The sequence below is a fragment of the Xiphophorus maculatus genome, chromosome 8, assembly GCF_002775205.1.
Source record: "Xiphophorus maculatus strain JP 163 A chromosome 8, X_maculatus-5.0-male, whole genome shotgun sequence".
Lineage (NCBI taxonomy): Eukaryota > Metazoa > Chordata > Actinopteri > Cyprinodontiformes > Poeciliidae > Xiphophorus > Xiphophorus maculatus.
In genome coordinates this window covers 16,511,368-16,583,456 of record NC_036450.1, presented here as the reverse complement: position 1 = coordinate 16,583,456, position 72,089 = coordinate 16,511,368, and the positions used below count along the sequence as shown (strand labels likewise).

The following is a 72,089-nucleotide window of genomic DNA, read 5'->3' as shown; positions in this document are numbered from 1 at the left end:
TGTGTAATAAACTGTGTTTACGTTCCCCTAGTCTGTACTGTCGGCGAACTGCTTTTGAGCTTATCTCAGATTTATAATCGTGCTGAACCTACTTTTATCTGTATTTCAAACCCATCTTTGAATCCATTCAGTCATCATCTTAATGAACACATATATGTATTTTTTTTGTTATTCCTCTCTTCATATTTAAGTCCCCAGGCTTTTCCAGTAATCTCATCAGTTTGGCCTTACCCCCCACTAACCCTGTGGCCCTCAGGCAGCTTCAGCAGTAATAAAAGAAAAGCATAATCCAGCATTTAGAAATATGAAATTTGCTCGTGAGAAGCTGGCGAGCTCTGCTGGATTAGAAATGGCCTTGACTTGTCCAGAAGTGGCAGCTCTGATTGGAAGTCTGAATGGAAATAAGAAAAAATATATATTTTTCCACCTTTTGGTTGTGATTATTTCTTTGGGAAAAATATTTGTCCCATTTCCTGTACAAGTCGCTGGTGTGTAAGCGAGTTTGGTGAGTGTGTTTGGAGGGAGGTGGTGGGGCTTTTCTCTAAAGGGGGTTTGATAGAGAACAAGAAGGTGTGCGTTCTTGTTATTTATGGCACCCAGTATTTGAGATGATAGAGCACAAAATTGGGCTGCTTTTTCTTTTTTTCTTTTCTCCATCCCATTTCACCTCACCCCACTCATTTATTTAATAACCTCTAAAATGCAAATCCGTATGCACGCATGCATCCCAGACAATGCTGCCTATGCGGATTTTATGTAAAACGTGCCCATAACTCTAGTGTACGGGGTAACATATGAGTTTATGTGGTTTCATTACTTAAAAGGATTTTTTGTTTGTTTGGGAGTCGTATGCATTTGGTGTAGTGGGATGTGTGTGTGTGTTTGTGTGTGTGTGTGCGTGGTAATGTCAGTGTTTGCACATGAGCATATGCATGTGGCTGGGGGTTAAGTAGATGGAAGGAATGGTTTCTAGTCAAGCCGTATGTTTGTTTGTGCCATGCCTGCGTGGGGCTGACTGCACGCTTGCAGGAAATGCTAAATGGAAAGAGACATTAAATTATAAGAGTGCATTCATTGACATTAAAAATAATCTAAACATCTTTCTTTGATACTTGCTTGTTGGTTTTATTTTTAGGATGATCATTGAATACCTGTGAATCATTTAATCACAGGTTAAATGATTTCTAATATTATGAGTAAAATCAAAGGTTTTATATGACCGCTACCTCAATGAACCTAATGAGAAGTATATTAATAAATTACAGTTGTGCACTATGTTTACATCATGTTGACATTCAAAGATCTTAAAACGGCTAAATGCTGGTAAGGCACATATGTTGGAACATTTCATTATGTTTAAATTTGTAATTTTGTTTCAATTAAGGTTATGTTTACCTTCATATTCATTTGAATTATGCATGTTTTTATGTCAATCTTTTTTTTTTAATATGACATGTTTATTCTGTGTGAGCAGAAATATACCACTAACTTCATGCAGACAACAACAACATTTACAGAGTATAACAATAAAAATGCATGCCTGCTAGGTTTCTGCAGCAGACTGACCCAAATTAATGTTGATCATCAAAAATTTTAAACCTCTGTACCTTTTCTAAATTGTTGTCAGGATGATTTAGTGCAGAATTATGTTATTAAAGCTACAATGCATAATGTGTATTACAAGTCCATTCCTCTTAATGTACATCATCATGCACACATCCTCTTTACACATGCAGTGCCATTCATATGAGAGGAACAGATTAATAATTAGGTCCACTTTTTTCCTTTTTATGCTGAACAGAAAAGCTTGAGCCGGTGTCTCTTTAGTTTGAGATTTTTGTGATGCGTTTTTAAAAAAATAATTTAGTGGAGGAAATATGTGGTTTGCACAGTATGCAGGATATGAAACGGGTATTTTTTTTTTCTTCAGGTTTTTATTTCACACCTTGTCAATCATGCAAACAACATGGATCATACACAAGCAAAATGTCTTGCAAACATTTTTGTAATATTGCAAAAATGATCATTCAACCAATTATTCAGTGCCTTGCAAATGTTTCCATGCTCCTTGAACTTTTTAAAATTTTGGCAGGGCACAAGCACAGACATCAGTGTATTTTATCTGAAATCTACTGTATTTGTGCGCCTTCATGCATCTCTGCTGTTCTAGTGTGTATCAGACACTTTAGTCCATTGGATTGAGATTCATTTGCTATTTAAGGGTCAGGGTTCGGGCCACAAGTCGGTTGCATGCTTCACTGATCAATACCTTCATCACACATTCTGCTTGACCCCGTCGTTTTGTCACCGTAAATTCCCAAGCCACCATTTTTCTTTTCCCTGCTTTCCACCCCCTTCTCATCATTCTTCTTCCTCTTCTTTCCCTTCTCAAGTCATTTAAAGAAGTGTGGGAGTCAGGAGGGAGCACTTTGTTAGATCTAAATACATTTAATGCAGCCAGAGGTGGGGGGTTGATAGCTAATGGTTAGAAATTTGAGGGACGGGTTTCATCTCGAGAGGGATGTGCCACAGCTAAAGAAGAGATTTTAAGTCCTTCATCTTTCTGGGACCATATTTGTTTGAGGTGCTGATCAAAGGGAAGAACTTTGATATAAGAATCAGGGCTGAAGTAGGCCTTGTATTCACTTAAAATGTCTCACATTTTTCCCTCATTGCCACCACCATTGTTATTTTAAAGTTAAAATCTAGAAAGAATGATGCAAATTTGTATGAAATCCATTGCAACCGATTATAATCAGAAGTCATCTAATAAATAACTAATATCCATTTGTGTGCATTCTACAGCCAATGTGAATACAGCTTCTAATAGGACATTTGTTGGAGAACATTGGTGAGTACACATTATCAAACTTGGGAGCAATTCAGATAGATCAGAGATTAAGTTGCTCAAAAACTTAAAGTGAAGAGAGCTTTAAACAGAAATAGCAAAGAGCCACATGGTAACGTCAGAGGAGCTGCATTGATCCACCTCTCAGGTTGACGTATTTGTGGATAGAATAATCATGAACTTTAATCCACAAAAATGTTGTTTGAAGTAGAATGGCAAGAGGAAAGCTCATGTTAAAAGAAAATGATAAGAAGTATTTGTTTTTTTGCTGTTTGCCACAAACCAAGCAGGGGTCATGGCAGTCATGAAGATAAAGACGATTATGAGAGGCCAGGCTAACGTTATTTGCTGTCTGCAAAATGCTATATGTGACAGCAGCAACGTGGTGTGGGTATAATCTTTTTTTCCTAGCTGGAACAGGGGAGCCAATCAGAGTTAATGGGAAGATAACTGGATTAAATGCAGGGCAATTATGAAAAAAAAACAACAAAAAGAACTGTTAGAGGCTGTTGAAGACTGAGAGCAGAGCAGAGATCCATCTTTGAGAATTGCAACCCTAAACACAAAGCTACAATAGATCAGAGCATATTCATGTGTTTGGGCTGTGTAGTCAAAGTCCAGACCAGAATCTAATTGGGAATCTGTGGAAAGTCTTACCAAATACAAATGAACACCACACTTTTCAGATTGATCTTTGTGGAAAAATACTAAAAAACATTTTTTTTCTGCTGGCCTGCCTAGCAAATGAAATCCAAAATGAAATGCAACAAATTAAAACTTTTGCAAGAATTAATTAATTAATTTTTTTGTGTGCAAAATGTCAAAATCCAAGTACATGTACTTACATAGTAAATTTGGACTAAACCAGGATTCCAATGCAACCAGTGGATTTGCATGTCCTTTCTGCCTTTCTCATATCCTTCATCATCCTCTTCCTCTGCAATGAAAATTGCAGACCAGCAACTCCTTCATCCCCTAACATGTCTTCTCCACGTGCTCTCCTCCCTCCTGGCCTCCATCTTTCTTTTCCTACCATCGTGAGGCATCCTGCGCAGGATGTCACGCTGCTCAGACATCTGTCTGCCTGCCTGTTTTGATATAGTAGCATAAGGTGTGTCTGATGACAAAGGTCAGGGACAAACAGTCTATTCAATCCACTCATCATTATTAGGGGTATCAATAAATTTGGTTGGAAGACTACACCTTGAACTCTGCGCCTTTAACCTCGCTTTGAATGTATCTCTTTTTATCCTTTTTCACACCCTGTTGCTGGGTGACAAAAGGTGTCTCTTCCTCAGCATCTTCATCTGCCTCGGCCCTGAGAGCCCAAAGGATCCATTAGCTGAATGAGGTTAATGCTTCCACTCTACATATGCAAGACGTGGAAATGCCGAGCATTCACCGAATACCAACATGACTATCGTGTTGAGCTGTGGTGTGTTATTCAGGAAAGTGGACGGTTTGCAAAATGTTTCACTTTCGCAGCGAAATGATCAAAAAGAAGATATCCAAAATGACAATCACTGCTGGGCTTGATCACAGCATCTCAAACTGATAGGCTCAAGTAAAGACTCTCCAGCAGGCAAAAAATATGTAAATATTTGCTTGATTTTTTATTTTAATTTGTACTTCTCTCCAAAACTCACCACCCTGCTCTGTGCTCCTGTATTAACAATAGTTCTGCGTCTCCCTCTTGTCTTTGTCCCTGATCTCTCTCCTCGCCCTCCCCACCCTCAGAAACCAAATTATAAAATCATCGAGAGCATGATGAGATTGCTGCTCCGTTATTAATCTTCAATAAATACATCTTGACCCAGGGATTAAGTGTATGCCCTCTCCACCCCCTTGTCCTCTCCATCCGCAGTCACCCCCTCCCATCCCAACACACACAGCGCCACTCGTCTCTCCAGAAATCCTGTGACATCAATTTTGAAAATAAATAAATAAATAAACGGGGAAAGAAAACAACAGACAAGTGTTGCAGGAGAGAAAGAGAGAGGGAAAGAAGGAGAGCGGCTTGAACAGACGTTCCAACCCAGATTGAGTGCTGCTGAATGATGATGCCGACCTTGGTGATGTTGGTTAGGCCTTTTGGCAGGCTGGAGATGTTCGACAAATAGGACAGTGAAAGCAAGATCAAATTAAAAACTAAGTACTTATATTTACATTCCCCACACAGAATGGGCACAAAGATTATAAAAATGTAATTTCATGTAGCTGAATTTGTCGGATTCTCCTCAATCTTCATTTGTTTTCCCAAAATGATTACCTATTAGAAAACATGTTCCAAACGACAGCTCTAAATTAGAATAATTTAATTGTTCATAAAATATGAATAATGAAATTGAGATGAAATAAAGATTAGATGTAAAGGAGGCTATCTCAAAATACTGACCTGATTCACTTCTTCTAAACACTCATATTTTTTGAACGTAGGATAGAATTTTGAAGTCTTATCAAAAAATAAATGAGTTTTTCAGTTTAACTTTGGCATAAATGTAATGAAAATGCATTTACATACATATTATCTCCCTAAATTATTTATCTCCCTAAATAATCATGCAATAATCATGTTGCAAATTAGCAATGTTTTTCCTACTTATTTTAATTTAAAACACATTTTTGTATTGTTATGGACTAGGAATTGTAAATCAATTTATTTTTTTTTGCAAAATTCTTTTCACCCTGCATTTTGTTTTTTGGTTATTATTTTTCTGCTGTAAAAAAAACACTGTACATAAAATAAATAAAGAATAAAACGAGTTCTGTGGGGTTTTTGCTCAAAGGAAGGAGCAAAATGTTGAAATACAGGAGCAGAAATGAACAAAGTTAAGTTAGTGGCATTTTCTAAACTGAATATTTTTACAATTCTTTTTAATGGAATCATTCATTTCTTTTCCCATTTCCTCCAACAAAAACCTCTCTTCAGCCTGACACTTGAAAACCTGCCTTTAATAAGAACAATTATACTAAGTGATTTATCACCTCCTCCAGCTAAAGATCACAGAAGTCTGCAGCAGGTGGACCCTCTTTGATGACAGCGTACATGGAGGCTGCGTTGCTGCTCTTGTGCATCCAGGAATGTTTTTTCCTCCAACATCCCTCTCCTCTTCCTCTATTTGCCACGTCGCTGAGAGGTGACAGTTGAGCAATGGCTGCAGCAGTAATTGAAAAGTGTGGTGGCTGGCTGCTGGTGCAGAGACCATCTGTGAGTCTGAGTGGTTTGGTGAGTGCGTTGCGTTCGTGGGCGGGGAGGTCGAGGGTTATGAGAGAGCCAGACAGCCTTCCCCAGGGAGCTGTTAACACCTCATAGATACCAAAAAGCCCCAAGACGACCCTTTGCTTGGCCAAACCTGCTAATGAGAAGGAGGGTGATTATCCCTGGGTGAGGCAAATATAAACATGTGTTGCTACGAATCCCTGCGGTAAAGGTGGTAAGTATGTAAAAGCTAGTAGAAATATAATTTTTTTAAAATTAAATATTGAAATTAAAAAACAACTTCTTATGTAATCACTGCTAACCTTTCAGACTTTGACAGTAGCAGCAGAAACTAAGAAGAGTCTTTATCACAGCAGAGTGCCAGACCAAAACATAAGCAACCTAAGCAGCTGGTTAGGCTCTCCAAGCCACCAGCATGACTTGTCATAGAAGTGCATGAGTCTAAATGTCACATATTTTTCTATAAGTCACTCGCAATGTGTCATCCAAGCCTTTTCCTTTGTGCTGGGAAAGTTGACCAATCATACAGATCACATAATGACAACTCCTTAATTACCTTTTCACAATTTAGATCAGTTAGGTTAGACGTAGGGAGTTTATTTTGTCTGCGCATGTGTTTATTTTAAATATGACACCCAATTTATACAACAGCAACACTGACTCCCAACAGGTTATCTTGTTTGATACCAGGTTGATTGTAATTCATTCTAATTGTAATTTGATTTAGCCAAATTATGATTACTGGAAAATATGAAAAAAATCTCTTTATGCTTTCTTTTAGTGTCCTTTTTAGGAAACTTACTTAATGCCTTAACCTCAATGTGGATGGAAAAATGTATTACGCATAAAACCAAATAGTGTGGAGTTGAAAACTCACATTTGGTCATCTGAAAACAAATTAAATCTGCATAATGTTAATAAATGGAATGTATTTTCCAGATTTTTTATTTCTTTTTTGTTTTTCACAGATGATCACTTCAAAAAATGTCAAAGTCAACAAAATATTATCATTAGCTGTAAAATACTTTTTGTATTGAAACTGAGTGAAAATATAATTTTATCATACTGCAAATTTCAGACATGCAATATGAAAATCAGTGTTTTGATGCTTCATGGTTAATGACCATAGTCAATGCTTTCATTAAAAAAAAAGATGAACACAATGCAGGGCAATATGAAGAAGAGCTGTGTGATCCATTAGCCAATACATTTCTAATATGAAAGTTCCCGAATGAATTTCAGTCAGCCATTGCAGACATATTACTGAATATTGCATTCCTGTCTGAGGACGAAATGAAGAAATAATTATGCAGCTTGTGGGAAGCAATAAGAAGGTGGGGCTGTGATGGATTTGATTAAAGTTGTCAGTGAAAACACGCACTAATGACCATGTTGATTAGTTACATTGCTCTAATGCAGCTGCAGATGCCATTAATCTGCAACATAAACAAAACTCCTGTGTTGGTGGTCAGTGCTGTGCTTACACTCTGTCTTTGAACTGTGTTTTTCAAACTTTCTTATCACATACATATGAGAATGTGTATATGGAGAGTTGGTGCCTTTCTCTTTAAGTGTACAAAATTCACTTTCTTAAAGATGCTAAAATTAAACAACTGTGGCTTTTTTCCCCCTTAACATTCCCTTGTACAATTCATTGGTTGGACAGAGCAAGTCTTCATTAGGATGTCATTCAGTTTAACAAATTCCTTTAACTGACTGAATTCTGTGCCACAGTCCTCTTCCTCCTCTCATCGGTCCAGTCCTGCAGGGATTCCAAAATGAAAATAAGTTCACTCCCTCTTCCATTCATACATTTGCACAGACTGGAATGCCCAAAAGCACACAAGCTAAGCAGTCCCCTCCCAGCCTCCTTTGCTGCTCCATTAGGTCTGAATTGTAGCTGTGATGTGTAGGACCCATGGGAGGTGTTATTGTCAGAGCTGATTTACTCAGCACCAGCTGACATGACGCTGGGGAGTGTGTAGGCGTGTGGTGGCGGGCGTGTGTTTGTGTGTGAGCCCTCTATTTGAGAGACAGCAGGCGTCCTGCCAGTCTTAGAGTCCTTTACCGAAAGGACAGTTAAAAGCAACAGTTTACTCAACGCTGCTGACGTCAACTGCCTTAGCATCCAGTAAAATTATGATTTACATGTGTAATATATTAAAAATATTCTTAGAAATGTTCACAGTAATTTGAATATTTTTCAGTTCCTAAGTTCCTACTCTTCTTTTGAAAAACTTGTTTTAACCTAATTTTTGTCAAAGAATATGTTGAATTTAAATACTGAGGACAAACACTCAATGATGAGCAAATATTTAACCAAAAATTAGGTTGACAAAGTTAGCTGTTATTGTTTAGCTGCTGAATCTGTAGCTTAAATGGACGGATAAGTTGTCTCTGCAGGCAACTCTTATGAATGTTTGTTGATTCTTGTGTAATCCTACCTAAAGTGCACAGTGCTTCATTTTTGGAGTCTATGGTGGACATTGGTCAAATATAATAAGTGCATGTTCTTGTATTTTTGCTAATTTTTAACATCTTAAAATCAAATATATCAGGATATGGCGTTTCAAGTTTTTAAAACGGCACCAACACTTATTCATGCCTAAAAAAATACCATCATTAATTCAACTGGTATCATTCATTTACAGATTTTGTTTTACAATTATGTTTTCTTCATAATTCCTTTAAAGTTAGATTTTTGAGCTAATTAGTACTCATTTGAATTCACTTCCCAAAGTTCTTTGTAACCGGATTGTTCTGTGATTCATTCCTTTCAAACGAGATTGTATTGAATTACCTACATTACCTTCTCCTTTATTTCTCACATTTTTCTCACGCCAGCTTCCCACCACTTACTCAATAGGTAAGATTGTATTAGTTAACCAACCTTGTTCAGCTCATCTGGCAAATTGCATACCTAACCTAATCTAATTTTTTTCTCAGAAAAAGGTGGATTTTAAACCCAATCCAAAAGAGTGGAACGTGGTAATCCTTGCCTGTTTTTGTTGAGATTACTTCGTTCATAAATCAAAATCGCTCCCAAAATGTGCTTCAGGGATTCTTATTTGACCAAATTTCTAACTTTCACCACTTATTTTTTTAACAGTCAAGAGCTCATAGATTTTGAAAAAAACAAAGCTTCCTCTCTGTACCAAATTCTCTTTTCTAATCTCAATTAAAAACTGCCTCCTCACTGACCAAAGTGGGTGTTAGAGTGGATTAATGAGCCCTTAGTCTCACCTCTTTACAGTTTTTACCAAAGTTTTTCTGGCTCAGTTTACACGCCTGCTGCTTTTGGCAAGGCAACAATGATCCCTGCTATGATCCCCTCATTAGCTGGAAGGAGTCAATTGAATATCCTTTTCTTATTGTGGAAACCTGAGGGGGAAGTTTGAGGTTGCACTCAAAAACAAAGCATAATAAGGACTGGCGGATCTTGCTATTATAAATATGTAATTTTCATGGAAGTGGAGTAATACACTTTTTATTATGTATGCTAAAATGTCCATGTACAACTTTTTAAAAAAAGTTTTTCGAAATCACCACTTACCTACGTGAAAATATGTAATATTGCTCCTCAGTGTTTGTCATGTTTTAAAATATTTCCTTTTAGTTTAACCCAGAGTAAACCATCATGAAAAAGATTTTTGTTTTAACATAAAATATTGTTGTTGAGCAAATAAATATGCCTCGCAACAAAGGGACAAGACAAAAGCTGACTAACAAATAAAGAAAAACTGATTACATACAATCTTTAAAGCACTTCTAGTTAGAGCAACTGTCTGAAATAAAACTATCGATAAAATAGTTCTCACTTAAACTACTATAATATTCTCTACCCCTACCCCATAACATAAGTTTACATAGATCATAACATAACATGGCCTAAACAGTCTTAAAATAACATTTCCATAAACCAGGACATTTATGAGATTTGACCAACTAATCTGATATTAAGAGTTTTTCCAAGATTGTGCAAAAGAGGCACTAAAATCAGTGATTTAACATACAATATTTGAGGTTGCTTTGTTGCAGCATTACTATGAGCCATTCTGAGGGCAACAACTGCGTCAAAGCACAGAAGGAACCAGAAAAACAAAAAAGCTTGTCTTGGGTTTTTTTGGCACAAGACATTTAGATGTGCAAAGATTTGATAGCTGTCATTATGCCTTAACAATTAAGTCCCCGTTCACAAAAATATAGAGATCTTGCAAAACTTCAATTTTCTATTATATTTGAACTTTTCATTCACATGCAATGTTATTATTGAAAAGCATTGGGTTAAAGTACAATGTAAAATCTTTTTGTGAACTGAATACATGTGAACTGGATATCCAGAAAATATTAAAAAGTGTCCTTTCTTTGCTAGACACCTAAACAACTGATGAAATAAAGTCCATAAAGAAAGGGATACTATGTGATCAATTGTGTTGTATGAAATACTGGATACACTAACAATGTCGTGAGGAATTCTTTTTAATACAAAATATGCTGCACTGTGATGAAGAACAAATTGTGAATCCAAGTTGTTTAAAAAAAAATATTTTCAAGCTTTGAGCAACGACCTGTGACCACTTAATATTTGGAAAAGACTAAAATCTGACATTGTTAAAATGGCATGTGAAAAATATGTTTATTCAAACAAAAGAGGCATAAATGGTCTAGATGTGCAAAGCTTTGATTACTTACAAAATGCTACAACAATTAACAAAAAGAGACAATAATGCTGAGTTTCAATAGTTTTTGTTTTAAAATGTTTTTCTGTATTATGTTAATTCTGACTGAATGCGTTTAATGCATTTATTTCTGTTACGTTTTTTTAAAAGCTATTTTTAATTTTGGTATTAAGTAAGAACCTGTCACCTTTGAAAAAAAGAAAACTTTTATAAAATATATTTGACGAATAAAAACAATTATTTTCCTGATTGTAAAGCACGTTCGAATGTCTCGCCAATGCGGATAAATCTAACAGCCTGTAAAACTCATTACCTAAACATTATGTAAGAAAGCATTCATGACAACACAAAAACATTCACAGAGCCTGAACGCTGACTATACTAAAAGGAAATGCATAAACATGCAAGCGCACACACTCGTACTGGCACGGGCCACTCACGTAAACACAGTGACGCAGACATTTACTGTTTAATCTATTTAATTGAACTCGACTTTGAATAACTAAACAAATGAGGAAATTCACGAGGGGCACTCGATCCCTTCTTGGATAATGGATTGGAGATTCCTTTCCCATCGGGGCATTTGGGGAAACAGGGCTCAGTAATCTCTGAATTGATGAGTTGACTGCATCAAATTTCTCCACTAAAGAGCTGTTGAACCCCTGATACAGTGCTGGTAGGCAGCCAGATACTCAATTTGCAGACATAGGCACAACTGCAGGCTTTCTCTAGTTTCACTATCAGAATGGCAGGGAACTGCAGATACTTTAAGATAAACTGGATATCCTCTACTTGTAAGATGTGCAGTTTCACAGACCGACAAAACAGACCTAAGCTCCATGTTCTGTAACGTGTGAAATTTATTAAAGTCCTGCTATTTATATATGAATCATCATAATTACAGTAGGGAATAAATAATACATAAAACATTTTCCACATAAACAAACATATACATCCAATCCCAATCCCCAATTCCAATCTCTACAGTTCATCTTTGAGATGGTTTCCGGTACAACAAAGCAAACGAGACACATTTGAGAACACACAAATGCATAGAAATGATCGGACCCCTCGGTACCATTTTAACATGATATCTACATTTTTCAAGAATGTACAAAGTCTTCATGCCCAGCTCCTTCTTTTATGTCCAAGAGTCAGATTTGTATAAAAATAAAGTCTCCACATTTATAGATCATAAATGTTAAGTGTATAGACATTTGGCAACAAACAGACATTTAAAGATGCTACGCATTGAACTGGATTTTTCACGCTAAAAGTGATCAAGTTAAATGAGAGAAGCATGATGGGATTTGAGCAAAAAGTAAAATTAAAAAAATAAATAAATAAAAAATATACGTCTAACATCTAACCTTATTAGTTCCTCTTCCACTAGCTTGTTTGCTTTAAAAGACTCCAGAGTGGCATTTACAAAGAATAGATTTAGTGACAAATTGGTAATTTGCAAAATTTATGTTATAATGTTTTAAATGAAGGAGAGTTTTTTTGTTTTTATTTTCTCTTATATATTAAATTAATCTGGCAGCTGTAAGTGAGATATGACCAGTGTTCTGCTACTTTACACAGACATCGCCCCTTTGTGTGAGTCCCACATTTCTTCAGTCCAACAGAACACAAAAAGAATGCCAGCAGAAGACAACAGAGTCAAGTTTCTCGCTGTCAGAATTAAAACTGCCCGTGATCCACTTCGTCTAACCAAGACGCAGGACTTGCAGGAAAATCCGGGTACCCACCGCTGCTGCCAGTGGAGAGGTCTGAGCTGGGGCCGTTGGCTGCCCCCATGGAGACTCTCACAGAGGGGTTGATGCCGGGTCCGCCGCTCTGAGTCATGATGGAAAGGCCTGAGTCGGGGTAAACGAGGCTGGTGATGAGAGGCTGGTGTCTCGGCAGGGCATGAAGGGACCCTGGTGACTGGGGGAGGCCGTAGGGGCTGCTGGAGCGGATGTCGTGGAACTGGTCCTGGGAGGGAAGAGTGCTGTGGTCCAGTGGGAAGGAGCTGTGGTTGTTGCCAGTTTGGCGTCCTCCTACAGCTGGAGAGGACTCGCTCAGGCTGCTGTAAATGCTGTTGGTGTGGCCAAGCTCTGACATGGGCGGTTCATCTGTGCATCAAGAAAGGAAAAAAAAGTAGAAGCAGTTTATTTGACCTTATTTTAAGTAATTTTCAATAGTGATTCCCATCAGATTCTTGTTTATTCCTCCTATGCACTGACGTGTAGGCAAACATATGTTCATTAGTCAATCTGATTAATGGCTTCAATCACAAGGTAAACTAGTGTAAATCTGTAAAAATTAGTTTGAAGACATTGAATATACTTGCAAGGTTTGCAAACATCAGGCATTCGGTTATGTAAACTTTTGTGCCAAATTTAATTTATTTTAGAAACAAATATTGGACTGCATTCCTGTGGTGGGGGTGGACATTTCTAACATTTTTATTGTGGATTCGTAGCAGAAGTGACAAATTGCTTGTATACTGTAGCAGCTTTTGTTTCATGTTCCTATCTGGCTAAAGCAGAGTCATTGATGATTCAATATGTTTGGGTGTCATAACTTATCTGCCAATTAGAGCTGCAAAATATATCTGAACACTGGATGAAAAACTGGATATTTTAAGGGAGACACGGCAAACAAAGTCACTGTTTGGTCAGTCATTACATTATGGATTATGCTACAAAGAGCAGATTTTGCATATATCCCCTTCATTTTGTCTAAATGTTTTTTGAAAAGGTCATGTTTGCTAGTTAAAGTAATTAGAGGAGGTGTTATTTTCTTCTCCTTTTAATCTATGTCTTTGTGTAATTAAAATCTTTTTTTTTTTACAAAAACACAGTGTTGAATGCAATTTTCTTTGGTGACTTTGACTTCATGATGATATTTGAAACAAAGAAAGAAAAAAATGCACCATTATATTACAATGTTCATTCTCACTACTGCCTTTTATAACTGTTTCATTTGCTCTAGGCCACCAACATCTGCATTTCTGCGATGTTGTGTGAGATGCATCGTAGCTGGTGCTCCATTCTTTTTTTTTAATCTTTAATAGATTTCTAAGCAAAAGCAGCAACGAGCTGTATCTATCAACCTTACGGCACATGTCATACACAATCAAATCTGTAAAATAACAAATATTTTACATAATGCTGAAAGAAAAAGACAAGTCTGGATACTAAAAGTGTTTAAAGTGTAAATACCAAAGAACCTAAATGTAAATAATGACTATGTTTCAGTCTCTTTGTCTCAGACATGCCATGTGTCTGTACCTTCTTCTTATTTGTAAGAGACAAAACATACCTGTGAAGGACACCTCGGCATCGCTGTCCATGCCCTCCTCCTGAATGCTGTTATTGTCAGACTTGGAACTTCCTCGTGACCTCTTCATGTTGCGGAAATACTGGCCCCACCTTTGCCGCCCGGCGTCCTTCTTCAGTCGTTTTTCTTTCGCTCGTCGGTTCTGAAACCAAACCTGAAGGGTGAAAGAAGCAAGATGTCAGAAATGGCAAATGTAATGGTAAACTACCAAAAAATACATAGAAAAAGATGTAAAAATATAAGTTGAAATGTCACTTGATTTTCAAATGGTGATTCATCAAAAAAAAAAAAAAATTTAATTTAATTCATTTTACAAAATTAATCTCTTGATCTGAAAGAGAAAATAGTCAACCTAGTGATTTTCACACCGTAATGATCATTTCATACTTAAACACCAAGACAAGAATATTGACCTTTGACCTGGGACCAGTTTCCTCTAAATCTGCTTTATCACATCATTAATTCCCTTCCAGACTTCTCCACCCTCTTGACTCCTTAAATCATTTAAAACTTTTTGCAGCATTTTTGATCCTAACTCATCTCTGCTTTCACTGTAATGTCTAAATTTTAACTGTCCTTACTTGAATCCTTAATCTCACACTTAGCAGCAATTCATTCAGGTCACTTGTGCACAAAGCGTGCAACTCAACATTCTTCTTAATGATATTCCACCCTGTGCGAACCCTCTTCACCCCTTCCCTTTTACTGAATAATGAGGGGCATTTTAGTGGCTTCTGTCCCCAGTTTTGTCCTTGCAAATAAAACAATATATACGACTAACACCTAAACCAACCGACGGCGAGGCTCCTCAGTAGCAGACAATATGCGAGGGGACCCTCTCAGTATTGTTAACGAGACTTGCACTTAAACGTCGACTTTCATGCCGACTTCATTTTACTACATCAGGCCATAAATCCCCCCCTCCCCACTTCCTCTTATAAGTTTATACGCACACTTGTTCATACAGTGAACCTGTGCCAGATCAGCCTCAATTGTCCCTTGATAATGAAGTCAGGACACTAATGGAGTAGCTCTTAATAGAGAATAATGTACTGTACCTGGACAACCCGCATGTCCAGGCCCGTCTCTGACGATAGCTGCTCCCGGACGTGGCGGGCCGGTTTTGGAGAGTTGTTGTAGGCATTCTTCAGCGTCTCCAGTTGTTTAGCGGTGATGGTCGTCCGGGGCCTTTTTGCGGTGGAGTCTGCTTCTGCAAGAAACACGAGCAATCTTCCGGTAACCCTAAAAGTCATTTTTGCTTTTTATGATTTTTTAGCTCCAGCATGAGATTAATGGAGATGAATTCAACAGTAAGCAGAAGAAAAATAAGCAGACACAAAGTGAAGCATACATACAGTAAATGCTCTGTGGGATTTATGTTTTTTTCTGTGCTGCTGTCATAATGAAAAACTGCTGTTGATGTGAGAAACTCTACGTGAGCATCCTTAGTGTGCAACATGCTAATAAAATAATAGCTGCAAGAAGCTAATTTATAATATACAACTTTGAGATTTTACAAAATAGAATGTGTCTCCCTGTTTATAAACTATACTGTAGTAATGCAATTCACACACACTTGCTGCTTGTCTGAACATCTGTTCCAAAGTGCCCAGCAAAGTGCAAAAACCATCATCCCCAATGGATGCTGCCTGAGTAATTGCACCATGTCATTAGCAAAATAAACATGTGTATTTTTTGCAAAAACTTGTGTTAACTCCCCACATAAATCAGCTATGTAAATTACAGACAAACAGATGGAGAGATAAAACCCTGACCACGCTCGGCCTGCCCAGGCCTGGAATGAGCCTGTTGGGATTCACAAAAGTGTGAGCTAAAGAAGGCTAGTGAAATGAAAAAGGGATGCAGTGGTTATCACTGAGAACCTGCTCCATTTTAAATCATGTTAAATAAAACATTGATCAGAGCAATGATATGTTCACAACCAACCACAGGAAAAATAGCTTAGTGATCTAGGGGCACAAGTAATACAGATTTAAGTGATCTGTATTACTTGTAGATCACTTATTTATAGTGATCTACAAGTAATACAGTGTGTATTATTTGTTTTGTCCTCGGGCATCCAGGCCAGTATTTGTTTGCAATCGGCTCACAAACACTTTAAACTACGGCATAACATCTGTAAATAATCTTGGTAGCATATTTTGAAGGTTGGTTCGAATTTACAAATTATTTGAAAGTTTCTATACATATATACAGTATATATATATATATATATATATATATATATATATATATATATATATATATATATATATATATATATATATATTATTTTATTTTATTTTTTTGGTGCAGCTTGTTTGAAATTATGCATATATAAAATTGAATTGAGGCACAAACAACAAAAATAATTATAGCTTGAAATTGAGACTCTGTAAATGTCTTTTTCAAAATATGAAGGATTTCTTTAGTGCATTTCATCAACACTTCCTGTTGGACATACAGCTTTTCCCAGGGGCCCCAGGCGACCAGGAGTCCCCAAACAGTCGCAAAGCTTGCTCATAACTTGGGCCAGTCTTGCAAAAAGAGATCATTTTTGTGCCTGGCATGAGCGAACAATTCCCCTCCCACGCAGATCAGCCTTTCTAGGTTGTACTTTTGACTCCTTCACAACCTTATTTGGTGTCACAAAAGTTATTGGAAGGTAATTCTTAGAGCGCAAACTTTTAATCCCCGCTCCCTCCCGTTCCCCCCTTTCATCTTTTCTCAACTTTCTGCTGTTTAGTAATGACTGATTTGCTGAAAATGACGCGACTATCGCCGGTAGGTCGCAGTTACAGACGACCTCTGCGCCGCGCCAAACGTACAACTCCAGGTGCAAACATTGCCAAACGTGCAGCACAGCATCTCTGACGGCGCCGTTTGCACATCCGATTGTGGAGTCTGTCGGCTCACCTCTCTGCTTTGCGGTCTCATAGTCGGCCTTGCAGACCAGCCTGCTGTCCTCCATCAGGTAGTACTCGTCACCCGTGGCCAGCTGCCTCTTGCACACGATGCACGCAAAACAGTGCAGGTGGTAGACGAAGTCCTGCGCTCTCCTCACCACCTGGGTGGGCGGGATCCCCTGCTGACAGGCCGCGCATTTGGTGCCAAATCTCCTTTTGGACACGAGAGGCTTCCCATTAATTAATTAACTATTTAATTAATTAATAACGACCAAAAATGATATTAATAGTTATAATGATCATCTAAAAAAAAAAAAAAAGGTGGAGGGAACTCACTTAAAGAAATCGTCTTTGCAGTAGACGTTGTCGCCCCTGCTGAAGCACTTGTCCGCCAGCTGCGCCTCACAGTCGCTGCATTTCAGGCACTTGCTGTGCCAGTGGCGATCCAGCACTTTGAGGATGAAGCGATCCACGATGTGCTGATTGCAGCCTGCGCACACGGGAATTTCTGTCGGAGAAAAGGCAAAGCGGGAATCACGGGATGTTGGATGACAACGGCCGGGAATGTCTGTAAAAGAAAAGACGCCTGTTTCTATAACGCGGCCTTTCACGGTAAAAACGTGACAAATTCGTTCATTATTCTTTTTTGTGAAATAATACAAACATACGAATGAAACTGTATGCTTATTATAGGGATTGTATCGCGCAAATAGGTCTTTCTCAATAATAATAATAATAATAACAATATGAAATAAAAATAAATATGATCCACGTGTAAGCCCGAGTTCCTGCATAAACATCAAGTCTAAATAATAGAAAATTATACATAAATGAATGAATGAATGAATGAAACCCGAAATGCATAAGACAATATACATTATGTCATAACTATTTTTTTTGTGCCAGGTGATCGTGAGAAGCTTTTTCGATGATTGGTCAGGTTTAGTTATTTACTACGTCACTGCGATATGACAATTTTTCACATCTTGTTTTTTCTGGTGAAAATAACTTGTAAACTCTTCGAATGATTTCTCAGTTGTTTTTATCGCGAGATGAAATCAGAATAATTCAGTTATTGCTCGGATTACCTCAACGTTTGTGATTTCTTCATGTGTTTCAATGTAAAAAGGGGTGAAGACGGTTAAACAAACAAATAAATAAAATTCAGATGTGACACTCTCTAAAACATTTCCAATTTAATTGGGCTTGAGGATGTATAGTTTGTAACTTATGCTTAATTAAGAATTGGATCCGAATAAAACAGTAAGGTGGAGATTTTCACGGTTAAACAAAACGATCAATGCCTTTAGGAACAAGTCACATTTTCCAGGGTGTAGTTTTGTAAAGGTGCGGGAAGAAAAAGTCAATACCTTGCAATAAGCAACCACTTAAAACCTTGATACCGTCTGTTCTTTAACATATAAATCCACACCAAATGAACTGAAGCAAAAACATAGATACCCGAAATGCCAGATACGATGTTATTCGGCCTCTTTATTACTAATTAAACGAAGCTCAAGCACTTCCTGCAGCCCCTGCAAGGAGTCGCGCCGCTATTGTTCTGCGGGAGGACAGGTCATGAAACATTGAGGAGCCATTTCTACTTGCATCAGCAGCAGCAAGCGGCGTCAGGAACAGGTGTATCCAGGTCATCCATAATTTAGAGCAGCTCCGTAAAACTAGAAAGCTGCAGGTCTGTGGTCTCACGGCTTACACCACTACCGGGGGTCAAGCAGTTTATTCCCTTATATGCAACACCAGAACTAGAAAAATTAGAATATATATATATATATATATATATATATATATATATATATATATATATATATATATATATATATATATATATATATATATATATATATGTGTGTGTGTGTGTGGGGGGGGGGGGGGGGGGGGGGTAATTTTTGATCAGATTCTGCCTTGGTAAGCCGTTCTGAATTGCCGGAAGAACACTTGTAATTATAAATGGTCACTTTTCTGCATGACTGAAGTTGTGCATCATATAATAAACCTTTGTTATGCAAAAAATGAAAATAATGATTATAATAATAAAACATAATCCGGAGAAGACATTTCCGGATTCAAGCTGTGACCAAACTGCATTCGCTCTTCTGAATTCACGCAGATCAAAGGTCAAATGTTTATCCTGTAAATATTTTTGTCTCAACGTGCAAAAATGACATATGGCCTCTGCTCTTTATGCTGTTCTAATCATCAAAACTGATCCTCCAGGAAATGAAATTCCTGCAGCTGTACAATATGAAAGTTGCACACACCAGTTTAATAAACTAAACGTATCAAGACGTCTCCCACCAGCCCATATCAACAATTTAGAAGATTGGGTCATGCTTTACACATAAAAGGTTTGTTAAATAAAGAATACTTCAAAAGATGTAGAAATCGTGCCTATGGCTTTTACCTTTCCGTAACTCCTCACTGTGTGACAGCAGAGCGAGGAGCATCTTACTTGGTGCCTCTTTGGGACAATTACGCTCAGCATGCCCTTCCATACCTCATGATTTACCCCTATAGTAAAGCAAGTCTGGCTCGAACTTCCACACGCATATATACACGGCAAACCTCGCGCGGCAGGTGGTTTCAAAATTTGGCCAGCAAAGTGTCCCGCACCAAAGCTCGCCAGGGCGCAGCGGAGTACGCTTTTTTTTTATGCTTCACTGTCTTTGAGCCTGTGCCGGATTACGCTGGCTGCGCCGTTTCCTGGGCGACAGGCTGATGGATCAACATCAACCACCGACTATCTCACCCGGAAGAGGAATGAGCAGGAGGCAAGAGGAGAAGAAGCTAGTGGAGCTTCAGCGCTCAGAGAGGCGTCAAACCAAAGCTGCTGATTAAAACAGCAAGTGTTTCTTTCTTACCTTCACATCTTCTTTTGATTTATTTGCCTAAAAATAAAAACACGTCGATGGAAAATCTACAATTTTCTTTAAATTGTCAAGTTCATATCGGGTTAGTTTGATTTGTAATCTATCGGTTTTATTGTGGGAGAGAGAACTGGATACGTTTTACCTGGACGTAAAACAGAAAGAATGAATTGTCCTACGTTATCGCATGAAGAAATAAATCAGTAAATAAAAAGTGCCAATTTGTCTTTTATTGTAATGGTGCAACGTCAAAAAAAAATATATATAGCACGGGTAAAAATGGTGCCGTTTCATGCCTACGAAGTAGTAGAAAAGGCAGGAATAAGGTAACCAAAACATTATCGAAATTATGTCTAAACTGTAAAGAAAAAAGAAACAACAAATAACAAACCAAACAAACTAATAATAATAATAATAATAATAATAATAATAATAATAATAATAATAATAATAATAATAATAATAATAATAATAAACAAATTAACTTTAGAAAGAAATATTGCAAATTCAACCCACTGGGTTTGTTTTATGTCAGCATAGAACAAACTGCAAACAATTCATCATTATTATTGGTCCAAAGATGTGTCCTGGGTCCAAACATCGTGAGAGCATACTACTTAGAAGCGAAAAAATAAAAATGCTAAATAATAACAATAAGAAAATAAATGCTGTTATTATTATTATTATTATTATTATTATTATTATTATTATTATTATTATTATTATTATTATTATTATTATTATTATTATTATTATTATCAATAATAATAATAAACTAAAACGTTTGACATAATCTAAAATATTTTATTAAAAAAAACAAAAAACAAATCCAAGTAATACTCATGATGCTCCTACTTGTGCACGCAGGTGAATCGAGCATTCAGAGACAGGTGTTTGTTTAGGGGAGAGATTGGCTGTTCAATAACATGTTGATCGGGCCAGCACCCCAATGAATTTTATTGACACTGATCTTTGGCACAAAAGAGAGCCTTGGGAAATCACGGGTAGAGCCACAAACCGGCCGGGCCCGCTGATGAATCTAAAATCAATGCCCCATTTGCCTGCATTTCCGAAGTATATGAAAGGCGTTTCGGAGAAAGGTGTGGGGTTCATAGGTCCCAGAGTTACTTTTCAGCTTTGTGATAAGATATTTCTTATGTCATATTGATCGGATGCTGTTGAGGGAGGAGGGGGTGAGTCAACAGTAATGTGACAACAAAGCCATAAAATGGCCATCAGGGTAATGGACAGTCAGTTGGGGAAAGTTGCAAAGACGATCAAATACATCCGGTTGTTTTATTTGTTTTTGTTGAATTCAAATCGACTAAAAAGAGATATCGTCCAAATCGTTTTAAAAGTCAGTCTCAGAGTGCATTTTCCATTCTTTTCATATCCTGTCATTTACTTTGAGAAACAACGTTGATATGGGAAGCTCATACGTCTGCAACAACAAATAATTTATCTCTTTCCTTATTCGTCCCAACAGACCCCAGGTGTTCCACCTGTCAGACCAGAAATGGGACACCTGTTGAACATGCGGCCTGGCTGCTGTGCGGATGGGAGCGGCTTTCTGCGTTTGCTCGCTGTCTGTCGCTTATGCTGTCCGGCTCAGAGCCTGCTGCCTTTAACCGCCGTGGGTTATAACTGCGCTCCCGTGGCTACTACTGGCTGTGGTGTGAAATGACAGCCGTGGCGCATGGCATCTGGTCGTGCGATCCTCCAACAATGATTGCTCATTATGGATTCATAAAATTCATACATTTTCTATAAAGAAATACCTCTTAGCATTTTTTTTTATGAATTTCTCTATTTGTGCAAGTTTGGTTTCTTTTTGGATATAATGAAGTGAGAGGCGTGTTAGAGTTTGTGGCCCATGTGTGATTTGCTGCATTATTGACTATTTCATATTCACTTAAAGACTTCAGTACGCCCAAAATGAACACGTGTGCTCCACGAATATAGACCTTGTTTCTAATTAAATCTAATGCTAATCAATTATATAAAGGAAATGTGACTTACCTTGACCCGAACTGTACCGGGAAAAATTTCCAGAATTTTGACAGCTTGACCCTGGGTGTTCAAGCAGCATCTTTGAAGAAGTGTAAAAAGAAAAAGAAAATGTCTCAAAAAAGACGCGCCCTGTGATTAAAAAAATAAAAAAGATAATAATAATAATAATAAAATAAAAACTTCAGAAAATCTGAGAGAGGGATCTAAAAATCACACTTTCTTTGCGGCGTATCCTCTTTAGATTCGGGTAAAGTTTCTTCGCTTGTGGGCAAAAAAAAAAAAAAAAAAAAAAAGTTTAAAAGGAAAAGGAAGGAGAAACAATAAGAAAAAGATGGCCTGTTTTTCCCTTTCGTCACCCAGAGCAAGGTTTTTTTTTCAATATTCATGAAGTAACTCGTTGGCGCTAAACCCCTGATGATGGCTGGGCTGGCAGCAAGAAGTGTCTTACCACGAGCGGCGTCAGCTGACCCGACTGTGAGCCTGCGCTTCCCCACGTCCAGTAAAAATCTCCGGCGGGCAGCGCTGCCTCTGTCCAAGGTGCTGAAGGGGGAGTTCCTCCAACCTGGCTGCGGGGGCGTGTGTGCTGCTCCATCACCCCCCGCGGCACTCTTTAAAGCTCGCTCACACAGAGAGCGGTCTGCTCTTGCCCTCCCTCTCTTTTTCTCCCTATCCTTCTCTCTCACGCTCTTTCTCTCTCTCGCTCTCTCTGTCTTCTTATCTTTGTTTGGCTGCATGTGTCAGTCTTTCAAGACGCACGACGTGAAGGCTGGACATGCGTTTCCATCTTCCCTTTTTTTGTTTGTTTGTTTCGAAAAGAAATTCTACATGGCTCAATGTTAGGAGTGCGTTGTGTGAGCATGCTGTTATCTTGGCCAAAATGACCAAACCAGTGAGCTATAAAAACGATAAGCTTTGTTGCATGTCTTGTTTTTTATATTTGACCATAATGATTAGATATTGTCAGAGCTGGTGTAAGTGAAATCAGCCCATGCTTAAAAACTCTGGGCTTGCAGAGGGCCCCCAAGAAACCATCCAATTCTAGATCACTTCTACAGAAAGCCATAATAGCACATTGCCTTTTCATCTCTCCTATTTCTGTTTCCAACAGAACATTTCTTACACACACACCTACCCCTCTTATTTATCTAGTTGAAAATTCTACAGTGATAAAATGAAAATAAATCAATTTGGCCAATAATTACAGTTAGTTTGAAGTTGAGTGTTTTTGATTAAATGACTCTAATGGAATACGAAACATTCAGAATCTTGATTGAGCCAAAACAACTATGAGCAACCTTGTCTCGGCAGATTTTGCATCAACTAAGACACATAGTTGGTACAGTAGCCTATGTTTAGCATGTTAATGGCAAAGCAGCAAACTGTTGATTTACTAATTAGCTCTGAGACATGCTATTTGCAGTGCAAGCGATCTTTAGGGTGGTATTCTTGAAGTCATGTCTATAAATATGTACCAAAATCAAATTCTGCTTAGGACCCCATTCAGTCTTGGGCATGGCCTGCATGGCTACAGCCCTTGGCTACAGTAAACAAACACACGCGTACTCAGAGCTGCCTAGTTGGCTTTGTGCCACATTTTACTCATTTGCCAATTAGGATCATAATACTGCTTCTTATGTACAGCTTTGATTCAATTTTACTCGCCCAGCACCCCAGCTCACCATTGGTGTAAGCCAATTATAGAAGCACTATGCTGTTCATTAGTTCGCTCAAAACAATTAGGGCACCGGCCCTGCAAAAACATGAAGAAACGTAACTCTTTGTCATCAGCTGGGGTTTTTTCTCTCTCTTTTCTTTTTGCATGAATGGCACAGGAGGGTGATCCTCTCCTCCTCTCCCCCACACTCCTGCCTGAAATGGTGTTTAAATAGCTATGGACTCTCAACTCAATATTGAATAATTAAATCCAAGTTTGCCCATCATTTGTGGCGAGAATTTGATCATGTCTAAGGTGACTCTATGTTAGAACAACATCCAAACTACTTTGTTCTCACAGGTAAGATAACAGTTTTACAAATGTAAAAAAAAAAAAGTTTAAAAAAAATTCTGTTAACTGTGAAATGATGCAGTTCAGGCATAAAAATGTGAAGCATCAGACTGTGAAATGGAAAGTAGCAAATGCAAGACAGATTCCATTAACAGCAGTGCAATAACACTAACTAATAATTAATGCCAATAGAATCAGAAACTTCAGCATTATAATCCACTTTTGTTCTAGTTCTACAATAACATATTTTCACTGTTCCAGCCACAGAGGGTCATCCAATCTCAATGACTGGAAATATAAATAAGGAATTAGAATGCTTGGGGGCATCCCATAGGCCATGCTGCCCTGGGTGGTGAGCCATTTTTCCAGTATAATAAAAGACACCATCATGTCTTATGGCATTGTTATGTTTGTTTAGTGACATGTCCTCTTGATATCTATAAGAAACAATATGTTTTTTTTAAGAAAAAGAAAAAGTACTCATTTACAATAAGTAAATCTTACAGGTAATATTATTAGAACTGTATCAGCGTGTCTTATTTTTTTTCCAGTACTAGGAATAATTTTTGTTTTCAATTTCAATAAAAGGAAGAATTTTATACAGTACATTTAATTTTTGTATTAATAACTTGAAACTGTGGTTTACGGTTATACGGTTGGTGGGAAAGTCATTAAAGTCCATGCAAAGTTTGACATATTGTTACTTTCATAGCTTTCCTTTTTCCTACAACTAATTGGTTAAAACCATATCAAGGCTCTGATCCTTTCTTGTTTGTACACAGCGAATTCTTTGGAGCATCATCAAAAAATGATTGGCAAAGTGATAACCCACCTGCGTCCCTCTTGAGAACGCAGCTGCACTGGGCAATTAATTGTCCTCCATAAGGACTCTGGCTTTTGCACCTCTGAGAACTTGATTTCTGACCCTGATGAGCTGGATCAGTGGTCTCACGAGTGTTGTGTGAACAAGGACCACTTCAAAAGAACAAGCATCATGTTTGAAATTGAACCTCTCTTCCCTGTTCTAAGAAGAGCCACTTGCTATGATCAAAATGTGATGGTTTAGGAAATGCTAATATTTAATAAAATCAGGAGACTTCTGGAGTAAAAGCAAATATCAGAAATAGAATTGCATACGTTTTCATGAGTGCATTCATTTAGATCTAATATTAAACTTGTTTTTTCATGCAGGTGTAAGAAACTCTATGTTGCCTTAAAGTAGAAATTTAACAATGTATTTCTGAATTATTAATTGGTTTTGTAATAAAATGAATTAGTCTGAGCTCTTCCTGAATAGACAGGAATAGTGAACATAGCTTAATTATTTACTACATTTGTAAAATATAGAAAAAGAACTCAACTGTTGATGTGACTTTTGGAAAACATTACAGCTGAATATTTTTTTCTCCAAACACACACAGACACACACACACACACACACACACACACACACACACACACACACACACACACACACACACACACACACACACACACACACACACACACACACACACACACACACACACACACGCACACACAAACCAACTAATAAACTGAGGCTGTAAAGACAAAACAGTTTTACAATGACCTAACATTTATGACATTTCTGTCTTTATATATATGATCAAAAACAGTGATTGTTATGTGACTTACTATTAATTATTTTTGTTTAGCTCTTTAAACAGAAGGCCTTAACTTTTTTTGTTCAGGCCTTAACATTTTCTCTTATATACTTAACCGTGCACATGTACTAAATGTGCAAACATGTTGTTGTGCGTGTAACTGCCCAAGACTCACCAAGATGGGACGGGTGGGGGCCGAGTGTAGCTGCATTGGGGTCCGTGTGCACCCATGCCACCCCTCTGACACCAGGCAGCCATTGTGCTTCTGTCATGATCAATCATGTCCTCCAAAGAGTGGTCTTGTCCGGGAGGGAGGGGACCAATCACACGGCTCATTACACAGGCTTGGTCACTCTTATGCGGAGTTCAGTCCCCAGACACCTCGGCCTGTTGCTGTTTTGGGGAGAAAAAGGAGGAGCACAAATATGTGTGAAAGGTGGGGTAAAGGAAACTGAGAAAACATAACACAAGTTCTTCATTTTATGGTGACTTAACACAGAACAGTGTATGGGAACTGTACATTTGTTTGACTGAATCAGTTATACTTGCGATGTCAGATGTCAAATAGGACACAATATCCCTGTGTGAAGGAAATGGTGATTATTTTAGTTTTGTAAACACCCACCCTTCTTTGTCGCCTGAGTAACCAGCATATAGTTTTCAACTATAGCGGGTAACTCTCATTGTTTTGAAATGGCTCCATCTGGCAAGGTTTCACTGACCAGGCCAGGCGAGGCTGGCAGCCCTGAGCAGCTGGCTAAACTGTCCAACCGCTTCTCTGCTTGGTCCTTGCACTAACCGATACTCTGCTGGCTTTGGTCTGCAAACATACACAGACACACACGCCCAACACCACACAAGGCTAACTGTCCACCAGCCTACCCGTCTTGGGGGTCAGATGGCTAAAGCAGAGGGGAGGGGATAGTTGGGACGGCTGGTGTGGGGTGGGAAGGGTGACACCATTGTACGCTTTTGTTATTCATACATGACAAGACGAAAAAATGGGTCAAAATGTTCAACTTGTTGGACAAATATCTAAAATTAATTTTGAATAGTTGAGGAAAAGACTCCTACCAAACAGAGATAAAAAGTTCCTCTACTTTTAGATCACAGAGGATTCTCACTAACTTTTTATCAACTGAACAGCTGGCCCTTAAGACCTGACTGCCCAATAGAGATTTGAGGACTTGTGCATGAGGGTGTACTTTCCTCTGAAAAGGCTGCCACCTCTGCCCAGTGTTAACCCCTCTGAATATTGATATGCTAATGATTAACAACACAGGGAACAAAGCTGGACCGCTACCACTGGAAACCACTACAATGGATCCTCAGTCAGTCTTTGACACTTTTACCACCCAACATGTGCCTTTAGATTCATGCACAGACAAAAAGGCCAGCAACTGCCGATCTATTTAGCTATTCACTTCCGATGACCAGTCTAAGGTCCAGACTTGTTATCCTGTGATTTATCCACCTTTTCTCTGCATGACTGCCAGTACAGATGTTGACTTGCTGTCAGGTCTTTCCTGTTTGTAGGTGGTAGATTTTTGTCTTGCTATCTACATTGAAAAGAATAGACGATGTTAACATTTCCAAATTATACTCTGGAATTATTTTATCCAAGTTAAGAGTTTTGTTAAGTTAAGAGTTTTGTTTGAAGAGCAAAGAAAAGTCACTGATGACCTTTATTTGCAATGGGACGAGTGAGTCAAGTCTCATTAAAGAGAGCTGTGTTTTCTTTTTTGAAGAGCATGAGCTACAGTGTTATAAATAAGATTCATTTATTAATTCATTCATTGTGCCGTCCCTTCTAACATGAACAAAAAGGAAGAATAAATAGCTTGTAAAAGTTAAAAAGTATTTTGCTTTTAACACTGTGTTCATAACCCCAACCATCACACCCCCACCACCATGTTCAACAGCTGATTTTGTTGATATGCTGTACTTCTGTCAAATGTGGGGATGCACATTATAACCAGACATCATTACTTTGATTTCATGTGTCCAAAGTACATTATTCCAGATGTCCAGTAGTCCAGTCAGATACATTTTAAAGCTTTCAGCCTTGTTGTCTTACATGTCAACCATTCCAGACAGTCAATATACACTAAACTTTAACATCTTACATCCTGTTGTTTTTCTTTAATTTCACTTCAACTTTCAACATCTTGCCTGGGCTCAGAGAAAAATAAAGCAACTGTTGTTTGTTGGTTCAAAGTCCTCTTTCTGATGAAAGTAAAATTTGCATTTCATTTGGAAAATATGCTGCTTTAAAAAAAGGAAAATGTAAAAAAATAAAATTATGAAATTTTCTATAAGGGTAAGATTTGTTTGAGAAGGTGGCCTACTCCTATCATCTCGAGAAACCCTTTAGGAACAAGGTTCTTGCCTTACCACCCAGCAATCTTCAACTAATCCACAAATTCCCCTACACACCACCACACTGTGCGTTACTTTTAGCTGTACAAATATAAGGTCCGGTGATGAATTATTTCAATTAAAAATCTTCTCTCTGTCAATTCTTGGCTTTAATGAATAAATGCTTGGGCTCTAACCAAGTTCTTAAGTTACTTCAATTAATCTTTAAAAGAAGTATATAAACATACATTACAGACTCCTGCGTGAAATTACTTATTAGACTCGAAATATGTCAAAATGGAAAAGTTTGTGAAAATTTAAGTACACCTGCTAAACACTACAATGTCTTGGAAAAGTATTAGTACTAATAGGGCTTTTCACAGGTTTTCATATCACAAATACAAATTTTGGAGTAATTATTTAATAGTAATCATCTTAAAACATTAAAGAAGGTGATCAAAGAACTAATATCAATGTTTTTTAATTTATAAGAAATTCATTTGCAACAGCATGTCAGTGGTTATATCTGAACTCTAATTGACCCTCCCCAACTCTCTAACTGAAATCTGCACCCATCCTCCTCCCCTCCTATGGATCTCCCACTTCATAAACCGCTGGCTCCCCAGTTTGAATTCAGATAACATGATGGATTTTGCTTTCTTGAACAAGACATTTCCCATTCATATTTTTACAACAGCGCCGCCACTGTCTGTTGTCATTAGTTTGCTTCCACCATCAAAGGCAATGTTTCACTCTTTTATCATTTTTGTTTTGCCATCACAAGGTGGAAAAACTGATTAGTGGCTCTACAAGCCAGCAGTGACCTCATGGCTATAATCTATCCATTGGAAAATTAATGGATTTAATATCAGTAAATTACATGCTGATTAATCATTCTCAATGTCAGAGCCAGCAAGAGACCCAGAATGCCATTAGTATCACAGGGGTTAGGTGTTTTAAAGCCAGTATTTATCATGATGTCGGGTTTTGATGTTATTGCCAAGCAGGTTGGGGGACTCAATAAATGAGAGAAAATTAATCGTAAAAACTGTTTTCAGTCACTGCGTCTGTTTTTATTCCTGTTGTTCTCTTTGTGTGCTGACCACGGTTGCATCAGCTTCAAGCTGTCTTAACAGGTTTAGTGATGTTCGCGTAGCTCGGATGAGGGAACACATGTTTTTCTTTTTTTTTTTCCTTTCCTTCCTGTACTAAACAGAGGGAGAGGCTGGGTGGGTGGTTTGGGTTAAACATCGTGGATAAGAGGCTGCCCGGCACACGCCTGCATGACGGTCAGTAATCCCACAGTCTCAGACTCATGACCCACTTTCTTGGAGGAGCATACTGCAGCAGCAGCCTCCTCTGACCCAGGAGGTGCCTCCAGACGCAGGGCAAACGGGTGGTGTAACCCCCCAATCCCCTTTAAGACAAAGAAAAAAGCAGACTCCTTTAAAGAATCCTAAAAGCCACATAAGAGGTTCAGCAACACTAATACCTTAACTTGATGCTCTTATAATTTCTATCTGTTAAATAATCAGAGGTGATAACAATTCTTTGCTTTTAATTAAATGGCACTTAAGCTTTAGGATTTTGGCAGTTATATTGTATGCAGATGATGTTCTGTTTTAGAGGAAGATTTATAAGGGAGTCACTTCGTAAAGGTAAGAAGAAATAACAGTTAATTTTGTTAACCTTGTGCTTATTGGTACATGATTCTTAATCAGATGATCCTTGATTCAATCTTTTGTGTCCCACAACAAGATATTGTTAAACTAATAACAATAAGTAAGCTTATTAGATATTTACTAATTAAAGCAGTGACTTAACCAAAGATTATCCATTGATTCAAACAACAACAAAAAAAGAAATAAAAAAACAGCTTCTTCACTATTGTGTCTCATCCCTTAAAAACATGCTGACCGGCATCCTGGCACGAGCCACACACAAATGGGTCAGCAAATGCTGAATTAGTGAACTGGATCATATTAGCACCATGCATCTTAATTTTATATATGCGCCACCTGCCGCGGGTCTTGCTTTTTTCGTGGAGTAAAACACCACAATACACACCGCTCTTACTTCTCTCTTTATCTTAATCCCTGGCAGACTTTAAGTGTCTGGCATCGGGGCAAAATCCCAAACTGGAGAGGAGCGTGTTTGGAGACCTAATCCCCTTACCCATAGACTCGAGTTGCCCCCAATTCACCTCACACAAAGTAGGCCAAGAACAAGGAGGCACAACAGAGAGGCAAGCGGCTTCACAGGGCACAGCTTTACCGCAGTGCTAGACAAAAAGGCAAGAGGGACACAAACCTTTGCACAAACGCACAGAAGGACTCATGGACAGATGATGCATAAGCTGGGTTTCAGTACAGAAACAAATGTGACCTTATGACTTACAAACACACACATTTCCTGCTTTAACCTACTTCAATGCTCATAAGAGAATTAAACAGATCATCTACTCTTAGATGTGTTCATTGCTCTTTTCTCTTTATTGTGTTATAACTTTGAGCATACACAACCTTGGAGGGAGACAATGGGATGACAGTAAGAATTTAAGCTGTAAACACAAATCAGTAATTATTACTGTCAACCCTACATGATGCTGTAATCTGCTTGTTGTAGGTGTTGTTAATGTATATCTGTAAACTCATTAGTTGCTTGTTAGGTGACCAACTTAAACCATTTGCCTTAATGGGTCCAAACAAGTGGACACATTTGGCTTTCATAATATTTTTTGCTAGACATATGAGTTCTTATGACCCACTGGTAAAGCTTTGTGTAATTGAACATGGTATCACGGGCGGACTAGCATGAGGGAAGTTCTTTGGCTGGTGGATTAACCCGTGAAGAAGCTGTCGAAGAACACTAATTGTTTTGCAGCCCCACTGAGCTGCAAAACGATTTTGTGGCACATAGATGCCTTCTTTACCTCTCCTCCTCCTCAGTCAGGCAGATCACCTCTGCTCAGGGCTTCATATTTGACCTTTAACCACATGAACTAGGGTTACAGGGTCAGCAGGTTGAAAATGAAGAGCGGAGATGAGAAAAACTCACCGCATAAAGACCGCCAACAAAAACTCTGCCGCACTTATGAAAACTGAAAACCCTTGTCTATCCCTACTAGTGCCACTCAATTTAAATGTTTCTGTTTGTTTCTCACATCCAGTAGAGCAGTGGCTCTGGCTCGTCATGCATGGCCAGCCCACAGTGGTATGTGGCCTTAAGCAGAAAATGATTTTCGGTTAATCCTTTACCTACCAAAGCTAAAATTACTCTGCTCCAGGGGTACCCAAGCCCAGTCCTCGAGAGATGCCACCCTGCAACTTTTAGATGCATCCCTGCTCCAAAAGGTTCAGTCAAATTAGTGACTTCTCTTACTAGCAGCAATTTAGCTCTGCAGAGACCTGCTAATGAGACATTCATTTGATCCAGGTGTGTTAGAGAAGAAATGCATATAAAAGTTGCAGGGCGGTAGCTCTCAAAGATTGAATTTGGGCACCTTCTAATCACTCCAGGGTGTAGTCATAGCACCAGCGTTGATGTGGTAGTCAGAGATAAAAATAAGTAGTAAAGGAACCCCAACCTAAACAAGGTTGAACAAAACTCAAAGATTTGAGAGTGGGTGTTCATGTTAAATTTTTCTCAGAAAAAATATTTTTAATTCAAGAAAGATAAAATAAGATGATTAGCTAAAGAAGATATATTTACAGTCAATTTTCCCTCCTCGTTACCTAAGGAAGTGAATAGGAAGGCCAGCTCTAACCTGGAATACTTCCTCAACCCAGTGTAGGTGGGGGGAGACAGAAGACCTTAGGAAAAACAGCATTACTCTTGGGCTTTGTTTCACAGCCCATGCATAACGCTCTTGCTCCTTCAGTGAAAGGAACATCTGCATCCTAGGTGTACAAAAGAGCATCAATGCAAGTCCTTCCTTCCAGCAGCTGTTAGATTTTATGACCATCACTGCTCCCAACAAACTTAAACTACAAGATTCTTTTTTTCTTTTCTTGGAAGTACTTTCTTGTTTTTTTCTGCACAAAATATCTGCACATTTTGTAACTGTAAAGTATTTTTTTTTTTGAATTGTAAATTTACCCTTACTGTACAGTTTCTTATTCTTAGTTTGTTTATCCTTAATATTATTATTCCATTTTGTCTGTCGTTTTGCTGAATTTCCCCACTGAGGAATAACAAAGTCTATTTCTATTCTATTCTATTCTATTCTATTCTATTCTATTCTATTCTATTCTATTCTATTCTATTCTATTCTATTCTATTCTACTTTATGGACTTCACGTTTTGCACTGCCCAGCTTTTTCACTACATCCTGAAACTGGATGGATTCTAATTTATTTGAAGATTAAAAGGCGAAATAAAACTAGTTTAATGTTTAGCTTTACCTGCTCATGATTTAAGTCTTAATCATTAAAAGGTAAAATGATCTTCATCATTTTCTGAAAGGGAGAATTTTATTTTGTAAGTGAAGAAAAAAACACTGAACTTAAAAGTAAGTTCATGCTTCTTCCCACTCATTTGAAAGTATAAATATACTTTACTAATGTTCTTCTTTTGTTTGCTTTGTTTTGAGTACACTTTCTTTGTGTTGAATTTTTTTATTCTTTTATTATTACACTACAGTCAATAAAGTGAAACTCAACACTGCCACCACCTGGTTGTTTGTGACAAATTTAGGCAAGAAGTGTTAAATTGACATTATGGTGAAAAACATTGTCCATACTGCATTAGCTTTTATGTCATGTATGTTTATTTGTCAAAATACAGGAAAAATGTGTGTGTATTTATTGTAAACAATGCAAAATCTGAAGAAAATACAAACACTTCCTAAATATTGGGAAGAATATATTGGTGGAAACTGAAGCGTTGTCTTGGGGGATTGCAGAAATACACAGGGCATTCAAACAAGGTTTAAGGGCAGGGATAAGAGATGTCAAGATGAACTATGAAGTAGAGGCTTATCCATTTCTTTTCCTCTTCCTTTCGTCCCTCCCTCATGCCCTCCTTTATTGTCTCCTCAAGCCCCCTGTGGTGATTTCAGAAAAGATTAGGGCTGATTTTTCCATTAGGCAAATTGTTTTCTTCTCCCTATCAATTGTTAGACTGATTTATAATGAGTTAGCACACCACAGATAAAAAAAAAAAAAAGTGAAACAACACATAGCTCTTATTTTGGATGTGCATTTCAAACGTCTAACCCAAAAGCTGTTTTAATGGTAATTTTGTCTCAGTTGTAGCTCTGGAAAGGAGTTACCTCTATATTTTTAGAACAAACGGCCACTTATTAAATATTATATACATTTTTCATCTGTGACAATTTAGCAATTTCACGACAGCCTATGTTTGTCACTTTTTAAATTAGTTTAAAGTGATCTTAAAAATAAATTTCTAAGCAGTTCACTCACAATATAATCATTCCTTCAAAATATGAAAAGAAAATAACGGTTGTTTTCCGAAAAGATATTAAAGAACAAGCTAATGACAAGCGGCTTACAAACTGAAGCATGCCTGCCCATGTGGCAATTAGATTTCACAAAATAATTCCAGTGTGAATGTATAATATATATTTTTTTAATTTCATTGTGTTTTATGGTACAGTGACAATAAAGGAATTCTAATTCTAATTCTAAGAAAACATATTAAGCTACAACTAACCAATTGTCTTCTTTAACAAGTTACAAGTTTGCAAATTAAATCTGCCCAAACTGGCAAAGCCATCTGTTGAAGCTGAAGGGAAAGTTTTGATATCTTTGTATTTGTTGGCTTTCTAGAAAATATGCTATTTTTTTCGACTGCAAAAAAACACACACATGCAAATAAACAGTCATTGGAGGACACAATAAGACTTCTTCAAAAGGCTGATTTAGTGTCAAAAAAACAACAGGATCATTGTGAAGCTCAATGCGAGGAAGCAAAGCAACTCTTACGTTTGCTAAGTAACTGAAAGCAATATTTTCTACCTCGGATACCAAAAGAATTCCTCTGGGTAATATTCAAAGGCTGAGAATATCCTGAGAAAAACAATAAAGACAGTTCAGCTTCACCTACCATGAAACCAGATGGCTTTGTTTTTGTAAGCTGAGCAGCCCACAAAAAGAAGAATAAATATGAGTTGCTCAGTTGTAAATCTAAATCAGCTTACCTCAATCTTATTTTCCTCTTTTGTTTTTTCTTTGTTGCCTGTAATGAGATGTTACAAACACTGACTAAGCACTCAATCCATCTAGGATTAGAGAGGGAAAAAGGACAACAAGTGAAAAGAAGAAAAAAACATGTTTGTTTTTTTTTTGCTGGGGGAAATATGATTTTGAAGCATGTACCCCAGGAAACTACTGCTATTATGTTAGAAGAATTAACATAAACAAACAGCTAAATATAATCATATTCTGCAAACAAAGCAGAATATGGTTATATTTTTCTGCACTCTGAAAAAAAGAACAAAATAAAATAAACAAAAATAACAGCATTTCGGGAAAGATTATATCATTTTACTCATTGCGTTGCGCTCAACATTCTTCAAATTAATTGCAGAATCATTATCATTGCATAAATAAAGTCCTGAAATCATAAAGTACTTGCCATCAACTGTCCATTTACTCGACAAAAAACACATTAAAGAAAAAGTCAGCTAATGCTATGGCAGTTCAATAATGTGGATTTGTAAACGAACATCTTTGTTATTTTCAGATTTCACTGCGTCTTATAACGTGGAAAGAATTTAGCCTATCAAAACATAAAACCTGTCCAATACTACCCTCGTGTGGTAAACTGTAAGTACTACAGATACTTGATATGAACTAACATATTCATTAAATTTACAAATGTTGTTAGGATGATTTTTGCAAACATTCATATTCTTTTCGACCTTCTACTACTAAACATATAGTTTATGGACATAACCTCAACAGAACACTACCTCTTGTACAAATTGCATGTCTTTTTACATGTATTTGGAAAAGTTAATTGACAAAGTAAACCCTCTTAGCATGTTTTAGTAGGAGCATAATTTGTTGAGAAAAAAATACAACTCTTAAAACCTAATATTCAAGAAATATCTTAAATTTATGTTCAAAAGAAAATTTATTTTGTACCTTTCACTTATAAAAGTATTTCTATTTGAAGAGGAGGTCAATATGCTTTGTCATTTTCTTTTGTCTGGCTTTAATTGTTTACTTTTAACATGCTATTATTATTATTATTATTATTATTACTATTACTATTATTATTATTATTATTATTATTATTATTATTATTATTATTATTATTATTATTATTATTACTTTTTGTCCAGTGTTTAATCTTTTGTCACTTACTGTGCTCAAATCATAAGAAAGGCCACGTTAAAGGCGAATTAACGTTCACAACAGTTCCCAGATTCTTCTACTTCTGTCAGTTCTGTGCTTTTCAACTCTGAAATCCAAAACCAGCTTGTTTTTGTTACATGTAACCACTTGCACTAACTGAGTCAGAGATTACATTTAATTAAAGGAATAAACTTTGGAAAACTCCCACTGACTCATTTTTGAAGACAGAACAGGTTTAGAATTGCAACCCTACCTTAAAACGTAAATGATGCACAATCCTACAGGGAGTTGTACTTTTTGGGAGGAGGGCAGAGGGGTTGTAACATTATCCTTGTAACACATTATCCATTATCCATACCAGCTAGCACTTCCTTTCATTAATTTGATTAATAATATCACTAAGGTTTTCTGATAAAAGTGTGAATGCTGTGTTTGTAATAAAAATCTTTCTGCTGGATAATATAGAGTTATCTGACAAAATAAAGATATAAATATGAATGTAAAATATATGTTTTTAAAAGAGTGCTTTTAAAACATATTTTTTGTTGTTGGGATAACCTTAACGCCCTGCTCTCTGCCTTTGCCACACATTTCAGAACACAAATTGTTTTAGTAGTAAAGGATAAAGCGCTACACTCAGATTTAAACATTTTAGTAAATGAGTTCAACATACAGTAGCTACAGACCAAAAGTTTGGAGACACCTTTTAATTCAATGAGTTTCCTTTATTTTCATGACTATTGACATTGTAGATTCACACTGAAGGCATCAAAACTATGAATAACACATGTGGAAATATGCACTAAACAAAAAAGTGTAAACAACTGAAAATACCCCTTATATTCTAGTTTCTTCAAAATATCAACCTTTTGCTGTGATTACTGTTTTGCACACACTCTGCATTTTCTTGAAGAGCTTCAAGAGGTCGTCACCTGAAATGGTTTTCACTTCCTAGGTGAGCCCTGTCAGGTTAATAAGTGGGATTTCTTGCCTTATAAATAGTCATGAAAATAAAGAAAACCCATTGAATTAGACAGGTGTGTCCAAACTTTTGGTCTGTACTGTAAGTCTCCATAAGCTGTCAGATGGTAAAGAAATCATATAAAAGATAGTTTCTGGTATTTCTAGTTTGATTTAAGCCACAACTTACTGATATAAGCATACCGTTTGGATATACAGTCTTATTTTTGTTTTGTCTAAATAGACCAAATGTGCTTTCCAGTGCTGTGGCGTAAAACCACGAATAATTCGGCAGAACAACAAAATGTGAGCAAACTATCCAACACGTGACGTGGCTGAGGGGGAGGGGCTACGTGCGTCTCGAGCTTATTTGTACAGGGAGTCACTTCCGTGGAGGCTGCCATTACTGTGCTGAATGAAGAAAGCGTAGAGAATAACAAGAGGCAGAAAGGGAGGGGCAGAGGAGCGGCACGCCTCAAGAAAGAAGAAAAGGTCTCTGCCTCTGGAGGAAGTGATTGTAACGGGGTCTGCAGCGGGAGGAAGCAGGTTTGGAGTCAGGCAGATTAGCAGCTCTCCCATGGCTCAGTCGGCTGCTAACGGTGTGGAGCAAGACTTGGCCACCAAGAGGCTGCACTCAAGGTAAGAACCCTCGGAAGGCACATATTTATATAAGGGGTGTTGATAATCTATTTTGTGATAAACCACATGGATGTAAAGCGGGTTTAGGGACAGAAACACAGGAGAGAATAGAAGAAAGTGCCAGCTCAGGGCTTTGCTTAAGGAGGAGCTAGTCTGGGGGAACCTCGTCCCAGCCAGCTTTCGACTGGGTTTTAAAGACCCATCCAGAGCAGCAGCAGCAGCAGCCAGAGCTGAGCTCCAAGCCTTCCTCCTGGCTCGGATCATTGAGCCGCTGTGGCTGGAATGTACAGACTGAGAGGAGCCTTGAAAGATGTGGACATTGGAGGAATGTTGCAGAGACAGACAGTCCACAGGTTGGACTTCATCTAGATGAGGCTTTGGGTTAGCTGGACCATGTTAAAAAAAAACAAAGAAGCCAATATACTTGTACTTGAATGTTGTGTTTGTATACAGGGATAAAAGATACAGAGCTTTTAAATTTGTTTGTCTTGTTTTCCATATTTCTCTGTCTTTTTGACGTCATTCGTTTTTGCATAAAGGCATAAGCACGTTTTGTCTATAAGTTTCCTTAGTCCTCCAGTCCTTGGTGTTTGTAAGTTACTTGCCTATCATTTTGTCTTAGTTAAACTTGTCAATCATTAGGCTAATCCTGTCAATTCTAATTATCAGTATAGTCTCACAGACGAACTCCCAGTTAAAGGGTTTAATAATCATGTCTCTGGGTTAATTACCATGCCTCTGGGTAATAAAACAAGCCCTGATAAATGGTGAGTGGCTGTTAAGCTGTAAGGGAAAAACAAGGTCCAACATGTTGACTTTTAGCTGGCAGGTGATGAAGGCAAACGCCGTCACGCTTCTTCCATTGTTTGCCAACAATAATTCTCCTGGTATCATCTTATTTAAGTCTCCTCCTTGTTTTGGGATACTACAGACAATGCAAGCACACTTGCAAATCTGCACACTCACTGTGGACAGGTCATGTGTTGTGCTGGTAAAATTAGAGGGGAAAACAGCATTGCTGTGATTAGCACTATTAAATATAATTTGTGTGTCATTTTGTCAGGGGACACACCAACCTTGCAGGCTTTTGAGATGTCACATCTCAAGTCAACACTCAATTAACATTCCAGGCAGCCTAATCTGTGGAGCAGACAGGGAACAGTGTAATGCCACAATGTGATTTTGGTTTTGTGAAACGATCTGTGTAATTAAAATGCGCAGCCTGTACACAATCCTTTTGAAAGCATTAAAAACAGGATTGACTTTCAATTCAGTGGTATCAATATCTTTATGGGTTCAAAGATCAACCGCAAATTTATTTTCCCTTTGCTGAATGTGTTAAAAACATTAAACAAAACAACAACAACAAAACCCCACAATACACGGGGTATAATTCACGGTATCAAAAGAACAAAACAGAAAAAGCCAAACTTGATACATCAACTTTAAAGAGTGCAATATACAGTAGCATTAGCAACAGGCCATAAGATTTCATGCTATTAACAATATCTCATTAAATATTTCAAATACTTACTACTTCCAAACCTATTTTACTTTACGTGTATCTTTATTGTTTACTGTCCTGAAATATAACTACTTTTAAGAGGCATTGGTCAATATGAAATTGTTACAGTTAAAATAATATATTACTGTGTATAGGCAAACATCAAACAAAGAACATGATCTAACAGTGTGTATTTTAAACAAAAAGGCAGCTATTGTGCCTCATACAACACAGTGAGGCACAATATATAGCAACATATCAATTATTGGCACTGTTAAATTTATGTTTATGTTTAACATTGTTTAACATTGTTTAACATTGTTAAATTTTGTCTTTTTCAAGTGCCTTTTGTGCAGAGTGTTACTATTTTAGATCCTGTCTTTGAAGAGCAGCTCTAGTAGCTAAGCAGAATGATATTAACTAGTTTCTCAATCAGATAATCTTTATGGATATCCAGCCTTCACTTGGTTGCCTACTAGTAGCTTGCCCGAGTTGGTGTTGAAACACTGTTACTTTAAGAAGAATGGCGTGCTGTTACTTTACCTGTATCACACCATCTTTGTTTTTTTATGAATAGCAACATTTACCCACAACCGGGTTTTTTGGTCTTGTTGCCAAGAAAAAAGAGGAATGCTGGCAGCGTCCAGCAACAGGTCGGGGAAGGAAGGAACAGGAGTTTTAATTCATATAAATAAAATTAAATAAAAAATAAGTGATTTTGAAACCCTAACTTTTTAAAATTTTGATCAAGGCAGTTGGTCCAAGATTAGCTGGGTTGTATTGCTAATAGCACTTAGCCTTAATCTCAGCACATAAATTCAGAATTTCCATTGGGTTTCCTGCTTGCAAGAGGAGCAGCCTTAAATTGGATTTGCTTTAAAGGCTGCATACATATTATAGCTTTACTGGTGGCCACTTTAAATCATACTCAGATTTCTCAATATATTTTGCATCTCGTGGGATTTTTCTATTTGTAGCTGCAGTCTGCTTATTAAATCTAACAGCGTTTAGCTTCGGCATTACCTTGTAAATGGTTGGTGTCAAAATTTCCAGAGTTTCCCCTAAAGGAAACAGAAATAGCACATGTGGTCCTTTTACCAGAGCTTGAGATCCTTGGTTACATTTTAAGCTATGCAAAACCCTTTAAACTCCTTAAACTTTCAGTATTGGCTACTTTTCTGATAAAGCTGAACCCAGCAATCAATAAAAGTCTCATCATTAAAAATCAATGATGCAATCGTGTCATGTTTTATGGTCAGAAATGCACTCGGAGCAACAAACAGCTGGGGAAAAGCAGCTTGGCATTCTTGCTTCCTACTAAACTTATTAACATTTAATCACCATGTTTTACCACATCCTCTCTCAAATTTGATACTTTATCTGCTTTTTAGATTTCTGATCAACTCCAGATTTTCTTCTGGCTTTTACATAATTTCCTTTCAGGAATGTGAAGGGCATATTTTGATCCTATTCTAAATAATCCAGCCACTGAAAACATGGCTGAGACAAAACGCAATGACAGGGTGGCGAAATGCACCTTTACAGGAGATTTGAAGAAAAGAAGAAAGAGGCTCTGTTTTGAGAGAAAAATACTGCGTGAGGAAAAACATTCCTGGAGTTTTTCTTTAGTTCCCCTGACAACTGGCCATGGTAGACTGTAATTATGGCTGTATTACTACTCTGAGCACAGGGTTTCATAGACATGCCAAGAGTCATGTGGAGCTTTTTAAAATGAAATAGAAAAAAACTTTAAAAATTGTTAATCACCACAACAGTCAGCATATAGACCTTTTATTAAGTGCAAATGACAATTTGAGTATTCTCTGAAATACAGGTCTACTACTGTCTGTAGTTTTTTTAGCTGTCGCCTTTATAGAGATGTCTTGAACTATATTTTTTCAGAAGGGTCTTCTGTCTCATACTTTGTTACAACCGACAGATGCTACAGTGGTGTTACAAGCAGTATTCAATTTGATTTGCCAAATTGTAAACCCTCCATTGATTGATTTTTGTTACAGCTGACATACATCAGCATGTACAGGATTAATAATGCAAATAATTAAGTGCACAGCCAAAAAAGATCTCAATTGTACGGTTGAAATTGCTTCATATTATATTGTTTTTATATCCTTTTTACAAATTTGCTGTTTAGAAACATATTGAAAAGTAAAATAGTTTGTCACTTCTGCCTGATATGGTAATAAAACATGAACATTTTAATTATTGAGGTATTTTTTATAAAAAAATACAGTAATTAAGAACCAAAGTGTCCTCTTAAACTTAATGTGAGAAGCACTTTTTTTAGTTTGGTTATAACTTGGTTATATAGCCTTCACAAGGGGATTTGCTTTTGACTGGGCAACATTCATAGACTTGCCTCTAACCAGCTTCTTTCACAAGCAATTTTGTTCTATCATTTAGTCTTTTGGAAAGTTTACAGACATAAGTGTGACACAAACGCTCACTTTTAAGTGTTCATTAGAGGAGAAAAGGAGAGAGCTTTCTGCTCATATCTGATGCAACTCAAACCACAAAGACTGAACGCCAATAAAGTCCTGCCATAGAGAACAAAGACATTAGTGAATGTTTTGATGTCTTAACTTTTTTCTTTTTTTATGTGCTTATAAATCTGTGTATGTGTTTCACAGTGATGTGGGTTTTTCTGTTGCTTTTGTTTTGACTTTGATTACATTTTTCCATCACAGGGTCGGTTAGTGTTTTTATTTTAATTTTTTTTCCGTATTTTATTGTTTAGTTGTGTTTGAGAGGAATTATTTCTCTTCCATTTCTGTCTTTTTTCTGAAAGAGAACCTCTTTTATTAACTGCCACAACAGTCATTTTCTGTTACCTGTGATCCACTTTTATTCATTTCTACATTCTTTCCATTTTACTGCAGAAGGGATAGTGCTCTGCATCACATTTTATTTTTATTTTTACTTAGCCTTTTCACTTTCTAAGCTCTGTAGATTTGTCAAAGTTATGCAAAAGGTTTGTTTTAAAATTTTGTTATGAGAGTTTAACCATGAGAATATTTGAGTTCTTGCTTCATTTGGGAAAAAAAAAATAAGCCACCATCACAAAAGTTTAAACTTCTTCGCCATCTAACTTGATTTTTGTTTCTTGCATAGAAGTGACTAGACTGGGGTTTTTAAATGTGTTCTTTTGTAACATTATGTTCTTTCATTGGCCTTGTGGCTTTCCTCCCTCAGGCTATGGCTGCTAATGCCTGATGCATCTTCTATTTTGTTCTTGGAGGGCTTTTATGAGCTTTTTTGTGAAGTGTTGCCATCTGTTTTTCTTACTGGAATTTTAATTTCAAAGCCGTAGAGTATCCATGTAAGAGTTCCACCAGTTTTCCAACTAGTAAAAATATTTGTTTTACCATTTTTGGTATTCTTAGAATTGGACTTTGCACATTTTTGAGGACTGCTACCCGCAGTGGTAATCTGATCTGCATAATTTCCACATAACTTATTTAATCATTTCCAAGGACATTGGTTTTTTAACCTTGTCTTTGTAATAAAAGTGACGTTACAATGTTACCTGTGAAGCCTGTAACTATAGTACTATAACACATGAAATCCACCTATCTGGTGACATTTTTTAATCTAGTACACCCTGATATTCAGTTTGATTAAAGAATGCTCTTGCATTTTATTACTGAATGTTTCTAATTAAGAAAAATAAACACTATTGTATCAAATCACATATATGTGGGTAGCCAGTCACTTTTTGTACATTGTACATATTAGGATAAAAGGTGTTGAATGCACAGAGGGCTTGTTTTTTAACCTTTTCTCTCAGGAATATCGAATTGAGATTAACAATCATTCTTACAAGGGTTTTCTGACCAAGACTTGCAGCAGAACATGGTTTCAATCTTATAAAACACTTTCATCCAATATCGCATGCCTTAAATTAATTAAGTGAGAATAGCTTCTTCCATTTCAGATCAGTTTGCAGTTGATTCAAAAGGATAGAGCAGTAAATTGAAATGACTACTTCTCAAAAAATCTCCGATACTGATAATAATGTTTTGTGTAACTGAAGTTTATATATTATAATGTACAAAGAGCAGGAGCATGCTCCAATAGCCTTGTAAACTGGAAATTACTGGACGATATATCGAACCTGAACATGCAACACATAAGTTAAAGCTGTGAGTTTGGTGACAAGTCATGGAGCGCAATGGTAAACAGAGCGCAGTGACTAATGCTTTATAGAAAATGTCCAAACATGCCCAAAGATTGCACGTTTGTATAAAACATGTAGCAGCAACTAGTTGCTTTTTTGCCCTAAAACAGAAGCAAGACTTAATGTAAGGATAAGTGTGTTTGATAATAGATGGAAATTCAAGTGCGACATAAAGTGAAGAACTCTGTACTAACCTCGGAGGTACACCATTAGTTTGAGAAAGGTAGACTATTGAGCTTTTGATTGATGTATAGAGTCCTGTACTGTGGTGTCTATTAGTTGAAAAGTTAAATGGATAATTTACTACTTACTAGGGCTGCTGTAGTAATGTTATGCTAATGCTGCTTTTTCTTAAAACCTTATAGTGAGTTGGTTAAAATGTTGATTAAGAAAAAATCAATTGTTCCCTCCCTCGGCCTACAACAACAGTTGTAACAATTCAGTTTTCTCAAGGTAAGCCAGTCGGATTTCCATGATTTATCCCATATTTTATTTCGCATTCTGTGTAATTTTAACAATTTCACTTTAAGCCTTGCAATGTTATGGTAGTTTTATTCTGAATTTCTTCTGACCTGGTGTGTTAGAACAGAAGGTTTTGGCATAATGTTGTCTCCGATTAAACCTGTTCTACATTAACCCTGATGACATTCTTACATTTGTGTTTATTTTACCACAATGTGTTCAGTTAATTGGTCCTTAGGCCTTAATAATCTGTCTTTGCTGTTGACCTAATTATCTTTGTGCTCGTGTCAGCAGATGGGTGGATTACAGTGGGCCACTCACTTCACTGAACTCTAGTAAGACTGTGCAGGTCACTGGATTAGTCGTGTTCCTCTCATTCCTTTTCTCTGTTCCTGCACGGGACAGCGGGCAAGTTTAAAAGTAATGCTGTACTGTAACTGAACGCATCTCTGCTGTAACCTGGAACATTTTCTGTGTTAAGATAAAGAAGAAAGGGGGAGGACTCATTTTGGTTATGCATAGTAACAACAAAAAGAAAACCAGGAGACTTTTTTTATTAGACAAAATGAATCCTTTTTGAAGACTCTGAAGAGTTTTTTGTTTTTGCAATCCATATCTGGTGCAAATTTTTTGTGGAATTTAAAACGATTCCCTTTTGACTGTTTTGGCTTAAAAATTGAGCTGTTCAGTATTTTTTTAGAACAGGCCTCAAGACCTCTAAAATGGATGTTGCTGATTGTTCTTGGATTGTGGGTGTGACTTTCAGTTTCAACGTCTGTGCATTGCTGGACATTTTCCAGATTTCTCAATTTTGGTGGAGCGATTTGAGGCTGTGTGGGATTTGTATGGAAGGACAGCTGGTGCTTTTGTTTTTCTTCTTTCAATTTTGGAAAATCAAGTTTGTGTAGAAAACAAAAAAAAATGATATTTTTAATTTTTTAGTTGGAAATTTTCTTAAACATTACCCTCATGGCAATGGAGCCGTGTCCTCTGACTGGAGCAGAGAGAGCCGTGTGCAGACTTGTCCACCATGGACCCCGACCACAGTCTATGCTAAAGCCTTTGCACTTGGAGCTCCAGGTGTATGTGGATAAGATGCGAACAAAGCAAAAACACAGGTGCTGTTAATATGGATGGGGTCATTTTAGCACTTTGATGTAAGATTTTGAATCGCATCTAGCACTGTGATTTATTATTTGGACAAGTAGAGAAAATTTAATCAGATAACGATGTTTATGCAAATTAATGTTAATGAAAAGCTGAGTCATAAATTTACTGTAGGAACCATGGACTGAATATTCAAAGACATCCTTCAAATGTTCTAAGAATGTTTAAAAAACCTCATCCTTATTCTCTTCTTTGGAATAAGGCTTTTTGGAAAATAGATTAAGTTCAAGGACATTCACTGGCTAACTCTATATTCAACCCTATACCCATTTAGGGGTTCAGTACAGCGAAACTGAAAAGCTTCCTATAAATTCTGGATTAGATGTTGTTTGATATGAGATTCTCAAGCTGTGAAGATAATCCTTTGTAAACATACCATCATAAAGATGCATTTACTTTTATATAAAACTGAAAAGCAGTAAATATTCTGTCAAATTAACAAAAAGGCATTACCCCTCTTTTTATTTACATTTATATAAAGTCATATATATCTCTCTTACAAGTGAGGGAATAGTGTGAAAGCATCTTTTCAGACATTGTTCAGCTACTCTGTTTCATACAACCTGAAAAAAATCTTCAATACTTTCTCTGGAATCCTATTAAAAGAACTTAACAAAAATACATACCTTTTTTGGGAGTAAAGTCTAACATTACTTTGCTGTAGGAACCATGAAGAATATCAACTTGTTAATTTGACTTGTCAATAGGCCAAGTAGCGCTCAAAAATAATGGAGAACATGAAATTGCTCATCGATGTTAAGTGTGCTGCTGGTGCTCCACCGGTCCACTTCTTTTCTCATCTTTACAATATTTGCATGTACTGTATATTGGCATTAGAATCTGTATCAGGTGTCAGAATCGAAGCATGGAAAAGTTCCTACACATGGCCAAACTGACAGTCAAAATCAAAAAGCATGAAACTTGAAGTGTAAAAGCCAAACAAGTAATAGTTCTCTCATTAGCACTTTGCAATTGCGATTTTGTACACATTGATTTTGCAAGGAAAGTTGACCTTTTAAGGTCTTTTAAGCTCTAATGTGTTGCTCAAAGTAGAAAACCAGGATGCTTTTAATTCCATATGCTGTGTCAGTGAAGGAGCGCTGTGTTTACCCAGAAGGCAAACTGATGCAAACACTGATGAGTGAAAAGTGCAACATCTTCTCATGGGGTTCAGCTTTGAGCTTAGACCTAGTTGCCAAGGCAACAGTCCACGGAAATGACTACAGAACATGTTGTCATAGTGATACTACCAGTTTTAAGATGTTGCACCTCCATTTCAATAGCAGCTGTGTTACTGTAAATGGTCATGGGCTGCATAGTGTAGGCCAGGTACATTTGATCTGATATCTGACTTGTCTCCATCTTTCAGAATGGAGGCCTCTTGTTTGGAGTTAGCCTTGGAAGGTGAGCGGCTGTGCAAGGCGGGAGACTTTAAAGGAGGAACAGCGTTTTTTGAAGCAGCCGTGCAAGTTGGCACAGAAGACTTGAAGACCCTCAGTGCCATCTACAGTCAGCTTGGCAATGCCTACTTCTACCTCAAGGAGTATGGAAAAGCCCTGGAATACCACAAACATGACCTAACCCTGGCCAGGTGAACAGTCACTTACTTACATTTACAGTTACTTTAGCTGAATGCAAATATGCTTTTGGTATATTACTAACAAAATAAACAAAAAATGTTGGTTTATTGTATGCAACACAATGTTGTTTTTATAAAAAAATGTGTAAAAAGTGTTTTTTGTGGAGGCATATTAAATTTAGTTGTTAATTCACTTTATTAGCTCCATGAATGTATTTGTTAATGGTTCTGTCTCTGTGCTCGAGTCAAGTTTAATTTCCTAATGTGTATATTATTAACACTATGTGGACGATTTTTTAACTACAATTATTCAGTAGTTATAATTGTAAGTCACATATACATTTATAGATACTATCTGTGTAGACATCTACCTTCGATACAAAAAGGGAGAGTGAGCGTGGCGGCAATAGGTAAAGCTGGGTCAGCTGGTCAATTTCATCAATGAGATTGTTGTGCTAATTGCTGGCTTATAGATGTTTTATGTTCTCATTCTGGAAACATATGAATTCAGTATTTTTAAGATATAAATAAATATAGAAAAGGAAAACAGCATTAAGGAAAATCATGCTTATTTCCAGACTTTATTACGTTTGCCATTATCTAAATGTTCTGTGTTTTCTTCCTTGTGCCCTTTCTTGGTCCCTGCATCATATCCTTCCATATGTTTTCTTCCCTTTGTGTCTTTATTTCTTCACATTCCTTCCTTCTCTTCCTTTATTGCATCCTTCCCTCCCTTCTGTCCTTGCGTTTTTTCTTTCTTCACATTCCGTCTTTCCTTTCTCTGTTAAATTAATTATTAGTTAATTTATTTTGCCCAGAAACAGACTCAGAAGTGAGAGAATCCATAGTACACTGCATAGAGAATTTCTCGAACCTGAGGTGAATTCAGATCACTCTTTTTACATATTTTTATTGCACAGTTGGACACGAGCAGAGAATAAGAAAATCTAGGTTATTGACTTTGAATCAGACCATAAGGAATATTTTATAGTAAAAGTTGACTACAAGCAGGATATTTAGCTTGTTAGTAATCTGGTCTCCTACAGTGAGTGCAGCTGGTACTTCAGCAGGGAAGTGATTAAATACCCCTGGAAGATTTACCTTGTTACATTACAGTCTCACTGGGGAGCACTGGGACTTGGTCCCTGAATTAAGCAGATAAATTGCATACATACCATACAACATGTCTCTAATGAACTGCATTCTAATACCTTAATACTAATTATTCAACTTACTGATTAACATCCGAAAGTTTTTTGTTCCAAATTGTGAATGTAGAAATGTGTTTTTAATTTTCTCAGAACCATAGGTGACAGAATTGGAGAAGGAAAAGCTAGTGGTAACCTTGGTAACACTTTAAAAGTGTTGGGGCGTTTTGACGAGGCTGTTGTCTGCTGCCAAAGACATCTGGATATTTCTCAAGAGCAAAGCGACAAGGTAAAGTGTTGTGCCGTATACTGATTATCAGAGGTGCATAAACATAATTAACCCGTCTTGCTCTATAATAAAAATGACTTAAACACAGTATTCAGTGTCATATGCTTCGTGATCCAACTGTCTCTTTTTACTATAATGGTGTAGGTTGGAGAAGCGAGAGCATTGTACAACATTGGAAACGTGTTTCATGCAAAGGGCAAACAGCAGCTGTGGGGCTGCACCCAGGAACCAGGCGAGCTGCCTTCTGATGTCAGAGAGACACTGCAGAAGGCTACAGGCTTTTACGAGTATGTATTAATAATATAACATATCCATTTGCATTTTTGCGCATATTTGTTTTTGTTATTGAGCTTAAAAGGTAACAGGTGGTTCCTTTTGTTTGAACAATTACTGAGGACTAAGAGTTGTACACACGTCTTGCCTCATGTTGGATACACTTTGGGCTTTTTTAAATTATGTTTTCAGCATAAAGAAAAATAGGCAAAAGCTTTCAGAGTCAAACATATTAATCTTAGTAACTATCTAAAATAATTAGGAGTAATTGTTTAAAACATGTTTTAAAAATACATGAACCGTTACAAAATTTTATTAGAAATAATATTTTCTGTTTACTATGTATAGTTTACATGTAATAAATTAGTGGCTGGTGAAACAACATGGCCTTCAGTATAAATGTTCTAAAATGATTAAGTAATTTACTCTTATGCAAAAGTCCAAGGAACTCTAGCTACATACTGAATGTTCATAAATACTCTACAGTGCCACTCCTGCCTAAAGGTAAGATAAGGTAATTTTATTCATAGCCCATTTTCAGCAACAAGGCAATTCAAAGTGCTTTAAAGAGAATCTTCTGCCTGTTAGTATAGATTGTACTACAAACGCTTATAGATGTCGTAAATGAGCCCAGAACATCAATTGAGGAACTGCAAGGTGTAATGAGAACCAACCAACAGACAGAAGTTGAAGCCTTAAGACAGAACCCGTCATCATTTGCATAATGAGGCAGAAATGCATGATGTAAAGTAAAAAATAGACAGGAACATGTAAAACAAAGAAAGGAAAAAATACGAGGAAATAAAATTGGGGAAAAAATAGGTAAAAGGTTAAAGGGAGAAATAAAAGGGAAAATTTAAAGAGACTTTAATGCATTTATAAGTAAAAGTGAAAAACAGTAAAATTATTCTTTATCCAGAGCATTTTATTTTCTTAGTCATATAGCTTAAAGGCCAATATACATTTTTAAATTTGAGCAAAACAAAAAATCTTGAAAAAAATGTTTTCCCTTTACAGTACTCTGTTTTTCAGTCAATACAAATAATGTTTGTAGCCCTAAATAATCTAGAAACAACAGATAATCATGTTATGTGTTGTTCATGTAAGATTGTGAGGAGAAAAAAGCTCGTCTTTCTATACAGTTTATGTAAATATTTGGTTTCAGCTGCATAGATTAACATTCTAGTACTTGTAAAAATAAACAGTATAAAAATTTAAAGGACACTAAAGATATAACCTGATAAATGTCTTTTCAATCATTTTACTAATGGTTATTCTTATTACTGCAGGATGAACTTGTGCTTGGTGAAAGAACTTGGGGATCGAGCAGCTCAGGGGAGAGCGTATGGAAACCTGGGAAATACCCACTACCTGCTAGGGAACTTTGTTGAAGCTATTAAGTTTCACCGTCAGGTGAGAGGTCCTATGGTTAACTCAGAGGAGCCCACCTTGAGTTGTCTGCCACATACATTGAAACAGTAGCAGGTTTAGTTACTCTCTGTGGTATTTGCTCCTTGAAAGGAGGAGATTAATAACTAAAAATGTGTTTTAGTCTTTTTGTTGATATTAAAACTTTTTATGTTGCAGGAGTGTATTTGGTCCTTCTATGAAACAGATGGTATCAGATTTTATTGTGAGACAAATAATGCAGTATGAGTTGTGTTCCTGCTGAGAGAAGTTCCTCATAGGACTTTGTCTTGTTTAAATGTCAGATTGACTAAAATTTTACTTGCAAAATACTTTGGGTCATCAGTTCATCTAGGAGGAGAGGAGGACTGATCTTTGTGTAATTTCTTTTAAAGTTATCATTTACATATGTACTTTTCTTGAAGCAAAAAAGTATGCATTTTTGTTCAATTCAAGGGTAGGACTAAACTGAATGCATTTTGTTCTGCATAGCAAAATCTGCTTTAGCATGCAGAAAGTGTTCTACTTACTGAAACAAGAAGAAAATTGGTTTTGTGATGATTCATTGAAAAGTGTAGCTCAGTAACTCGTCTTGTTTTCATGTCACTCATCATTTGAAACCTTTTCTTTTCGTTTGTGAGAAGCCCGCCTTTTCTATTACAAGTCTATCGGGATGCAACAGAGCAGAACATGGTGCATGTAAAAGGAAATAAACGGATGATTTGATCCACTAGTGCTGCAGAAACCCCTTTTTTTTAGGTAAAAGAAAGAGGCTCAGCAGAGCTTAATAGTTGAGCTACTTTTACTTGTATATGCTCCATCAAAAAAATGTGATCAAATAAAGCCAATAATGTATGGACTAAATGTTTTATTATTGGTAAGATGAAATGCGAAGTGTTGAAAAATGGTTTTTGAGCTTGTTGTTCTGTCATTTACAGCGGTTATCCATTGCCAAGGAGTTTGGGGACAAAGCAGCTGAACGTCGAGCCTACAGTAATCTTGGCAATGCCCTGATATTCCTGGGACAATTCAACACAGCCACTGAATATTACAGGTGAAGAAAGAGTGCAGTCTGACATCTAGTGGAGGAATATCAAAGTGAAACTGGGTTAATCCCGATGCATGTTCCAACCCATTAAAAGCTAAAGGATTTCTATCCATCATCTCTTCAGTCATGTTTTTTTTCCTTACCTATTTTCTTATTTCCCATCTCAGAAAAACTTTGCAGCTGTCCCGACAGCTGAGGGACCAAGTGATGGAGGCTCAAGCTTGTTACAGTTTGGGAAACACTTACACACTACTGCAACAATATGAGAGGGCTATAGACTACCATCTGAAACATCTGTGCATAGCCCAGGAGCTCAATGACAGGTAAAGTAAACGTAAAAATACCAGGGATTATGAATGCATTTATTGGGATTCTCCACGTAACTAAAGGATTGACAATAGCAGGGTCTCATATTAACACATTAATAAACAGTAACAAAATAATACCAGCAACCAAAGATCCACACAAAGGAAGTGAATGTGTAATGTCTTTTTTTATGTTAAATGGTTAAACAGCAAATAGACTCACATTTTGCAGTGCTGAAAATGCAAACAAGACAAAAAAAATTTCAGACATGTCTGTATCTCATTGAGTCTGCTGCCAGTTCAATTTCATTCCTCGCTACATGTGGTTGTGAAAAGTTAGTGAAAATTTTTTTTGGCCTCTCTAGACCCATCACTTTATGATCTTTTTTATTTAATAGACTGGACAGCAAAAAATCAGAATGGTCTTGAGGCATTTCCAACTTTTATGTAATTTAATACAGAGTGGCAAGATCAAATAATGGACTAAACAGGCATGGCAAATGTTGGAACATTTACTTATTTTTTTTGCTGAAGTAATATTCAGTGTTTGTCAAATTTTGTAAAATGTCCTACACCACAAAAACAAGCCATGATTATTAACAAAAATGCTTAACTTGACTATGTTTGAGTTGTCTGTGTTGGTTTTGGTTTTGATAGAGTTGGCGAGGGTCGTGCCTGCTGGAGCCTAGGAAATGCATACGTGTCTTTGGGAAACCATAAACAAGCCCTCCACTATGCCCGAAAACACCTGGACATCTCTAAAGAAGTGGGACTTTTTAAAAATCTCAGTAATCCAATGCAGTCCAGTGTAAAGTCATTTTCTCTAACCCTATTTATTTACCTCTGTCTTATTGCCTCTTTGCTATCCTCAGATTGGAGACAGAAACGGGGAGCTAACAGCCAGGATGAATGTGGAGCAGCTGATGGAAGCTTTGGGAGTCAATGAAAGTGATCTTTCTCCCTCCAGTTCGGAGTTTGAGATGCAAGGTAACACCCAGAAAGTAGATTGCTTCTTAAGAAATATGGATGACTATTGGTTTTTCAAGTAATTTTCACTGATTTAAGGCAAGGGTAAATTTTAGTGGCCAGACTCTTTAAGTTGAGCTAAAAGTTTTTATTGTATCTGAAAAGACTACATTATAACATTTATTTTTGTAATGAGGTTCAGTCCTTTTAAGTGCATTAATCAGAATTTTGTATCTTGACCTCTCTATCCCAGCCTACTGGCACAAATTTCTATTTCACAAGCATAATATAAGACATTTTGAGAAGAGCTTTGTAAATGGTTTTTTTTCTAGCCTGTTCTGCTTTTAGCAGTAATTATTTATGATAAGAGCATTGCTTGTTTCATGCCCTGTGTGTTAAAGCGGTCCCTAAAACATAATCTTCAGCATCTTTTTTGATGTTTTACTAAAACAGTAGTTTCCATATGATTTACCTTAAGAATGTAGATCCATATTTCAGCTGATATTTCTAATAGGCGACCAACATTTCCAAAAGTATTGTGTTCCATGTTAGAGGTTAAAGGTAAAAAAAACAATAAAACACTTTTTGTCTGAATTACATTCAACCTTCCTCTTACTGGCCAAACGTTCTGCCTAAGTAGCCCAAATAAACTGAAGCAATCTCTTGATATGTCATAAAATATACTGTTGTATATTAAATTGTTTATCGCATGTCAACAGTTTCAGACTTTATTTGTAAACACCTTACAATACAAAAACCTGCTGAGTCTTTTTTCTACAGTAACAAGTTCTACCCTCAAAAGTGTTGTACCTGTGTATTGTGTGTTCAGTAATTGTAGAAATGTAGGATTTTTGAGTTTCTGACTGTTAAGCAGTAAGGAATGAAGCTCAAAATCATTTAATTCCAGTCAACAATTTGTTTTTTGGTGCATCTTTGTTTTTCTAATTTTGAAGCGTGAATCAAGCAATTTGTTCAAGTAGGAAATATAATGGCAAGATCCTTTTATTTAGATAAGCCACTGTGTCATGAGAATGTATTAGAAAAATAACTTTATTCTGTGGCTAATCAAACTTTTATGATCACTGTAAATTCCTTTGGCAAACCAAATAAAATTAGGATAAGATGCATTTAAAACAGTTCTAAAACATGTGTTTCACTCAATATTTTATGTCATCCCCTTTTAGTCTTGCTGTTTTCGCAGTTAACCTTTACGTTATATATGTACACAAATTGGTTACGTGAAGTTTAAAACCAACTTAAAGCAGGGTGGTGTTTGTGTTATGTCTGAACTGAGGCTAAAGATAACATTCCATATCAAGTCAAATGATTCACCAGTTCACAAGTTTGTGCATTTGAGCTTCCTAAAAAAATATACAGAAGCTGGGAAATCTCTTCAGTCTTCCTGGTCTGTATAGTGTCCACATTCATGAACCCACCTCAAGGTAGAAACTGACACCCAGGACAGACATTTCTAGCTTTGGAATCATAGCTTGGCAAACAGATGCTTTATTTAGTTTGTCTGCCTGGTTGTTTGCCTCATACCCACATTGGTCATCATGAGACCACTGCTGAATATCACATCTGAACTGTGATGTTACATTTATTTACATAACTTTTTTTTTTTTTTTTTGCAGGAGCAAGACCCAAAATCACCAAGAGAAACAGCATGGACAGTGTAGAACTATGGAAGTACTCCTCAGACAAGGTAGTGTGTCTAACCTCACATGTTTTGCTGCTGAAATATGTTTTGTTTTTTAGAGGGTTTTTTTTAATACTCTTGCTCATCTATCCATCTCTAATGTGCTGCATTGCTACAGAACGGTGACAACCAAAACTTGGAAAACATGCAGAGAAGATCTAGGAATCAGCTGTCACAAGCTGGTAAAAGAAAAGGTTACTCAGACAGTCAGTCGTCTGATGAAAGGCCCTGGTTGGACTCCCCTGTTGACACCGATGATATCACTGTTCAAGTTACACCTCCAGTGTCTGTAAGTAGTCACACCTTTACTGTTTTATCAAGTTATTATGATTAAAAAACACATTTGCTAAGCTAGCTACAGATGTATTTTTTAGAGATTTTGTGGCTGGTTTTGAGCTTACAAAGCTCCGACCTGCTGACATCGATTTCATCTGGTACCAGTCTCTCTTTAAGAACTCTCAATTACAAATTTACTTTGTTACTACCATCTCCATGATGTGAATATGTTTATAATTGCAGATTTACACTGAAATAAGACAATAATTTCTCTAAAACAGTCCAATTTTATAAAGCTGTTGAATCTTTCAGCCTCTACTTTGCTGAAAATCTTTAATTTCATTAAAATAATCCAGGTTATATTGAAGAAAATTAAATCCATCTGAAATGAGTTGCTGCAAATTTTAATCGCTCCTTTACAAGTACAATTATAGTTTCCTTCTTTTCTTTTTAGCTGCATTTAAAAATGCTAAAATGTCACTTATACATATACATTTTTTGTTTTCAAAGAAAATATCAGCTGTGTCCAACTCAGTATGAAAGTCGTTAATTTATTCTTGTGTTTTTAATTTATGAATTTTCTGTTCATAAGTTTTATGGAAGCTTTCTGTAATGATCATTAATTGTTTATCCGCCTTATTTCTATAACTTGTGATGCTTTGCTTCTGGACTAGAATTCTTAGATATAATTGAACTCTGTTGCAGAACAAATACAGACAGAAAATATGGGAATATCAATTGTAGCTTTAAAGTGATAATATAATAATAGCTATACTTTCATCTATAAAAGATTGGTTGGATGACCTGATAAAATGGACTCTGATTACATATGCTAACACATTTAAATTAATGTTAGATTGTGTATTGGGAGAAGAGAAGGGTGTCAAATTGAATTTCATATTTTTTTCATGTTTTCTAAGCTTTTTTTTTTCTTTCTAAGAGCACTTCAATTATGTATTGGACAATTTTTAAAAGGCAATTTTCTGCCGTAGGTTGAAAATGCGGTCAGAGGTGTAAAAACCAGAATGTTATATACTGTTTTGATCCTGTTTCACTTTGAATGAATGTTTAACACAGAGTTCCTAAAGCCACGGGTTAAGCTTCAATTCATTGTATGTGCAGCACGAAAGACGCCTAATCAGCACACGTGGTTCTATCAGTCTCCATAAGTTGGTTATCATTATAAGAACTTTAATGCATATCAGATAACAGAAGAGCTTCTTACACCTTTGTATTTCCACTTTCTTATTTATGAACAACTCACTGATGCAAAAAATATAGAGAATAGAAAAGTCTTATTCTGGTGATAACACCCACACTGGATATTGTTGTCAGTGTGACCTGATATTGCTTTAGTCTGGGGTGTTCACTGATAGAAAGATTGAATCTTTAGTTTCCAACTGACTGATCACAAATTAGGGCCTCTGAGGCATAAAATCAGACAATTTTTGTGCATTTTCGAGCTTGAGCTCAGGTTTTGCATTTTTATATTTTAAGCTTAATTTGACATTCAAATGCCAGTTTTTTTAAACTTTGGTACTTTAAAATCCCAAACAGAGACTTGCTTCATTGGTGTTGTTGCTAACAATAGGGGATAAATTATTTTAAATCTACAAACCTAGTAGATTTTATGTGGTGTTAAATGTGTAGCAATTGGGGTTTAGTTCCTTGGTGCCTTCTGTAATATGTCAAATTATTTCAGTCACTGAGGGCTCATCTTAGCAAAGACAAGATTCAGATTTCTTGTTAAGTTATACCCAGAAGACCTCAGAGACATTGACTCAGTTTAATTTCCTTCAGTTCCACTTTCAAGGAAATATTAAACCAGTAAACCTTTTTGAATGTTAATTTTTATTAAGTGTTGATTATGAAATTATGAATTGAACGTGCTGGCAACATTGTAACAGTATCTTCTCATTTAAGAGCAATTAGCAGTTTGCTGTGAAACAGAATGTTTAATGAATGTGCTCCGTCACAGCTGCTGGAGCCTCACACCCCTGCAGTATCTAATCATCTGCCAATGTGATGATATTAATTGTTGTAATCAGTTGGCTGACAGGACTGAAAAACATGGAAATTACTTGTGTGCCTCATAATTGTTCATCTTAATTGAGTAGAAAATGTATTTAGATGTGAATCTTCTTGCGCTTGACAATGTTGAAGAGTACTCATTGTTAGGTTTGACCATTTTTGGCAAGTTTTGCACTGAGATGGGATGCGATTAAAATCCTCTTGAGATTTTTTCACACCTTTACATAATTGTACAGTAACACCACATGCTGGTTTTGATACTTACATTTTTTGTTAGAAATATATGATTTTTCTCCTAAAGGATTTTTATTTTCCAAAGTTTTCTAAAAAGACATGCAATTACTAAACATTTTTTTGCATTAACAGTTTTCCAAACACAACATACATTTTGTGTGAACTGCTTTAATTTCTATGGACAGAAAACTTCCAAATCTCAAAGCTTAGTTTTTGAAAAAAATATTTGTATTTAATTTGTTCTGGAGATGGACATTGGTAGGAGTTTGTCCTGTAATCGGGTTTGCCAGTTTGAATCCTTGCATTGTCGGTCTTCGCCTGCTGGTTGTAGTCAAAGGGCTGGTGGCACCGGTGCATTTTGTCTCTGATGGTGGTAAGCTACAGGACTGTAGCCACAGCTGCCCTGGTGGAGTCTGACAGAGTGTGAATGTGTGCGTTGGTGGGTGAATGACTGAATGTAGTGTGAAGCGCTTTGGGGGTCGTCTGGTTTTGATAAAGTACTATACAAGTACAGTCCATATACCATATTTTCCCCACTGGTTGTAAATCTTGTTTCTCAATATTTATCTGGCTTAGCACATTGCTGACAATATTCTCACCTGAAGCCTCTGAAGTGCTAAGCTATTGCTTGCATGCTACTTTTCTGTTTTCATATGTCTTGTCGATAATTTGGGTAGTAGTATATCACAGTGCAGCACCAGTTCAATGTTTTATGCAGAAATGAAGATTTTTTTTTCACTGTTTCACAAATGTAATCCTCTGATTTGACCATGACATTTTCATATGCTGTCTGAGCGCAGCGTCCAAACAGATGGTGTTGCATTGAAGCAGCCAATTCAGTGTCTCTTTCACTCTCAGAACATCATGACCATCTGATTTTTATGAGCAAAAATATTTCCTAAAAGCTAAATATCTATTCCAACTCATGTCAAGCCAAGTCAAGCCAACTCTGGCTTGACTCACTCAACATTCAGCTCTGCAGAGACCTGGTAATGATTTCTTCATTTGATTCAGGTGTGTTATAGAAGAAGTGCAACTAAAAAATAAAGGAAGGTAGCTCACAAGGAGTGGAGTTGGTCACCAAGGCATAGTTTTTATTTGCCGTTTAAGATCTATGTTAAGTTGTGTGTGGTTGGCATATTTGGAGCATTGTCAGCTTTTATGGCCATAACCTGTTCTACTTCTGGACTGTGAGGATTGAAGTAGACAAGGCCTCTCTTCTAAACTATCATTCACATTCTCAGTCAAATACTTTTGTTTTCTGCAGCTTTCTTTCCCTACTTTTCTCTGTCCCCTTTTCTCTCTCTCTTGATCATCACATATTCTTTTCTCTTGTTCTGTCATTGTGGCCTACTTGACTAATTGGACATCACAAAGTAGGAAGTGACTAGATCCACAGAGAATCCATTGGGCCAAGGACACAGGACACAAATTACTAGAAGTCACACCAGATTAGACTTTTTGAAAAGCAAAAAATCCATGGTTCCTCATCAGTTTAGCACATCCAATCCCTACTGGAATAGCCTGTTGCCAAGCATTGCTCACATAACTACTCCCCCTGCATATATCTTTCTACCCTCCATCTCCCTTCCTCCCTCTTTGTCCCCCACAGCTCTGCCTCTCAGCTGATAATGTGACCTTGATCGGAGAACTGGTACCCTCCCCACAGGGTCAAACGCTTAGCTTCCCATAATGAGTTGTTTTCCCACAGTGGGTGAACAGGACAAAAATGGCCTGCCAGAGATCTACATAGAGGGAGAAAGAGAGTGAGAGAGGGAGAGAGAAACTGAGAGACCAGAGAGGACAAGGTAGTATGCAGTTTAAAAGAGGCCTGGAATAGCGGACTAGCAGAGTCCAAGAAATCGGAGGCTAGTGGTTGTGTTTAGCAAAGAGAAGAATATTGACTCTTGGGTGATGGCAGAAAAGAAAGGGTGTGAGCCAGACATGTGAACAGAGTGATCCAGAAAGAGTGGAATGCGAGATAAAGGCTAGACAACAACTGCTGCTGGTAAGATGTTTCACTTTACTTGGAGTTTTTATACATTGTAAAAAGGGTACCAGAAGGATATCCGTTTGCATTTTTGACATAGATGTGTGATTAACAGTAAGCTATGCCTTTTAAATCACAAAATAGGGTAATTCAGATGGAAAACACAGGAAACACAAAGGCATAAGCTAGAGACTACACAGTCCTAGCAGCATTATACACCATGTAATGACATGGTAATTTTGAAGTGAAGCGGCCAATCCATAGGCAGTTTCTGTACTTTCATAAGCACTTGTGCCATGATTTGTGCTACACAACTACATACAAATAAAGTATTTTTAAGATCTTTACAAAAACATTAAGTTATGTTTTTTCTTATGCAACTGCTGTTTTTGAGATTGGGATTACTTCTTAAAAATGGAACAAATTTTAGAGAAAAAAAATATAATGGCATTTGCAATTAACAATAAAACTGACATCAGAGCTCTTATATAATCATCTGTTAAAAAGAATAGAATATTCTAATATTAGATACTTTAGTTCAATTTCTTCATCAGTTACTTACCCAAGCCCCGCTTTCTCTACACAGTTGAGTCATCCAGCAAGTACCTCAACTAATTTGAGGTACTTGCTCGGCTTTGCCTCATCCCTTACCCAATTCTTACTAAATTTATCCATCTGTATTTACTGCCACCACCATAATGTTGGGGGAACATGTAATTTATTTTAGTTGTCATGTCATTTAGATCATGCATCATGTTATCAGTGTTGATCACCTCAGCCTTGGGTTTATGACTTAAAATTTGTGCTCTGAAAAGGCATTGTATCAGAGGATTCACAGTGTTCAGCTGCAAGTTAAAAAAACATATAGGATAGCAGCATTTAGTTCTCCTTTCATCAATAACTGCATTTTTAAATAATAAGAGGCTCCGTCTTGTCTTACAACCAGGCACTACAGGAAATCTGGATTGTAATTACAGAGGTTTTGCTATTCTGATATTGTTTAAGGAAATAGGTTGTAAAGCTATTATATATCGGTTACATAAAAGATATTTGTAAACCAATTTGTTATGTTTGTCTGTTTTGCATGAAGGTAAGAATGTACAAATTACTACAGCTTGGAATACCTTAGTATGATAAAATGATGGTAGTTTTAGTCAAGGTTATTATAAAGTAACATTCTTATTCTTGCCCATGCCGGTATTCATCAATGAAACAAGAATGGGATCATTAGACTTTTTAGCAGAGGTAAACCCATCCTAAAAATAGATATTTTGTTAATGAATGATTGTTAATCTCATTTTCTCGGACAAGTAAAGACAATTAAGAATTTTAAATTTGTAGTTACCTTCTTTGCAACTACATCTACTGTATGTCTCTTGATATTTTCTTCATTTTGATCCATGCGTATGTTCTCTTTTTGCATTGTCTGGGCTAGGCATTTTTATCAAAAAAGTCCACCGTTGTGAGAATAGTGTATTTTGCTATTATGAAAACACTTAAGAGTTATTTTATTTACTTATAAGATGTAGTTCATCATCCGGTGGTGCATAAAAATTAAAACACATGAGTAAGAGTGTAATCATTTTCTTTTCAGAAACTGGGCCGTGACCCCTCAGATGAAGACTGCTTCTTTGACCTTCTCAGTAAGTTCCAGAGCAGCCGCATGGACGATCAGCGCTGCCATCTTGATGAAACACAGAATGGAGATAACACAGAAGGTGCTGCCAACACATCCCTAAGTGAGATGATAGGTCAGTTAATTAATTTTTTTTTTTCTTCACATTTTCAGTTTTAGTACCAATGTGCACCTGGGGGAAAAAGCTAATCATTCTAAAATGTCACACTAGGAAGTGATTTCTCTGTTTTGTATTATCCTTTATAGATCCTTCAATTACCACATCCCCCCAGACTGAGGAGCTGTTTGACTTGATTGCTAGCTCTCAGAGTCGCCGCCTTGATGATCAGCGTGTTAGTGTTGGAAACCTCCCGGGCCTTAGGATTACTCATAACAACCTGGGACATCTGGTTGGTGAGGGAGATCATCAAGAACCCAGCAACGATTTCTTCAACATGCTTATTAAGTGCCAGGTCAGAACCCCATTCTTATACAAATGCTAAGGTTAAATTGCCATAGAATACGGAAACACATTAAAGACGTCAGGGTTCCTGTACAATCATAAAACTGCTATACTGAAATGTTTAATTTTCCAAATCTGGATATGCTTGGAAAAATAACAAAATTATTATTATTATTATTTACTGCTGATTTACAACAAATGTTATCCTTGGGCACTAAATAAGAAAAACTGGTCCAATTCACTTGCAGTTGAATGAAGTGAATTCACTATAATCCAGGCATGAAGGCAGATTAAGTGCAATGAGATGCAGTTCTGCCTGATCCTACATATAAAACTAGACGTTCTAGCTCAGATTCTAGCATCAAAAGTTATTTATGTAAGAAACCTCAGCCCTTGACTCATTGACTTTGATGGAATCCATCATTCTGATCAAGCATGTGGTGACAGTAGCAAGAATGAGTCTTTTAAACATGGAAAAATTGCCAGCAAAAGCAGGCTCAGTAGGAGCGTTAATCTGCTCCAACAGACTAGGAATTTGGAACACAGAGAGCATGCCAAAGAAAAAAAAAGATTCAGTAGGGGTTCCTTTGGCGAATCAAAATCAGAGTATATAGAGTTAAGGGCAGTCACTGCTCCGTTATTGGTCCCCTCTGATTTAGAAAAAACAATGTTTAGCACAAACTGCTGGATCAGTAGATCTATGTGATGATTCAAAAGAAAACATGTACAACAGCCCTTTACCTACTGCTGAATTGGAAGCCAGCTTTCATGCTGCTTTTATGCTTTTATATCTGCTGATTTTGACAAATTCTGTTTAGTTGTTTTTTGTCTAAGGATTATAACAAAAAAATCTACTAGAGATAGATTGATAGACGTACATATTTTGAATCTACACAAAGGAATTGCAAGATTAAGTTTTCTGTAGGCAAGCATGTCATTTATCTTCATCTTGCCTATTAGTTGGTGCATCTTTTATAAAACTTGCATTGATATAATAAACATCAAGCTTAGCCAGTATTAGGATTTCTTGACTATATTGTCATCCAGTCGGTGTGTGCAACAAGTACTGTTTAAAGTCCAATAATTATTGGCTAACATTTTCCAAGTATTATGAACTTTTATTATAGGTGCTAATGTCATAGCTTGCTTGTCTCATGTCAGCAGAAGTTCACACCAGGTAAATGCTAAAGTTCAGAGTAACGGAATTATAGCCAAAATGGAGAAAAGATGAAAATGGACATATACCGAAAGATATTGTCATTGAGCATCCATCATTTATTCTCGTTTAACTTCTTTCATTTTTTTGGCCCTAGTCCTCTAGGATTGATGATCAACGTTGCTCCCCACCAGAAGCAGGCCCTCATGCCCCCACAGTGCCTGATGAAGACTTCTTCAGCTTAATCCAGAGGGTACAGGCAAAGCGTATGGATGAGCAGCGTGTCCAGCTACCCTCAGATGACCAGGACAGTTCTAACTCCCCTGACCAGGAGCCACCTGGTGACTTTTCAAGCTAGGACTTGGTGAATAATGCTGCACAACTTGTCATGTCATTTAAAATAGAAAACAGAGGCGAAGGAAGGATGAGCAGGCAGTGGAAAAAAAAAAAAGGTACGAATGGTTGAGCTAACCAGTTAATTAATGAAGAGAGAAATTTCATGTGCAATAGGTGGTGCCCTGTTAAATGTTACTTGATGTATTATGTATAACGTGTGTAAATACAATGTTAAACAAAATGGGAGGCTCGAGAAGTCTGCAAGAAGTTTAGGGTTGCTTAACAAGGATAGAAAAAGTGTACATACTCAGTCTAATGCCTTAATCAGATGATTTTTCAGACCTGAGATTGTATTCCCTGGTGTCAAATGCATTTTTGAATGCACAGGTTGGGCATACAGTATGATGTGGAGTGTAAAAGTTATAAAACGGTTTAGTTACAATGGGAGATGTGCACTGACGTTTGTTAACATGAACTATAATGTTTAGAAATTGAATTCCATTGTGCTCTGATTAATGCTGCTTAGTTTTATCCTTGATCTGTTTGTGGTTTTTACCACTTATAGTGTTGTCTGTGCAGTAACAGTATTAGTGTTGGCCTTTGACAAACTCATTTGGTCATCCTGAGTTATTTTACTAATTATTTTGATTTAAAAAAATGTTATCAACTGACAAAATGAGAAAATTGTCAATGTTTTTACATTAAAATTCTACTTCAAATTTTTCTAGACCAAGGTTAAAAGGTAAATTACATGCATGTATTCTTTATGGGTACAGACCAGAGTTACTTGCTAATTTAGCCTTAAATTCTTTGAATTTTAATTTTTTAGGTGATTCTTTCAGTTGCCTGTGATCCTTAGAAAATCTGGCAACCAATTACTTTTCACAGCTTTTATTTATTGGTTAAAAGCAAAGAGATGTCTTGTTTCTGGTACGTATTCATAGCACACTGCCTCAATGTGGTGAAAACTTATTGCGTCTGTGAATTGAAGGGTGTGGTCTTTTAATATGAGTGACATTGTGATTCAGCATCACAGTTCTGCATGGTTTTTTTTGGTTGTGCTAATTGTTGCTATCATTATTAATGCTTTAGAATAATCGATTGCAGATAAGTGCATTTTTCAGTTTGTTAGTTATAAAGTAGGAGAATTGTAGACTGGCCATGGGCTGGTGTAAGAATCTCAGGGTATAACCTTGAAGAAACACCATGGGTTTGCGGTATTATGAAATTTACAGAAATTTAAACTTGATCTAATTGCAATTACTTAAAACAGAAATGCAATAAGTAATCATACCTTTGCAAAAATAATCTAACACTTTTATTATTACTACCTGGGTATCAAAAATGTAAAATACCAGCTAAATTTTGAAGTACATCAAAAAGGGGGGAAAAAAGACTAGTTGTGCAGAATATTAGTTTCATTTATCCTCTAGTTTCTGCCTGTTTTTTTCAACGTAGAACTGCTAAATTGTCTAAGGTGTAATTGATAAAGAGCCGAGCCGAGCCGACTTCCAGCCACCTGTATGCAGCAACAGTTGTGAGCGAGCTGACTTCGTGTTGCTGCTTCCTCAATTTGCTCCCTGAAGAAACTGGTTTCTCTAGCCCTTCTAGCAGCATCTCTTTAAGACTGACTTTAAACCACAGGAATTATAAGATGGAATTACTTGCAGTTTTCAAAGAATTTTATTTTTCTTTAAACGACGGTATACCTCAACAGTTCTAACCACCCAATTCCTACTACAGGCTACACATAAAAAGCTTAAACTTGCTAGGAGTCTGAAAGTAAGACCTGCTACAAAGTATCTATTTTAATGGTACTGGGATTATATATTTTTAACTGTAGACTTTTCTTTTTTATTTAGAAGTATTGCATACCTCATATTTGAACCTCAGAGTTCATACCATGTAATTTAATAGAAATTGTGAATCACATTGGAATACTCAATCCATTTCTCTTTAATATTAAACATATTGGGAGCCACAGTTAAAATATTCATTTTTGTAAATGAAAATTTTTAGGAAAATATCTGGAATGCTTTTAATTATCTTTGCCATAATTTGTACATAAAAATATATTTTGTATTTATGTTCCTTTTAAGGACATGAATATGTCGCCTCATGCTTTTAATAAAATGTTTCAAATGTTTATATGAACTGCGTTACTTCCTCCTTTCAGGAACAGGTGCTCCACGTATGATTACGTCAACATATTAAGCAAACTGAAAAGTTACGCCTTTACCTACCACTTACTGAATGAGTTTGTGACAGTGGAACTGTAGAAAAGTACCAGCCAAGCCAGTTTCCTAGCTTCAGCCATCATTGCATAACCACAACGGACCTTACCACAGGGGCCACTTTTCATTGGCTGGTGCCCATTCTACGCATCAGTGATATTGTCCACAGCAATATTGATATAAAGGGTGCTCGGATCTGCTGTTTTTCTCATAGAGCGAAAGCATTTTGCTGTGACGTGCACAATGTTGGAGGCATCGCGTGGCTCAAACACCTTGATCTCATCCAAAAAAGATGGCATGAACTTCTTAGTTCCACTGTCCTTTGTAGCAGCTGATATATTGTGAAAATCCGGTAGAAATGATGCACTAATTGAGTCAGAAATACACTGCAGGGAATCGGTTGAAGTGGAAGACGCCATGTTTACATAGAAAAAACAAGCCGCAAGGCTTTGTTTGTGAGACTTGCGGCCACGTGGGATTTTCTAGGTCGGTTGTGGGCAGAGCTTGGTAAGGTCCACTGGGTTGACTTTTTAAGCAGTTGCTTAAAGATAGTAAGCCTAGGAACTATAACACAATCTTTTAAGTCATATTTCAGTTAGAATATGTGTCACTGTACTTAGTAGGTAGTAATTCCTCTTTTTAAAGTTTACTTCCTCCTAAAGTCCTTGCATAATTTCTTTACCAGACATGTCAGAACAGATTTTCAATGGTTCAATCTTGCAAAGCCATTTAAACCTTATTATTGGATACACTGCTATACAGCTGTTAAACTTTCTACCACCGTTTTCCCCTCAAGTTACCCTCCCTTTATTTTTACCCCTGCTTTCTTCAGTTCATCAGACATTCCCTTCCTTCCTCCCTCCCTCTCCTCGTCTATTCTTCCTCCCTCTTACCCAGAATGCATTGCAGGCTGAGCAGGCTCAGCTGCGCTATAAAAAGGCATCGAATGGGGGAGGGAGGGCTGCCGTGCAGCAGGAACTGTGCAGACGTACGCACACGGGAATCCAGGGAAAGGCAGCCCCCTTTGCAGAGGGATCTAAAGCCACAGCGCGGAAGAGAGGTCAGTACAGAGGACGAAAGGCTTGGTAAAGGAAGATCGGGCAGGAATGTCTGTGTGACAACAGTTATTCTTTTGTGAGACATAGTACCAAATGGAGATGACGGAGATTGAAGGCAGGCAGAGTGGGCAGAGCTGTTTATGGGGATGGAAAATGAGAATAACTGAGGCTGAGTGTGTAGTTGTCATCTGTCATTTGAGGTCTACAGACATTTTGTAAATCATTTCAAATTGGCATTTTTAGAGAATTGGATGTTTCTTTAGTGCAAAGGCGTGTTATGTCTGGTCATTCTTGGGTATCTTAGGAATGAAATGGGGTAGGGACATTTACATAATTACCTTCTATGTAAATGCACATCAGAAGCACATTCTGCCCCCTTTTTTATCAATGCATAGACCATATTTTGAACTGCAACCAATAAAGGTCATTGTCATGCAACTCTCTGCAGCCATTTAATTCCACATCCATCCCTCTAAGCCCCCATAAAGGTCATTAACGACTGATTAGTGCAAGAGTGTTATTGATTCTGCTGCACATTCAAGCTACCACTTTGCAACCAGATCACAAACAAGATTTCCCTCACTCCATCCATTCACAAACATCATGGAATGTCTCAAAGTACACTGACGTCAAAGGGTCCCTTAAAGGGGCAGCACGGCAAATTAAACTCCAGAAAGCTTAACCAAATTGTGCACTGGAGCGTGTGGTCTGAAAAACTGTCAACCATGTTTTCATGTCCAGTGGCTTGAAGAGCAGTCGGCCAGGGCTGCATCTCCATGTGCTTAATGGGTGTCACTAAATCCTTTAACAGCTGCAGACATCCTGGGTCTTTTTTTAGCAGGACAGACTACATATTAAAAAGCAGCAATAAGACGTGTGGGTGTAATGTAGAGTTTTAGAGTGTCTAAGGTTTTTTATTTTTTTAATTTGATACTTTTATGGATAATGGACTTTACATATACAACTCCTTTCCATTTAACTTTATGTTACTCTCAGGGTATTAAAGAATTTGGATGGTAACAATGTAAACAATGGCTCAGAATGTTTCTTCCATGTACAGTGGACCACTAATTTGTAATTTCACAAAACACTGGATCATTGACCATACTGGTCGAAGTTACCAAACAACCAAGGCTCAAGAAGGAAGGCACCATAATAGGCCAGAGTGGGAATCCCAAAGAGGCACCGTGCTGACTCCGATAACAGCCCACCAGTGACATTTACTCTGACCACGGGGTCATAAAACCAGAAACCTGAGAATACAGCACCATCACTCTTTAGGTGTACGGCAAATTAAATTAGCACATAATTAAATCATTTATGGTTGTATTTTACAGTAGATGAATTGCATAGAACTTGTAACGCCATTCTAACACTAGTATAAAACTTTAGTGTAAGCTGACCCAGTGCAAGAATGCTGACAACCTAGTCCAGTAACTGAGTCAAATGGCAAATGTTGGTTAATCTAACCCAAAGCAACTATTTTACTGGAAATATATGTTAAGCAAGGGTTTAAAGGTAATACGGTTCATAAGGTACAAACGGTTATCCCAAAATTAATTTAAAAAATGTTTTACCGTATTTTCCGTACTATAGAGCGCACCTCATTATAAGCCGCATTTACAAAGTAAAAAAAAAAAAAAAACTGGAAACGTACATACATAAGCCGCTGGTATCTCCGCCGCTTTTGGTTTTTCATAAATCTGCTGGATTTATTGAAGACGCAGCCCTCCGTCTCCAACGCCGAACCATAGATTAGTTCACGCCGAGCTTACGTGCTGCGGCTCTATTTCCCTCCTGTCCTGCCAGATCAATAGCCTTCAACAGATAAGCCGCACCGGGCTACAGTATATCGCATGGTTCAAAGCGTGGGAAAAAAGTAGCGGTTTATAGTCCGGAAAATACGGTAATTTTCATTTTCATGCATCTTTGCAAGCTATAAAGTCATACTCTTTTGATCTTCTCTATTTTATATAACCAAACTTAAAAGTTTTAATATGTTTTTGTTAGCATTAATCCTTGGCATAGTATTGCACAGACTTGTCATGGCAGTGGCTTGGGATCCAAAGAGTTTTTCTTTTTTATTTTATTCATTGAATGTTTTACAATGACAACTTTAAAAAAAAAAAAAAAAGAAAAGCTTATAACCCTATATTAGGTGAGTGTGTTTAGTTAGATTCTACTATCATTACCCAAAATTCATCTTTTTAAAAACTATTACATCTATTACCCTACCTCAAGCCTTAACCTTCATTTGAAACACCTCGAATCATAATGGCAACACTTTTTAACTGTATTCTCCATGCCTCCTCCTTTTGTTTTTTGTGTTCTTTAAAATAGATGAGCATCTACTTTTCAATCTATTGCAATTTGAATGTGTAAAAAGAATTTTGGGTGGGGCGCCAAAACTGACTCTACCCACAGGCACACACTGTCTCCTCAATCCAGCCCTGCATGGGAGTATGTCCTATTTGTCTGTGGCAATGCAGAAACATGGGGTGATAAGTTAAACACACCAGGCTGATTTGACTATCAAATTGGCAGAAATGCATCAAAGAAAGAGGTACTGTTTCATTTAAATAAATAAATAAATACTTTTAGAATGAACAATTTCATAATGCAGCAATAAAACCGTAGGAAACCATTCAGAAAAAAAATCTAACTAAATGTGACTAACTAACTAAATGTGTGTGATAATCAACTCTACATGTATACATCACAATGTATACATCTTAAAATGATTGTTAAATAATTAAAATGCACCATTCATTTGTACAAAAGGGAAAATCATTGTTTAAAATGCAAACAGTTACAGGAACTAAGGAAGCTCTTAAGCTAGAGACTTGGGGCAAGCTTGCACTTGAATATGTTCACGTCCGCCTACATCCAACCTACTTCCTCATTCTTTTATCTGTCAGCTGCAAAGAATATTTACTAAAATCCTTTTGTGGTTACTGTTGTCTTTAGATATGCTGAGTCTATATTGGGTAAAACTAACAGTCCTCCTGCAATTTGGGGAGAGTACATGCTGTTGCCAGAAAAGTACTTAAATAGACCCTTTTGAATGAGAAATATGTTAAACTTACAGGCAGAGCTGGAGTGGAAAAGCTTAGAACCAGACAGAAGCATGTGTTAAAATGGACATGGTTCAATTATGAATATAGGGGGGTTTTTATATTGATTTTTCTAGATGGCATCTATTGAATTTTCCACTGGTTGAGCAATATTGCCAAGAATAGTATGTGAAAATGCAAGTCTTCATACATTTACTTAGCTATAGCCAAAAAAACAAAAACAAAATGAAACAAAACAACAAAAATTTCATTGCAGTGTGTATTTTGTGTTTAAGGTTTACACAAGAAGCAAAAAGTACAATGATATGACACTTACTACTAGTACTACTATTAATACATTTTAAGAAGCAAAAATGCAGAACTCATGTAGTTTCAAATGTCATTGCAATTCATAACGACACTTTTTGTGGCACCGTTTCTGGTTTCCAATTTGTAGCTTACTTGCACAAAACCTGCCCTCTTAGGGATAATGTAAAACTTTAATGCATTCTATATATTTTCAGGACTGTATGTATGAATCGAATGTGTACAAAGAGTGTAAGGACAAACATAACTTCCTTAGAGAAAAAGCAAACAAATAAAAGAACAATAAAATAGTATAAAATAGTATAAAAATCTTTATCAATCATGTTTTCAGTTCAGTCATAGCCAAAGGAATGTCAGAATCAATAAAATAGTTGTAACACCTTAAGAAAAACCTTATATGACCTTTAGTGTTCTGCTGCTACATTAGAAAGAGCAATCCTGAATTGATTTTCGAAACAATACAAAAATCATCTGAGAAAAGTTATGTCAGCCAGTTCAGACTACAAAATCTATTTGTATTTTACTCTATATTGACAGTAAGGGGTAGTAGTAATGAATAATAAAAAAAAAAGTGAAGTAGAAAGAGTTTGTTTCCCTGCATGTTGTTTTCCAATTGTCAAACAGCACGATGACTGGTTAGGGTTCGTGGCACCTTGAAATGTATTGCATTTTCACATTTACTTAATGTCTCATATTTATTTTTTCACAGCTGAAGGAAAACACTCCAGAGACACAACACAATGGCAGGTAATCAATATATCACTTTCAGTGAAGTGATAAATGCTTTACTGCATATGATCAATGAGGTGAAACTTCTTAATTTGTACTTCCATTAGTAATCTAACGGTGTTTAAGTAAAGCAGAGCCAGACAACAGCTTTTTTTTTTTAAAGGCCTCTATTGCCCTCTTCTGGTATTTTTATAGGTTGCAAGAAAATTCCTAACTGTCCCACGTATTTGTGGTATTTTGTTGTTGATATAAAAATAAATCATTATTTGAATAGAAATTATGTATTTAATTTCAATAAACATGTAAATGTGTTATGATCTAAGCAATAAATCTGTGTTAGGGTTTTCTCCTGCAGTGGTTAAGCTTATGACTTTCCTTTTAGTTCTCTCTTAACCCCTTGGCTGCATAACATAATTAGGTAGCAACAGTTGCCATGTCAACGCAGTTTGAGTAATGACACAAACTCACTTCAAGGCAAGCACAGCCAAAGCAGCTTGCCGCACAAGAAGACTCTTTGTTCTGCAACATTAAAAATGAAAAAAACATCCACCTCACAAGATGGTTTGTTACCTAAATCTTTGTGAATTTAAAATTAGATTTGTAGGAAAGCCACCAGTGTCGTACATGTTCATAACTTCTCTTTGCAATGCTTATTGCAGACAAAATCAAGGATGCCAAAATCATCTTTGTTGTGGGTGAGTACTCTGAACCAGTCCTAACACTTCACTTGCAAGATGTTCAAGTACTTTTTATATATATATACATATATATATATATATATATATATATATATATATATGTATGTATGCCACCACATTGGGTTTTGTGTTGATGTCTTTAGGTGGACCTGGGTCTGGAAAGGGCACCCAGTGTGAAAAGATAGTTGCAAAATATGGCTACACTCACTTGTCTTCTGGAGATCTGCTACGTGCTGAGGTGGCCTCTGGCTCTGAAAGGGGCAAGCAACTCCAGGCCATCATGCAGAAAGGGGAGCTTGTTCCTCTGGTAAGGACATGACCAAGAGTTTAAAGTAGTGCTATGAGCATTTTCTGTTAGAACTGTTATGTCGTAACGTTTCATCACCTTTTCATGTCTGCTCTCTAGGACACAGTCTTGGACATGATTAAGGACGCCATGATCGCCAAGGCTGATGTCTCAAAGGGGTTTCTCATTGATGGCTATCCTCGTGAGGTCAAACAGGGAGAGGAGTTTGAGAAGAAGGTGAGAACATACATGGGGATTTATTATTTATTTCTGCAGCCTTAAATCTAAGAAGTTTTAATTTTGACCTCAGATCGGCAAACCCTGCCTGCTGCTGTACGTCGACGCGAAAGCAGAAACCATGGTCAAGAGACTATTGAAGCGTGGCGAGACCAGCGGCCGCTCTGACGACAATGAAGAGACGATTAAGAAACGCCTGGACTTGTATTACAAGGCAACGGAGCCAGTCATCGCTTTCTATGAGGGCCGTGGCATTGTGAAGAAGGTGTGTACAACAAACGCATTGTTGACTAAAAACATATAGAATATATTAAAAACAGAAGTCTCATGCTGTTGTTTTTCTATTTATCTTGCAGGTGGATTCTGAGCTGGCAGTGGATGATGTCTTTGCCCAGGTTTCCAAGGCTATTGATGCACTGTAGTAAAACAACATAACTGGATGAGCTGTGTCTGGATGTTGTTTTCTTATGAGTATCTGCGTGGATTTTAAAACGACTAAACCTGACTTCAAGATAGGCTACTAATCGTAGGACCGCCACACCCCACCAGTGTTCAAATCAAATCAAACAGTTTATTGTCGTTTTGAAGTAGTATATAATATAGAATGTGCTCACAACAGTCTGAGGACAGTTCAGTGTGCAAAAGCCTTGAATACCTAGCTAAAAAAAATACAGCTAAAAACACAAAACATCTAATAAATATAAAATAGCCGCCTTACTACTATTACTATTATAATACCAATAGTAGTCCAGCATTTTAACAGCTTGAGCCAAAAACTGTGTACCAATCTGGCAGTTCTGCTATTATTGTGTCATCACTGTTTGCCTGATAACTGCAGTTTAATAAGCTCTCAGAGAAATGTTCAGGATCTCTGGTAATGGTCAGCACCCTGTCACTGCACTGCAGCAACTGCTAAACAGGTCTTGGACAGGGACACACAACCATTTCAGCTCTTCTCTCTGTCCTCTTCGGGGCCCTTTGTGTGCCACATTGCAGCTGGAGTATCACACTGAGATGCTGTTTATGCGATGATATATTTTTAAAAAAATGGGTGTCCACCATGTAACAGACACCTTACATAATATTTTCATATTTTTCAAAGATACTCTGCTGTATTCCTAACTTGAGGGTAGAACATTTAGTTTTTGTACTTGACTACCGCTGGTCATTGAGCTTTGATGTTTAAATTTCTTATAATTTTCTTGTATTGTCCATTTTAGCAAACGAAACATGTTATACCAATGAATTACATTGTGACATCTGCAGGTAATGTGGGAAAAGTCACATTACCCGCCGAGAATTACAAGACAAAATCTTAATTTTATACAAACATAGATCTGTTCAACACATTTGCAATAAAGGAAGTTTAACACGCATAAAAACAACCATGTCACTGCTACAATATGACTTCTTGTGCCATTTAACAGAGACAAAATGAGGAAATAAGATTATTGTTCACATAGGCTGAATTTATTTTTTAGCCCATCATAAGCTCTGCAGATGTTTTGCACTGCTTTCATTGTGACAGTATGTACACATGTGAAAGAGATCTCTATAAAGTTGTAAAGAATACAGATGTTCAATATCTTATAAAACAATGTAGTTTGATGTTAATTTTGTAGTGGTATATGTACTGAGCTGCATTCCTAGATTCCACTTTGTATGATTTTAAACGCCACCATACAGAGATTGTTGGTAATTCTGGACAAACACCTAAAAAGGAGTCAACACAGGAAATGCTTTCTATTAATAAACCACAACGAGGCCGCTGGAGAATGCAGACACAACAGGATACAGGACACCCAGCAGCAGCCGCAGTTCAGCAGTGTTATTCCAATAACTCCTTTGAGGCCCAAATGACCAGCTGCTCTTCCTCTGACTCTCACCTCCCTCATCTTTCTCTCACACAAACACACGTATTTCCAGTCTGGGCTGAGCCAACATTACTGCAGGTATCCGGACTTTTCTCCAAGGACAGCTCTGATCATGACTATGCTCTGTAGGGATGAGGAAAGGGAAAATGGCCTCTGAAGGTGGACAGGATGTGTCTGTCGGAAAGTCAATCAGAAGAAGGCGTCTGAAACGCTTTCATAATGTCACTGAGGATGCTGCTTGAATGCCAAGAATTTTGTTCTTGCCTCATAAAGGTAAAAAAACAAAGAAGATATGTTGAGCTTGCAGTGGAATTTGCCACGTACAACGTTGAAAAAGATTTGGTGTCTAGATTGACCGACAGCTTATTAATCTCAAACAAAGATGAGACAATATCAGTCATACATTCAAAAACATCTGTAAGCCATAACACCTGATGACTTGTACCATAAGCATGCATTGTTTTTAAATGAATATTGAGATTATAACTTGCAACGTGAAAGTTATTGCGAAAGATGTTTGTTGTGCAATCACAGAATCATCTGTTAATTCATTGAAATGAGACAAAACGATATACAGCAAATAGCAAGTAGCATAGAAGATGTATTTTGTCAAGGTTACACATTTCAGTCTTTTCAAGTAGACATTTCTGAAATATCACAGGAATA

The 72,089-nt window shown here is 37.0% G+C and overlaps 3 protein-coding genes across 5 annotated transcripts; 2 read left to right on the top strand and 1 right to left on the bottom strand.

Moving 5' to 3' along the window:
• Positions 1-11,603: 11,603 nt before the first annotated feature.
• Positions 11,604-22,436, bottom strand: lhx3 (LIM homeobox 3). 3 transcript variants are annotated; one of them, XM_005810055.2, is made up of 7 exons: positions 22,324-22,436; positions 21,885-21,954; positions 17,317-17,488; positions 16,991-17,193; positions 15,133-15,284; positions 14,057-14,228; positions 11,604-12,864 (listed from the first exon to the last, which is right to left on the bottom strand). In XM_005810055.2, the coding sequence occupies exons 2-7, from the start codon at positions 21,952-21,954 to the stop codon at positions 12,431-12,433; spliced, it is 1,203 nt and encodes a 400-aa protein (XP_005810112.1). In that variant the 5' UTR covers positions 22,324-22,436; the 3' UTR covers positions 11,604-12,430. The 3 variants fall into 3 exon arrangements, with proteins under 3 accessions (XP_005810112.1, XP_005810113.2, XP_023193771.1); XM_005810056.2 differs by lacking the exons at positions 21,885-21,954; positions 22,324-22,436 and adding an exon at positions 19,403-19,605; XM_023338003.1 differs by lacking the exons at positions 21,885-21,954; positions 22,324-22,436 and adding an exon at positions 19,403-19,605 and having other exon boundaries at positions 16,991-17,190.
• Positions 22,437-36,511: 14,075 nt separating this feature from the next.
• gpsm1 (G protein signaling modulator 1) lies at positions 36,512-63,073 on the top strand. Its single transcript, XM_005810054.3, has 14 exons — positions 36,512-36,784; positions 45,482-45,703; positions 46,993-47,128; positions 47,273-47,415; positions 48,691-48,814; positions 49,747-49,862; positions 50,024-50,179; positions 50,819-50,927; positions 51,034-51,148; positions 52,762-52,832; positions 52,945-53,115; positions 58,952-59,108; positions 59,240-59,445; positions 60,749-63,073. The coding sequence occupies exons 1-14, from the start codon at positions 36,723-36,725 to the stop codon at positions 60,947-60,949; spliced, it is 1,989 nt and encodes a 662-aa protein (XP_005810111.1). The 5' UTR covers positions 36,512-36,722; the 3' UTR covers positions 60,950-63,073.
• A 1,028-nt stretch (positions 63,074-64,101) lies between these two features.
• On the top strand, positions 64,102-69,989 carry ak1 (adenylate kinase 1). The gene is made up of 7 exons (XM_005810053.2): positions 64,102-64,221; positions 68,309-68,346; positions 68,988-69,023; positions 69,170-69,333; positions 69,433-69,549; positions 69,623-69,814; positions 69,906-69,989. The coding sequence occupies exons 2-7, from the start codon at positions 68,340-68,342 to the stop codon at positions 69,969-69,971; spliced, it is 582 nt and encodes a 193-aa protein (XP_005810110.1). The 5' UTR covers positions 64,102-64,221; positions 68,309-68,339; the 3' UTR covers positions 69,972-69,989.
• Positions 69,990-72,089: the final 2,100 nt, after the last annotated feature.

Coding starts and splice junctions, on each gene's coding strand:
- gpsm1 (XM_005810054.3), top strand. CDS start 36,723: ATGGCTCAGTCGGCTGCTAACGGTGTGGAGCAAGACTTGGCCACCAAG. Junction 49,863..50,023: donor ACAGCCACTGAATATTACAG/GTGAAGAAAGAG, acceptor TTCCCATCTCAG/AAAAACTTTGCAGCTGTCCC. Junction 53,116..58,951: donor AAGTTACACCTCCAGTGTCT/GTAAGTAGTCAC, acceptor TTTTCTTTTCAG/AAACTGGGCCGTGACCCCTC.
- lhx3 (XM_005810056.2), bottom strand. CDS start 19,493: ATGGAAGGGCATGCTGAGCGTAATTGTCCCAAAGAGGCACCAAGTAAG. Junction 17,489..19,402: donor CAGTGAGGAGTTACGGAAAG/GTAAAAGCCATA, acceptor TTTCTCCGACAG/AAATTCCCGTGTGCGCAGGC. Junction 17,194..17,316: donor TGCAAAGACGATTTCTTTAA/GTGAGTTCCCTC, acceptor CGTGTCCAAAAG/GAGATTTGGCACCAAATGCG.
- ak1 (XM_005810053.2), top strand. Junction 69,024..69,169: donor CAAAATCATCTTTGTTGTGG/GTGAGTACTCTG, acceptor TGATGTCTTTAG/GTGGACCTGGGTCTGGAAAG. Junction 69,815..69,905: donor GCCGTGGCATTGTGAAGAAG/GTGTGTACAACA, acceptor TTTATCTTGCAG/GTGGATTCTGAGCTGGCAGT.